This window comes from Papaver somniferum, chromosome 3 (genome assembly GCF_003573695.1).
Source record: "Papaver somniferum cultivar HN1 chromosome 3, ASM357369v1, whole genome shotgun sequence".
Classification (NCBI taxonomy): domain Eukaryota; kingdom Viridiplantae; phylum Streptophyta; class Magnoliopsida; order Ranunculales; family Papaveraceae; genus Papaver; species Papaver somniferum.
In genome coordinates, this window is record NC_039360.1 from 43,690,041 (window position 1) to 43,762,129 (window position 72,089).

Below are 72,089 nucleotides of genomic sequence, written 5' to 3' on the forward strand. Positions count from 1 at the left end.
TTCTCGTCGGCCCTAGAGGGTGTGACTCATGTGGTAGCCGTTATGTTAGAGCCTTTAGAAAGACGAGTACTTATTTTTGAGTTGAGACCATATTTGTTTGTGCTCGAGCGAGAACCTCCTGCCGCTCCATCAAATCGGCGATGGTGATATAGGGTCGGCTCCCTCTGGCTCCTCCGGTTTCTCGTCATGTTGACGAGGTAACTGGAGCCTTGGTGGCAGTCGGAGGTGCCATGCTTGACGAGGCATTAGGGGCGGTAGCGGCGGCTCTGGCCCTGGTGATTGGTGGTGTAACACCTGGAGAAGGGCTTTTAGTGTTGCCCGGATTGGCAGGTTGCATAGGAGCATTAGAGGCGGTAGCGGCTCTAGCCCTGGTGATCGGCGGTGTAACACCTGAAGGAGTGCTTTCAGTGCTGCTGGGTTCAGTAGGTGACATAGTGATGCCGCTGGAAGGTGCGTTAACACCAGGTACATATTCTGTGTTAGTATTCTCGTGGCTCACAACTGATCCAGATCTGAGTTCCACCATGTTGAAATTGGAAATGAAAGATGAGATTGAAAATAGGAAATAGATATTGTAACCAAGAGATTGATCACCCACTGCGGTCGCCAATTTTTTGAGGGTGAAAACAATTTATGCTAATTTCGGTAATTTCGGATGTGTGGGTGAGAAACGAGTTTAAACCCTAAACAATGTACTGCAAGGGAGTACTTTAGATTCGAGAGATCAATCTATATTAATCCTGCCTAAACCAAGAAATGGTCGTTCCATACTTGCTTCGGTCACAAAGTAAAGGAGAATGGGTTGGTTTTGGGGAGGGAAGCGAAGAAAGTGTCGAGACCAGGTTGATTCTGGAAGAGTAGTTGTTTCCGACTTGTATCAGAAAATGGGAAGCTCACATATGGAAAGCTAGCGAATGTTTCTGAGTGTTGTATTGCTCCTCACTGAACTTGTTGTTCGGTGGAAATAGGTAAGACCTATTTATACAAGTCGAAGTGAAACGTACTCTGGTCTCATTAAGGCATGGAAAAAATGGGTAAGTAAATGGGAGGAGGTGGTAACCGTTAACGCATGGAACTGATGTTCCATAAAAAAGAGCGTTTCACCATTACTCCCTGTAACCGCCTCATCCTTATGACGCTTCCTTATGACGAGCGTAGTGTACACCGCACGCTGTAAACCGCCAAACCAATACCCAAAGAGGATCCCCCAGTTTGTGATATGTGTTGATGTCTCGAAGGTTTTCGTGGAAAACATGTAGCATATTGTTGTCGCCTGAAAAGTCGATCTTGGGAGACTTGCTGTCTTGGTGACCTTCAACGGTCGAGATTTTGCATCTTAAGAGGTAGTCGTTGATCGTCGTACGCTTTCGTTTTTGGTAGCCTCAAAGGGAAGTTCAGCATGGTGGCGCGTCAAGGTTGGCATGCCATTGGCGCGGTTTGGCGTGGCCAAACTAGGGTTTTGGGTCAAAGGTTACCATGTGTTGTCTGGTAACCTTGGACGGCTAGGATTTGCTCCTGGGAGTGAAGGGCGACCGTTGAATATCGTACGCCTTCGTTTTGGTAGCCGCATAGGGAAGGCCAGCATGGTGGCGTGGCAAGGTTGGCATGGAATGACTTGGCGCGGTTTGGCATGGCCAAACTAGGGTTTTGGGTCAAAGGTTATCATGCGTTGTCTGGTAACCTTGGACGGCTAGGATTTGCTCCTGGGATTGAAGGGCGACCGTTGATTGTCGCACGCCTTCGTTTTGGTAGTCGCATAGGGAAAGCCAGCATGGTGGCGCGGCAAGGTTGGCATGCCATTGGCATAGCATGCCTTGGCGCGGTTTGGCATGCCCAAACTAGGGTTTTGGGTCAAAGGTTACCATGTATTTTTTGGTAACCTTGGAAGGCTAGGATTTGCTCCTGGGATTGAAGGGCGACCGTTGATTGTCGCACGCCTTCGTTTTGGTAGCCGCATAGGGAAGGCCAGTATGGTGGCGCGACAAGGTTGGCATGCCATTGACATGGCATGATTTGGGGCAGTTTGGCATGGCCAAACTAGGGTTTTAGGTCAAAGGTTACCATGCATTGTCTGGTAACCTTGGACGGCTAGGATTTGCTCATGGGATTGAAGGGCGACCGTTGATTGTCGCACGCCTTCGTTTTGGTAGCCGCATAGGAAAAGCTGGCATGGTATAGTGGGGCCGCGGATTTGGAATGCCATGAGCGCATGGTGTGGCTAGCATGGCTAGGGCCAAGGAAAGGTGCGTTTGGATTGGCATGGTGGGGCCAAGGGCTTGGCATGTCGTTGGCACAGGGTGCGGCTAACATGGCTAGGACCATGGTGGGGCCAAGGGCTTGGCATGTCGTTGGCACATGGTGCGGCTAGCATGGCTAGGGCCATGGCAAGGTGTGTTGGCATGGTGGGGCCAAGGGCTTGGCATGCCGTTGGCACATGGTGTGGATAACATGGCTAGGGCCATGGAAAGGTGCGGTTGGCTTGGCACGATGGGGACAAGGGTTTGGCATGAAGTTGGCACATGATGTGGCTAGCATGGCTAGGGCCATGGCAAGGTGGGGTTGGCTTGGCACGGTGGGGCCAAAGGGTTTGGCATGCCGTTGGCACATGGTGCGGCTGGCATGTTTGGCATGCCTTGGCGCGGAGATGTGGCTGGCATGGTTTGCCATTAGCACAGTGGTGCGGTCGGCATGGTTGGCATGCCTTGGCGCGGAGATGTGGCTGGCATGGTTTGCCAATGGCACAGTGGTGCGGCTGGCATGGTTGGCATGCCTTGGCGCGGTAGATGTGGCTGGAACGGTTCGCCATTGGCACAGTGGTGCGGCTGGCATGGTCGGCATGCCTTGGCGCGGTAGATGTGGCTGGCACGGTTCGCCATTGGCACAGTGGTGCAGCTGGCATGGTTGGCATGCCTTGGCGCGGTAGATGTGGCTGGCACGGTTCGCTATTGGCACAGTGGTGCGGCTGGCACGGTCGGCATGCCTTGACACGGTAGAATGAGAGTTAGGGTTTCGGCATAGGCGAAGTCAATGCAAAGGGTCCTGCCGTGGAACATGACCTGTGTAGAAAAAAAGGTACCCCAGTAATTCTTACGTAAGCATGTTGATTGATTCAATAAATGTGTTAATGGTCAATAAATGTGCTAGAGGTCATGGTGACGTCATGCCAGATGCACAATTTTACGATTTTAACCCTGAGCTAAAAACCACCATCAACAGGAATATAGATAAGTAAGAAATTGAAAACCGAATATGAATATTTTGTTCAAAAACCATACAGAAACTCGGTATCCGTAAAGTATATTTTTAAAAGTTTCTGTCAGGTATTTCTTAACTTCTGTAAAAGAGATGATGTCGCTGGATAATCTTTCTGATATCATTTCAAAATAGTTGTTACACAAATTGTTAATCTGAAAAGCAAGGGATTCTGACCATTTAAACAGACACAACTATTAACGCACTCAACCGGTAACCAACGTACAGAATAACTGTCATCTGTCAGTTACCATACGTATATTGTCATATATCAGTTACCATTGATTATACACACAAGCATTTAGCACGAGTACAAATCTATTATCTAACAACCCCTCAAGTTCAATGTCGATGGAGGAGAAGAGACACTGATCTTGGACCGACAATTCTTTAATAAAGATATGCGCAATTTAATCCTGAGTAGAAGTAAATTTCGCATCCAAAGATTTAGATGCATCCAGTTCTCTGACAAAATGGAAAGCAATCTCAATATGCTTCATCGTGTTATAAAATATGGGATTAGCAATCAAATAAGTGGCACCCATATTATCACACCAAAGCGCTGGAGTTTTTGGTGAAGTAAACTGTAGCTCAAACATAAGAGATTGCACCCAAACCAACTCAGAAGTTGCATCATCCAGTGTTATGTACTCAGCCTCAGTGATGGATCTGGAGACAGTCTTTTTCTTTCTTGAACACCATGAAATCAAGTTTGGACTCATAAAGATTGTCATTCCACTAGTTGATTGATCGTCTGTCATTCACTAAACCTGCCCAACCTGAAAAAGCTTGTAACTGCAAGGAAACAAATCTTTTGAATTGTGGACCATAAGAGAAAGTACCATGAAGATATATGAGTATCCTTTTGACAACAATACAATGTGCCTCAGTTGGGGAATCTATATACTGACAAGCCTTATTAATTGCAAAAACTATGTCTGGTCTTGTTATGGTGGCATACTACAATGCTCAAAATGTACTTCTGTAAAGAACAGGATCATCAAAAGGAAGATATGAAGCATCAGAAGTAACAGTAGCAATATGAGTAGAACATGACTTTACAGAAAGCGTCTTGGTCTTGGTTTGTGAATTCATGATATATTACTCTTGAGATAAAAGAACACCAGCAAAATTACTAGAAACTTGAATTTCAAAAAAGAAGTGCAACTCTCTCAAATCCTTGATGACAAACTCTCTCCTCAAATTATGAATGAGACTCATAGAAGTAGGAGAACTTATTGTAATATGTCATCCACATAGATAAGAAAATAATATGCCTCGGTAGAAGTGACTCTACAGAAAAGTGAGGTGTTGGTTTTTGGAGACTGAAATCTACATTGTAGCAAATATTGGCCGAGTTTGTCAAACCAAGCCTTAGGAGCTTGTTTTTAGCCCCTAAAGAGACCTTTGCAGCTTGCACACATGATTAGAAAATTACTTATTTGTGTACCCTGGCTGAATCATAAAAACATCCTCAGACAGATGACCATGCTAGAAAGCATTCTTCATATCCAATTGCTTTATCTTTCATTCTTTGTAGAGAGAAATAAAAAGTATTATTCTGAATGTTGTTGGCTTGACCACTTGGATAAATGTGTCTTGATAATATATCCCTTCCGCCTGATTATATCCCTTGGAAACCAATCTTTCCTTGTACCTCTTTATTGTGCCATCATCATTTCTCTTGACTCTAAAGATCCACTTACAACCTGTTATATTTTGTCGTGTCACTGCAAAAACTAGTTTTCGTGTGCCATTTTGGAGTAGAGCTGTAATATCCCCATCCACATCCTCATCATTTCTCTTGACACTAAAGATCCACTTACAACCTGTTATATTTTATCGTGTCACTGCAAGAACTAGTTTCCGTGTGTCATTTTGGAGTAGAGCTGTAATATCCACATCCATAGCAGGCCTCCATTTTGGATCCTTACAAAGATTCAGAATAACAAGATGATACAGTAATATCTTTACAAACTGATTGTACATCAGATGCATATACTTTGGGTTTTACAATGCCATTCTTGCCTCTTATTTGCATGGAATGAGCATTAGTAGGAGGAGGTGCGGATGAGGTGGAAGCTTTAGATTGGTCAGATAAAGGTAAAAATGTAGTTAACTTAGACAAGGGAATAACCAAGTCATTTGAAATGGATTTTGATGAAGAGGTTGTAGGTTGAACAAACTTAGTAGAAACTGTAGGATTATAATGAAGTGGAAATCGAAAGATGCTTGAATATTACACTCATCAAATTTAACATATCTAGATATAATGATCTTATTGGTGAGAGGGTTGAATCATTTATACCCTCTGTGCATGAGGCTATAAGCCAAAAAGATGCGTTTGGCAGATCTTGGTTGCAATTTGTGAGCATTGAATAGTCTAAGACAGGGGAAACATGCACAACCAAAAGTTTTAAGAAACTGAAATAGAGTTTCCTATGCAAAGTTAGTGTACGTAGTCTATTGATCAAGAAATTAGCAGTTTCAAAAGCATAGGACCAATAAGACAAAGGCACAAAGTCATGATTAAGAAGAGCCAAACCAGTGTCCACTATATGCTTATATTTTCTTTCAATTGTGTCATTTTGAGCATAAGCATGTGGACAACACACTCTATGACCTATTCCACAAGAATCCAAATATGTAGAAATAGTTCAACACCTTTATTCTTGTATTAAGTAAATTCTCCATACGACCTTTGAATTTGATAAATGTAGCAAGGACCTTAGACTTATAAGCCAATGGATATAACCAAGTAAATCTACTATAGGCATCAATGAAAGAAACATAATATTTATAACCATTTATTGAGCATAAAGGAAAAAACCTATATCTTTGTGAATTAAATCCAAAGGACCATAAACAACATTGTGTGAAACAGAAGGATAAGGTAATGAATGACTCTTAGCTAATGACGAGCAGAACAAACTCTAGTAGAAAAATAAGAATGTATAACCTCGTCAACTAAAGATAGAATATGTCGTAAAATCTGGTAAGTTGGATGCTCCAATTTATTATGCCAACTAGTTGCAGAAGAAACAACTGAAGTAAGAGCTTGTTTGAGCTGAAAAGAAATGAACTCCATGTGGTACAATCTATCATTAACAGGACCATGAAGAATAACCTTGTTGGTGATCAAATCCTTCACATAAAATTTATCATGATAAAATTCAACATAAGAATTATTCTCTTTGGTAAATTGATTAACAAATATCAAATTCTTTGTAATATAAGGAACATGAAGAACATTAGATAGAGTAAACTTGTTTTTATCAGTCTGAAAAATTGAAGTACCAGTATGAGTTATGTGCAAACCTGAACCATTTCCGACACAAACTTAATCAGTGCCTTGATATTCTTAGTGAAAATTTAGGTTAGACAAATCAGAAGTGATGTGATGAGTAGCTTCTGAGTCAGGATTCCAACTAGAAGTTGAAGATGAATTGTCTTCATTTTACATAGCAAAATCTTCAAGTTCCGGCACCAGAACTTGTCAAAAGTATCACCATAAGAACCATAAGAATCATAGTTGGTGTTGTAAGCTTGAGCCATAGAGTTGTCATTTGAATTGTATATGTATCTACATTCAGCAGTTGAATGACCAGGTATTCTACAAATTTGATATTCAATGTAGTTGTGATACTTAATTGGAGGATAAAAAAGACTACAACCTCTACCAAATCTTCAACCCTGTAAAATCTCCCTTCATTGTCAAATATGCCACCATAAAAACCACCACGAAATCTTCCACCACTCCTATTTCCTCTAAAACCACCAGATCTTTGAAAATTTCCTCTAGCAAGACTCCAGTGATTGTAATTAGGAGAAAAAGAAGAATTGTCATAGGAAGTGTACCTAGATATGATGGAGGGTTACCAGATTTTGAACCATATGAACCAGGAAAGTATTTTACAAAATGAAGTAGAGAAGAATTTGGATGTTGAAAGACATTTGTACAAGCAGCAGTGAGATCAGTTTTAGATTCCACATTCACTTAATATCTTTCAGATGGTAATAAGCTTAATAGCTCAGAAGAAGTAATTAGATTCTCACTCTTGAGTTGTTGAGCACAACGAAAGGTTTTGAAAGCATTGAATTCAAACGGTAGTCCTTGGCCAGATCCTCATCGGGAATAACTCTATTAATTTGAGCTAATTGATGAGAAATTGACTTTGCCTTGTTGAAGCAAGTCAGAATTGAATATGAACTCTTCTTTACTGAGATGAGATCTGTCTTGAGTTGCAATAAATGTGATTTGGTGGTTGCAACTGTAGTTGTGTTCTAGCCGGATCCAAATTTCATGAGAAGATGTGCAATCAATTACCCGTGAATGACCTTTTTCAGTACAAGCTGAAAATAACCAAGCTAAAATTGCTAGATCTTGATTAATCTAGTAATTATAATTTGGATTTCGAACGAATTCATCATCAGGATATGAATCAACAAATGAAGGATCGGTTAGAATCTCACTTCCAGCGGGAGGATTACGTCGATAATATTTAGTAGCTAGGATACTGAAATGATCCATCAACAAATCTAAAAAGATTGTAACTACAAAGCATGCACCATCAAGTGAAAACACAACTAGTTAAGAAAAAGAAAGATGTTACCACATAATTGTTGGAAAAATACCTTCCTTTGTCGCCTGAGCAATGGGGTTTAATTCCTCATATTAATCACTCGCTCAAAAGATGTGTTCATAGCTCAAAAAGTGTACAAGAAGGTGAAATTATATAAAAACTAAAAATCCAACATTGAATATGCGTTACAGATCAACTGTTACAATGAAACCCAAAAAAGTGTTGCAAATTTAAATATGTGTCGCGGATTTGAATTGAAGCGTTACGATGTTCTATCCTAGTTACTGTAGCAATAACGACAATTCTCTAGTTAGCGACTGACCTAAGCAGGTCAATGTTTTTCATACCTTTTTCTTCAACACCAATAACTCTGATTCTTCTTCTCTGCAACCTCTTCTAAGTCCCCAAAACTCTCGATGATCCTTCCTTGACCTCCCAGAAGCCTATATATATATCACATGGCTATCAAATCTTCCTGACATATTTCTCTTTCCTCCCTTGCAAGTCACGGATTTTCTTTATATTTTTTCTTCACGCGGCTCTGTTAGCTGTCAAACATCCCTTATTCGATCAACCCAATTCCCATAAGGAATATCGTCTCCATATCCAAGTTATTTCGTTGTTTAACAAACCAAAATTCCAAAAATATTAAAGCTGCCATGTTTTCAAGAGAAAGAAAATAAATCTTGTTTTTTCTTCGAATCTAAGGCATATTTCATTCGTGTTTTAGAATGACATGCCCAATCCAATCTTACTCCATGAATAGCTCCACGAAAATCACGACCGAACTCATCTTAGAAAACTCGCAGATCAAAACTGCGCTTTTCCTGTTTAATTCAAAACTAGATTATCTAGCCCACCTTGATCGATTCCAACAACCATATCAACCATGTCTTGCCATAAGAAGTCCATCCCATCAAAATCTTCGATTGAATTTCCCTAAAACAACCCCAAATTTCGAACTCTAAATATGTCGTGAAGAACAAAATTTTCCCGCTAGCACATATTCAATTTGAGAAGAAGATAACCTCCCCTTATACATTTATGGTGTCTCTTTGGCAATTGGGGGTACAAATAACAATTCCTGGGGTGCGAATAGCAATTTGTGAGTTACAAGTAGTAATTTTGGGTTGTAAATAATAAAACTCATGGGTGCCTTTATCAACTCCTCTGGGTGCCTTGAACACATTTCTGGGGTGCGTTTAGTAATTTTCACTGGAGGTTCAAATGCCACTTTTCGAGCCAATTTCTTCGTAATAGCTTATTTCTCCAAAAATACCTACAAAGACATAAAATGCTAAAATAAGTGCAAAAATGGGTACTAACAATATAGAAAATCGAGATCAAAAATAGACGCATAGATACGTCTATCATTGAGTATGATTGAAATTTGAACAATGAAATTTTCGGAAGTGATAATTTGGATAGAGGTTTAAAGGTTAAAGCAATATGTTTAGATTATTCTGCTTTTGAATTAAAAGTTTTGTGAATTTAGGGTTTGTTAGGTGTCTGATACTATGGAAAAGAGATGATGTCACTGGACAATCTCTCTGATTTTATTTTAAAATAGTTGTTACACAAATTTTTAATATGAAAAGCAAAGTACTCTGACTATTTAAACAGACACAATTGTTGACGCACTCAACCGGCTACTAACGTAAAAAAATAATTCTCATCTATCAGTTACCACACGTGTACTCCACTCAACCACACACATAAGCATTTAGCACGAGTACAAATATATTCTCTAACAACTGAGAACATATGCGTTCCCCTCTTAAGCCAAGCTAAGACATATGACCATATTATAGCTACGTGATGTCCTGTAGTAGTTGGTCTTCGTTTTGATGTGGCTATACAAGCAAAATGCATTACCATAGTGCTTGGCCTAACTACCGTAGGGCATAATTTATGTTTGAACTCTGATGCTAAAAAAGGATAAGATATAAAACAGGGATGTTGTATTTGTGACTTCAAGGCTTTGTGAAGATTTCTTTTAAGCAATTATTTTGATCCTTCCTGATCTTTTGACGAGTACAAATGGATATGTGAAATAATGCCTCAAGGATACAATAAATCCATTTAACAACAAAATCGAGTTCAAGGTTTGTATCCATTGATTCAACCAAGAACATACAATGAGAACTCTTATGATGCTTTTACAAAAGAAACAAGACATGGAGTTTTTGGTTATTTGACTGAGAATCAAACATCATTATTTGTAAATGATTTGCATCAGTTAGAAATGTTTGTTTATCACCAACGGATACCTCCAATAGGCTAATAGTAAAGGTCACATATGTTGAATTTCAAACTAAACTGAAAATAGATTTACGGAAAAAGATGTACCATTTCGGGATGGGACGTTATCCCGCATCCTCTAGGGGGGTTGGCACCTCCCGGGATCCCCATCGTAGCGAGAAATAAATTGCGACGTAGTTGAAAATATCCGAAAATTCCAATCTCGTTTATTAATTTAATTTTGACAGTTATGTTAAATAGCAACATATTATTTTCATATATAATAATGAGATCAGTTGTTATCCACTGAAAAGTCAAGGGCCTAATGATAAGTGCATAATTTACATATTTTTAGTGTCAAATTTATACTTATTTTTGTTAGAGTTCCTGGATATTGCTTGTTATTGCGTTTTTTTTCTATCTTATGTCCCGTATTAGGTGAAAAAGAGTTAAGAAGGCATTAAAATAGCTAAAAAATGAAGTACTCTAAGCATCTATGTATCTAGAGCCAAGGCTAAGAGTTAGAGAATTGAAATAAATATGACAAAAAAAGTAAAGGATATCGAAAATACAAGAACAACCCAAAGGAAAGGATATGAACCTCAACAGTCATAAATTTTTATACATAATTCGGAAAGAAAAGAAAAGACGAAGCCAACGCAAAAAAAAATAAGGCCATTCCAAGGTCGGAAAAAGAAGTTATCTCCGGTAGTCAGTCCATTTCCATCATCCGGCCGGTGGGAGGGAGAAGTATGGGATATGTTTGGTGTTTCTTCCATCAATCATCCGGATCTACGCCGTATATCAACAGATCATGGTTTCGAACAAAACAGTGAAACGCAATAAATAAGAAAATCGGAACAAAATTCGCCAAGGTCGTGTAATTTCGATGATGGCGATTTTCAGGCTTTTTTAAACATAGAATTTTTCCGAATTTGGGTGGTTATAGTCCTCAGGGTCGTGGGAACGAACCATGACGAGTATTAGAAGTTTTCAGAGAATTTGAGTAGTTTTTGGTCCTAGAGTGGTTAGGGTCGTGGCAAAGGACCATGATAACTGCGACAAATGTTTCGAGACCCTTTTGACGTGTTTTTGACTTCTAAAATAAGAAAGCTTGGTCTGAAACTCTAAATAGGATTTTAAACCATGTAAAAGGAGTGAAAAAGCGGGGGTCTAACAACCACAGCCAATATTTCGTTTGGCAATCCGAATATACAAACTCCAATATACTTTCAAGAGAATCAACTAGATAGTCAGACTCAATTTATAGAAAAGTATATCAAAGAGTTTTATATCTCTATCTCTCAATTCAATCTGCAATCAGCAAATAGGAATTTGCGAGCCCGATTGAATATAAGAGAAGTAACTTGAACCATACCAATGACCAATATTCAAAGATCAATCAATTTCAATCAACAACCAAAGGTTGGATTTACCAATTGATCGATTCAACGCACAACCTGTGATATTTCAATTATATAACAAAATATAATGCGGGAAAAAAATAACACAGACACCAGAATTTTATTAATGAAGAAAACCAAAAATGCAGAAAAACCATGGAACCTAGTCCATCTTTGAACACCACACTGTATTAAGACGCTACAGACACTAGCGTACTACCAATGAAGTTCGGACTAGACTGTAGTTGAACCCTAATCAATCTCACACTGATTCAAGGTACAGTTGCGCTCCTTACGTCTTTGATCCCAACAGGATACTACGCACTTGATTCCCTTAGTTGTTCTCATCCACAACCAAGAGTTACTACGACCCAAAGTCGAAGACTTGATAAACAAATCTGTCTCATAAAGAAAAGTCTATTGGAATAGATAAATCTGTCTCCCACATAAATACCTATGAGTTTTGTTCCGTCTTTTGATAAATCAAGGTGAACATGAACCAATTGATAAACCAGACTTATATTCCCGAAGAATAGCCTAGTATTATCAATCACCTCACAATAATCTTAATCGTATGATAGCGAAACAAGATATTGTGGAATCACAAACGATGAGACGAAGATGTTTGTGGTTACTTCTAATCTTACCTATCGGAGATATAATCTCGAGCAAATATTAGAGAAGATAGTACTCAACACGATAGAAGAAGTAAGATCACAACACGCAACTACAAAGAAAATGGTTGGGCCTGGCTTCACAATCCCAATGAATTCTTCAAGTCGTTAACCTACAGGGTTTCGTGAAAAACCTAAGGGTTAAAGGAGAATCGACTCTGGCTTATGCAACTAGTATCACACATGAGGTGTGGGGATTAGGTTTCCCAATTGTTAGAGTTCTCCTTTATATAGTTTTCAAATCAGGGTTTGCAATCTAAGTTACCTTGGTAACAAAGCATTCAATATTCACCATTAGATGAAAACCTGATTAGATTCAAGCTAATATCTTTCAACCGTTAGATCGAACTTAGCTTGTTATACACAAATGAAATGTACCTTCATTTAGGTTTAAGTAACCATACCTAAACGTGTACACCATCTTGTCTCAACCGTAGTTAAACGAGGTTAGCAATATGAACACTCTCATATCAACCTTATTCATCTTAACCATAACTAGTTCAAATGACTCAAATGAAACTAGTTAAAGAGTTTTTCAATTGTTCTATTCTCATAGAAGTATACAAGAACATAATTGAAGAAAAATCGGTTTGATTCACTCGAATCAATTAATGAACATTATAGCCACGGTTTGCAAAGAATGCATTCCTTAATATATAAATGTATTAGTCCATGAGCCAACCGACTTTAGAACTTTAACCACTCAAGTATGCATACAGGTACACATACCTAAGTAGTCGGTCTGAGTTTGGGTTCGCCAGTATGCGAACGGGTACGCATACTTAAGTACACTTCCAAAACCCAGCATAAATTCTCGGACGTATACCTTACGCAAGTATGCGTACCGGTATGTGTACTTGGTACACAGAATTTCACAACTACAAGTACGCATACGGGTATGCACACTTTAGTTCCGGTCATGGATCACATACATGTAAGAATGCACACTATGTTTATAATCCAATGATGGTTACTTATTCTAAACTCTTATTTCAATCATTGGAACTTTCTTAGAGGATGACAATAGCCGTTTTCACACATTATTATGCATTAAAGCAATTTTCAGGTTATTGAAATAATCATAACGAAACATTCCAAGTTTACATCAAATGATTGTATTACACAAACCATGTAAGATCTTACTCGGCGATTTTCACATGATCATCTTTGACTTTCGTCAAGAATATAAGATGAAATTGGTTGAAGCGAAAGCTTACCAAACACATATTTTGAGAAATATGTAAGCGAGTTAAACTGAGCTCGAAATCCAAATGTGCATAATAGACAACTATATATTAATACGACTTTTGTCTCAATATAGGAGATAGAGTAGAAATAGACTCTCCAAGTGATAGATGAGTTTTAGTCTCCATATACCTTTTGTTGATGAAGTTCCACAAGCTCTCCTTAGTAGTTTTTCGTCTTCAATTGATGAACGTCGTGAAGTCTAATGCTCAACTACACAATTTATCCTAGTCCGAGACATCATTATAAGTAGACTAGAAATCAAGACTTATAGTTTTCATCACTAACATTGACAAACAAGCTTGAGATATCAACGCTTGCGAGTTCGACCGAGCAGTGCTCTAACAATCTCCCCCTTTGTCAATTTTAGTGACAAAACTATCAATACATACAAATTACAAAATAAATAAACTTTGTACCTTCTCATCCAAATGCTTGATTTCCTTGGTTCTTCAACATTACTCGAAATCTTCGTCACTTCGAAGTACTCCAATGATTCCAAATGTTCAACTCAGCATCATAGTTGTTGAAGATCCGTACAATAACAATGAGAAAACAGTTGCTCTCAATCATTGTTATACAGTGTCATAATATCATTACACAACATCAAAGTTCAATTGTATCACAACTTTGACAACAATACTATGGTGATATGTATCACTCCCCCTTAGTCAATACTTCATCTCACAATGAAAACCATTCCCCCTTACATATCTGTAAACCATATGTATTTGTAGTGTGAACTACACATTAATTCTACCCCTTTTGTCAATATAAATTGGCAAAGGCACGAAAACTAGTGGATCCTCGTGAAATTTTCATAGAGATACTTCATGACTAAAAGAGAATAAGATACCAACTTGTTTCGATGATTTCACATAGTCGAAACTTAGTGTATTCATTAAGGAGTTTATAAAGATACAAGATAACTCCTACAATATTCCACAGCCGCAGTCCCCACAAAGATTTGGCTATTAAGCACAAATTCAATTAAGAACTCTACCCCATAAAATGTTATTCCCTAAAGAACAACAAGAGCGACCTTACTTTTACAAGAAAAGAAGGATTTCTTTGGACATTAAAAAGTCACATAAAACATGAATTTGTATCCAAAAAATCTCAATTGAATTAACCACAAGGAAAGTGATCAATTCAATTGGTCATGCTCAAGATAAGAGAACTTAAGGAGCAACACATTACATACACAAATGTGGATCAGGGAAAGACCAATACTGCAGAATAATGAAAGACTTCATTCTATTTTTCATCACTATTTGCAAAATGACATATAATAGATTTAATCTTTGTAAACAAAAGTTCATCCTTTCTTCCATCAATATTTGCATAATGACATAAAAGGCTTAACTTTTGTAATCAAAAGTTCATTCTATCTTTTATCAATACTTTCATACCGACATATAATAGAGTTAACTTTTGAACAAATATGGGACAATCAAGGTTGACGGACGTAAACTAACATATCCCATAACAAGTTGCAATATATAAAATCATAAAGATTAATACTGCAAAGATCATCTTCCAAATAAACTTTAGAATTTAAATAAATAAATCTAAAAATATTGCAAGATGAAAACGTTGGCAATAGCTATGTGTACTCACAATAATGGCTATTCCAAACCCTAGTTATCCTTCTTAAAAACACAAGAATAAATTCTCATAAGAAGTTTACTATACAATGATCAAAAACAAACTCTAAAAACAACTCAAAAAGAGAGAAAACCGGTCACATACTAAAATCAGCGTTCACGTGCACAAGCTTCATAAGTTCCAAGACTTTCAAGCTTGTGACAGATGGTATCGACTGCATCTCTAGACAAGGTATTATATTTGAGACGAACCTCAACATGTGTTTTCATGAGAGCAAGGTCAGATTTAACCTTTTTCAACTCAGTTCTTAACATATTGAGGTTTTTTAAGGTATCAACAAGAAGCAGTTTTGCATCGTTAAACTGACCGATAAAATCTTGAACAACTTCAACAGAAAGCTCTTCATCATCCTCACAATCTGAGTAAATATCAGGAGATTGAGGAGAGGTGTCATTAACTTCCACAAGAGTTCTTTTCCCCTCTTCTTCGAAACCACGACCCTTATCAAGAAAACCTTTTGCAAAGTTACAAGTTCCCGAAGGAGATGTCATTCTGGACAAGACAAATAACCTGGAGTATGCGTACTCAAGCAAAAGGTCTTGGTATTTAAATGGTTTCTCAAGAACCAGAGTTTAGGGTTTCCAAAGTTAGTCGTTGACAAGTAACGTGGGTACCCGTACGAACACAAACTTGACCCATAGACGAAAAATACCCAACATAACGCAAACAAAAAAAGAGGCTGTTTAAACATCAGTGTTTTTCTACGTGAATAATTTCAAAAATTTTAGCTCAATAAATTTTACATTCTCACTTAGAGAAAAAATTCAGAGAAAGGGAGTAGCATTTTGACATAATAAAATTTCTAATCAGGAATTAAGAAATCAAAAAATTGTCAAAACACAAATACTTATGCAGAAATGTTTGTGAATGATAATCCAGCTAAGAACGATAAGAAAATAGTTAGAGAATCAGGAAACATTTTTGTCGTCAAGTATACCTGATCACATCTCACTCAACCAGGAATTTTGTGAGTGAGATCTCAACCTTGTGATTAATTATCACAAGTATGAGCCTTGAGCTCATTAAATGAATGTTGTTTTCAGTTAAACCTCTTTCTCCTGATCTTCGGAGGAAAACCGTTATGATGTGAAAAGCTATCGCTAAACTTACTATCATCAAAATAAGACGCATAGTTTTTACTTGTAGAAATTTTTCTAGAGGGAATTGACAGCCTGTTAATAATCTCTTTATAACCTTCAATTATCATTTTTAGGTTGTCTTCCATCTCTCTATTTTTGCTTCCTTCTTCTGGTACCCTTTTCACATCCTGAACAACATTATCTCCCTTTTTGATAGAAGAAAAACCATGATTTATTCTTGAACGAAATGGTTTAGGAAGACTGGTTTGCAATTGAACATTTGAGGAACACATCGAACTGACTTTCCTGGTGGGGTACACAGGGTGAGTACTAAAACCAATTGGTTTAGACATACGAATGCCAGTTACACCTTTGAGAATTAAATCTAAGGTATGTTGAACATGGTCAATAAAATTGTCAATCAACCTAGATTTCCTCTTTTTTTCACCATGTCCTTTTGAATCACAAAAAGACACACTTTCTGAACACTTGAGTGATTAGATGAAACAGTCTTAATACCATCGGTGGGAGATATCTCCCTTCCAAGTGATGTGGATATTCTTTTATTAGAGGAAGACACATGCACATCTTTTCCAACAGGAAGGGATTTTGATTTTGCTTCTGGAACAAAAAAAAATCCGGTTAACTCAGAAGCAGTTGGTATAGTGATACACGCATTTATGTGTCTATTTTGTTCTCAATATTCTGTATTGTTAGACTCGATTAAATACTTATTGTGTTATTTTATGTTTTTGTAGATGTTTTTGAAAAAATAAGCTCTTTCGGCGAAATTGGCTCGAAAAGTGGTGTTTTACACCCCAGGATAGAGACTAAAAACACCCCTGAAATGCGCCGGAGGAACCCAGAAAAAATGCTGGAAACACCCCAGAAAAATTACTTAAGGCACCCCAAAGAACATGTGTTATTCGGACTCCAGCAACGGATACGGGGTGACCACTGGATAAGGGGTGACCTTCTTCACAAATTCAAAAAAATATTTTGGCGGGAAAATATTTCTTTTCACAGGCAGATTTTTCGATCGGATTTTGGAGGAGTTTTTGTGCGATTCAATCGCTGAAACTTCATGGGTAGTTGTTATATGTCCTAAAAAAGCTAGTATGGGTGTTTGTTTCGATCAAATTTGTCTGGATAACTTGGTTTAATTCAAACAAAGAGTTGGAGGAAAAACATGAGCTTACACGAATTGTGGTGAATCTAAACGTGTAATGCACGTGTTTGGAAGCCTTAATCAACACTTTGGAACGTGAAGAAGATTTATAAGGAATTTAATCCAGCTGCAGATGCGTAAAAATCAAAATCATTGATAAAAAAAGAAAGAAAATATCCCGAGTAAATGAAGATTATTTGGAGTTAATGGAGGAGATTCAATGTCGCAATCACGTATAAATATGTTCAAAAGGTATCATAGAAGGGGTGTCGGGAGTTTGGGGGGCTGAGGAGAGCCAGAGAAGAAGAAAAAAATCAAGTTACAGAGCTGCCATTTTTCTGCTGCTGCTGAAGAACACGAAGAACATAAGACCCACAAAGGGCAGTCTTATTTTGCTACAGTTTCAGAGACTGTCGTTCGAGTGTCTTATTTGTTACAGTGAAGTCTTATTTGTTACTGTCGCGGGACAGTCTTATTTGACGAGGGTCATAGTTCTCTGGTTTGTAAGAAATATAATTGTTACAAACCCGGTTTTGAATTATTTCTCCCTTTTCATCATTTGTAAACACCCTTTGAGCAATAATAATGATTTTTGAGCGTGTTTCCAACATGATGAGCGGCTAACTCTCCCACAACCAAGGCAATGAGGAAGCTATTTACGCATGAATAATTGGTAACTATTTTATTTTCTCTAATATTTAATTATAATTCACTCAATCACTGCTTTTGCAGAGTTTTAAATTGTTTGCGTAATTTTCCTAATCGGTTGTGATTCAATTAGATAGGTTATGCTTTGTTTAGATAATCTATGCTTAAGGGATACAATTGATGTTTGAGAATTTGCTTGATTATTAGTGAGTTAAGATATAAAGGACTTAAAAGATAATTAGAGTTTTGGATTATTTACCATCATTAATTCATGTGTAATAGTGGAATCAGTGTCTTGGTTGTTTTCTCATACCTCTCGCCCACTTTGTTAATATTTTTGTATATAATTTTATTAAATATTTAAATTTAATCTTCACAAGCCCGAGAGTTTGAACCTCATTACTACAACATCATTCAAAAAATTATTATCAGTGCACGACTCATCGAAGTCGGAAGTGCAGGGATACTGAAGAAATTAAGTGAACTAGGAGTAGTTGCTTGGTATCAATTATACGAAGTAGGTGTAGATTTTGTATAACGGCTTAATTCTGAGAGTATTCAATTCCGGACTAGGTCCCGGGTTTTTTTTTGCATTTGCAGTTTCCTCGTTAACAAAATCTTGCTGTGTGATTTACTTTTGTTTTCCGCAATTATATTTTTTTATATAATTTAAGGTAAACTGCACTTTACGTTAACTCCGATATACTTGATAGTGATCCTATAGAATTTGGTTAAGTCCGAACCTATTATCAAGTATCACACTTTGGTAGTCGCATTGTCTCGATCTTGTATCTATAGACAATCACACAAAGTGTGAATATCGAAGTTGTTGTATTGTATCGAATTTTTCCATAGACGATCACACTTGGTAAGAGGATTTTTAGGTTGAAACAAAAAGATTGTGGTGTATTTGGGTACTCTTGTCCTTTCACCAATCCTAGCCAAAAGGACTACTTTCCCACACACAATATATTGCCATATTTGTCTAGTGTTTAAACTTTATGATGTATTTATTAGTTCCTAAAAAAAGTTTATATTACTACTCCCTCCATCCCAAATTATATGACCTAGTTAGTTTAAATTTCGGCCCAAAATAGATGACCTATTAAAGATCCAAACATGCTATAAAAGGAAAACTGCAATGATGATGACTACTCCAATAACATATAGAACTCGATCGATTAATCATATCTTTAATAAACAGGAACTGGACGGAGAATATCAAGCCTGGTCAAGAAATTACACCCAATTGATCATGCTTCGAGCACGAGAGGCAAATACTATCATTCTGAGATGATTCATGAGCATTAACTTGCTTACCCAACTCCTTGGTAACAAGAGTTTGGCAATGCCCCATCATATATTTATCTTGAGATGGGGCATGTAACAATAAGTAGTTCTTATTTATTTTTGTGCTTATTTTTGGCTTGTTGTGATCTTCTTCTATCTTTTATCATCACTTGTTTCTAGTGGGATCCGAATGTTTTCTGATATTTTACACTAGGATGATAAAAAATGCGTCTGAATTCTTTCAAGTAATGAAGACACTAAACGATCCTTCTTGTCATGTTGATCCTTGCTCCATAAAAATGTGATCATACGACATAAATGCCTATGAGGTTGTCATGTTTGTATCATACGCGCATGTATCTATATGAGAAAGTCATCTTAACTTAGGTACTACCACATCGCTAACAATGAGTCCAAAATATAATGACTCGATGGTATCAACAATTCTTATGCTCTTATTTCTAGCGTGAAGTTTAATCAAGGATCAAAGCAGATAAGAAAAATCTTTGGATAATCTATAAAGATATTTTTAAATCACGATAATGAGTATGGTACAAATTGCTTGTACTTTTAAATATAAAGACAATTTAATGTGATGCCTAAAAAAGTGTAAAACAAGATGCCAGAAATTTTGTTAACGAGAAAAACTACAAAGTAAAAAATGTAATGGCCCGACATCTACCAATATTGTCCCCACTTAACCACTGCGATTATCCGGCAGTGTTTTCTTTTTTTTAACGGGCACCGCTGCAATCATCCAGCAACAACTTCTCAGGAGATCACCTCACCCATCCCTAGATTACTCCCGCCCGAATGCGCTTAACTGCAAAGCTTTCTGCCAACTCTAGAGCCAATTTGCTGAAAATGCCTCGGTATCAGGAAAGGACAACCCATTATATATATTCCAATCAGCGAACCCTACCTTCCGAATCGGGGTATTAAAAAAAAATCCTTGGACCTTGTCCAGCTTGAACACACACAAAATTAAGCTATTATTATACCACTTTCCTACTATCAAACTTCGGACTAGACGTAATTGATACGAAGTATACCAACCAAGTTATCTGCTTCAGTTATATTCCTACATCTGTGAAACTCGTAGTAAGTCGAATGTTAATTCTCTTTAGTAGTCTCACTTTTAGATCTTCTAGCAGATTTCCTATTATCTTTCCAAAATACTCCTCAAACCGTTGGGAAGACTGTCGCTACCTTGCCTCAACATGGCGAATAATCATGTTGTTGTTTCATTAAGGTTTTATAACTAATCATGTCTTCATTACAAAAATAATCAACCTTAAAACTAGTATCAATTAAATTCATGTGGAAACTTCAAATTTGGATTTCGACTAACGAGTGTTGGTATACGATCTTAGATTGAAGTTATCGAATCTTGAATTTGATCGAAAATTGTTGATAGCCTTACTGCATGAGAATGACCTTAGAATATATAAAATTATGTGAATAACCAAATCAAGATACACATTTCAAAACTACCAAGATTATAATATAACTTGTGTTTCACGATCCCTTAGTTAAGCCTTCAAATTCTTAAGGAATTACTACGAGAATAAAAGTAAATATAAAAAGGGGATTGGTTGAATAATTACGAACATACAAGAAGAAGAAAGAGATGGCTATGGAGTCTTTCGCCATTACCAAACGTTAACTCAATCAACATACTTATTAGTCATTCGTTATAATAATGTGTCACCAACCGTGAAATAGCAACAAGCTATGCTACCCCAAAAACTCCTTTTGTCATTGGATATGGAAGCGCTCGATTACCAGATTTTATATATCTAAGCCCCTATGAACAAGCTCTCAATGTGTAACTCAGCCTAATGCATTAGGGTTTGTGAATTTTAGGTTGATTCTAACATAAAACACATAAGATCGGTTTGCTCACTAGTGTTGAATTCACGCACAATTGTTCCACATAATCCCTCTACTTTTGTATGAGGCGTTTGACTACTACACGTATCTTACAACTCTTTACTAGTAATAATATGATTAGTAAAATCACGCACCCAAACAATTTAGAAAATAATTGTAAACCTTAAATATGAAGAAGACAAGCGATAATAACTAAAAATCGAAATAAACTTGTATAACTAATAAAGTTTCACGCTTCGAATATTGAATTCACAAATAATCAAACAAAATTTTTAGCTAATCATAATACAAATAAGAAGATTAAGGATAAGAAGAATAGTTTTCCTGTTAAGAGGTAAACCTTAGATTTTTGGAATGTGGATTGTAGTATGAGAGGTAGGAGGAGGCATCTTGTTTGAACCTTGGATGTCTTCTTATATAGCCTCAAATACTTGGACCTTAAGTATCCTGTTTTTTAGAGCACTGCTCGGTCGAACTCGCAAGCGTTGCTGTCTCAAGCTTGTTTGTCAATGTTAGTGATCAAAATTACAAGTCTTGATTTCTAGTCTACTTATAATGATATCTCGGACTAGGATAGATTGTGTAGTTGAGCATTAGACTTCACGGCGTTCAACGATTGAAGACGAAGAACTACTAAGGAGAGCTTGTGGAACTTCATCAACAAAAGGTATGTGGATACTAAAACTCATCTATCACTTGGAAAGTCTATTTCTACTCTATCTTCTATATTGAGACAAAAGTCGTATTACTATATAGTTGTCGATTATACACATTTGAGATTTCGAGCTGAGTTTAAGTCGCTTACATATTTCTCGAAATATGTGTTTGTAAGCTTTCGCTTCAATTAATTTCATCTTATATTCTTGACGAAACAAAAGATGATCATGTGAAAATCGCCGAGTAACATCTTACATGGTTTATGTGATACAATCATTTGATGCAGACTTGGAATGTTTCATTATGATTATTTCAATAAATTGAAAATTGCTTTGATGCTAATACTGTGTGAAATGACTATTGTCATCCTCTAAGAAAGTTTTAATGATTGAAATAAGAGTTTAGAATACTTAACCATCATTGGATTATAAACATAGTGTGCATTCTTGCATGTATGTGATCCATGACTGGAACTAAAGTATGCATACCCGTATGCATACTTGTAGTGGTGAAATTCCGTGTACCAAGTACACATACCGGTACGCATACTTGCGTAAGGTATAGGTCCGAGAATTTCTGCTGGGTTTTGGAAGTGTACTTAAATATGCGTACCTGTTCGCATACTGACGAACCCAAACTCAGACCGGCTACTTAGGTATGCGTACCCTTATGCATACTTGAGTGGTTAAAGTTCTAAAATCGGTTGGCTCATGAACCAGTACATTTATATATTAAGGAATGCATTCTTTGCAAACCGTGGCTATAATGTTCATGAATTGATTCGAGTGAATCAAACCGATTTTGCTTCAATTGTGTTCTTGTATACTTCTTTGAGAATATAAAAATTGAACAACTCTTTAACTAGTTTCATTTGAGTCATTTGAACTAGTTATGGTTAAGATGAATAAGGTTGATATGAGAGTGTTCATATAGCTAACCTCGGTTAACTACGGTTGAGCCAACATGGTATACACATTTAGGTACGATTACTTAAACCTAAGTGAAGGTACATTTAATTTGTGTATAACAAGCTAAGTTCGATCTAACGGTTGAAAGATATTAGATTGAATCTAATTAGGTTTCATATAACGGTGAATATTGAATGCTTTGTTACCAAGGTAACTTAGATTCCAAACCCTGATTTGAAAACTATATAAAGGAGAACTCTAGCAACTAGGAAAGCTAATCCCCACACCTCATGTGTGATACTAGTTGCATAAGCTAGAGTCAATTCTCCTTTAACCATAGGTTTTTCATGAAACCCTGTAGGTTAACGACTTGAAAACTTTATTGGGATTGTGAAGCCAAAGACAACTATTTTCTCTGTAGTTGCGTGTTCTGATCTTACTTCTTCTATCGTGTTGAGTACTATCTTCTCTAATATTTGCTCGAGATTATATCTCTGATAGGTAAGATTAAAAGTAGTCACAAACATCTTCGTCTCATCGTTTGTGATTCCATAATATCTTGTTTCGCTACCATACGATTAAGATTATTGTGAGGTGATTGATAATACTAGGTTGTTCCTCGGGAATATAAGTCTGGTTTATCAATGGGTTCATGTTCACCTTGATTTATCAAAAGACGGAACAAAACTCATAGGTATTTCTATGGGAGTAAGATTTATCTATTCCAATATATTTTGTGTGTGAGACAGATTTGTTTATCAAGTCTTCGACTTTGGGTCGTAGCAACTCTTGGTCGTGGGTGAGATCAGCTAAGGGAATCAAGTGCGTAGTATTCTGCTGGGATCAGAGACGTAAGGAGAGCAACTGTACCTTGAATCGGTGTGAGATTGATTAGGGTTCAACTACAGTCTAGTCCGAAGTTCATTGGTAGTAGTCTAATGTTTGTAGCGGCTTAATACAGTGTGGTTTTCAAAGCTGGACTAGGTCCCGAGGTTTTTCTGCATTTGCGGTTTTCCTCGTTAACAAAATTCTGGTGTCTTTGTTCTTTCTTTTCCGCATTATATTTTGTTATATAATTGAAATATCACAGGTATGCGTTGAATTGATCAATTGGTAAAATCCAACCTTTGATTGTTGATTGAAGTTGATTGATCCTTGAACATTGGTTTTTGGTACGGTTCAAGTTACTTCTCTTATATCCAATCGGGCTCGCAAATTCCTATTTGCTGATTGCAGATTGAATTGAGAGATAGAGATATAAAACTCTTTGATATAATTTTCTATAGATTGAGTCTGAATGTCTAGTTGATTCTCTTGAAAGTATATTGGAGTTTGTCTATTCAGATTGTCAAACGAAATATTGGGTGTGGTTGTTAGACCCTCGCTTTTTCAATTGGTATCAGAGCAGGCAATCACGTTAAGACCTTATAGTTCTGTGTTTGTAGCGATCTGAATATCGACAGAAGTGATATCTCTGATAAACGCGTTGCCAGACACAAAAGGTCGGTTTCTATGAAATCTATTAAAGAGAAAGATTTGTCGATTTCGAATATAGACGAACCTAGTGTTCCAATGAAACAGACTTCCATTGACAAGTGTTACCCGGTTTACCTTACTGAGGAGTCTGACTCTGAAGTTGAAAGGGAAGCAGCCAAAGAGAGTGCAGTGATTCTAAAACTTGTTAGAATCCAAGCTGATGATGTCAACCGGTTGAAACACAAAGTCAATGTCCTTGTTGGTATGGTAAATGAGCGTGACTCTCTTCTAAAGGTCCTTCGTAAGGAAAACTCCTCAGTCTGTTCTTCACTAAATCATCTTGAGAGAAAACTCAAAGAGGATGTTTTAGAAACTAAACTTCTTTTGAGTAAACTCTCTATTCAAGAATGTTTCAAGGAGTCCACTATATGATAATGATTTTTTGAATGATGTTGTAGTAATGAGGTTCAAACTCTCGGACTTGTGAAGATTAAATTTAAAGATTTAATAAAATTATATACAAAAATATTAACAAAGTGGGCGAGAGGTATGAGAAAACAACCAAGACACTGATTCCACTATTACACATGAATTAATGATGGTAAATAATCCAAAACTCTAATTATCTTTTAAGTCCTTTATATCTTAACTCACTAATAATCAAGCAAATTCTCAAACATCAATTGTATCCCTTAAGCATAGATTATCTAAACAAAGCATAACCTATCTAATTGAATCACAACCGATTAGGAAAATTACGCAAACAATTTAAAACTCTGCAAAAGCAGTGATTGAGTGAATTATAATTAAATATTAGAGAAAATAAAATAGTTACCAATTATTCATGCGTAAATAGCTTCCTCATTGACTTGGTTGTGGGAAAATTAGCCGCTTATCATGTTGGAAACACGCTCAAAAATTATTATTATTGCTCAAAGGGTGTTTACAAATGATGAAAAGGGAGAAATAATTCAAAACCGGGTTTGTAACAATTATATTTCTTACAAACCAGAGAACTATGACCCTCGGCAAATAAGACTGTCCCGCGACAGTAACAAATAAGACTGTCACTGTAACAAATAAGACTGTGGGACGACAGTCGCTGAACTTGTAGCAAAATAAGACTGCCCTATGTGGGTCTTATGTTCTTCGTGTTCTTCAGCAGCAGCAGAAAAACGGCAGCTCTGTAACTTGATTTTTTTCTTCTTCTATGGCTCTCCTCAGCCCCCCAAACTCTCGACACCCCTTCTATGATTCCCTGTGAACATATTTATACGTGATTGCGACATTGAATCTCCTCCATTAACTCCAAATAATCTTCATTTACTCGGGATATTTTCTTTCTTTTTTTATCAATGATTTTGATTTTTACGCATCTGCAGCTGGATTAAATTCCTTATAAATCTTCTTCACGTTCCAAAGTGTTGATTAAGGATTCCAAACACGTGCATTACACGTTTAGATTCACCACAACTCGTGTAAGCTCATGTTTTTCCTCTAACTCCCTGTTTGAATTAAACCAAGTTATCCAGACAAATTTGATCGAAACAAACACCCATACTAGCTTTTTTAGGACATAAAGCAACTACCCATGAAGTTTCAGCGATTGGATCGCACAAAAACTCCTCCAAAATCCGATCGAAAAATCTGCCTGTGAAAAGAAATATTTTCCCTCCAAAATATTTTTTTGAATTTGTGAAGAAGGTCACCCCTTATCCAGTGCTGGAGTCTGAATAACACATGTCCTTTGGGGTGCCTTAAGTAATTTTTCTGGGGTGTTTCCAGCATTTTTTCTGAGTTCCTCCGGCGCATTTCTGGGGTGTTTTTAGTCTCTATCCTGGGGTGTAAAACACCACTTTTCGAGACAATTTTTCCAAAAACATCTACAAAAACATAAAATAACACAATAAGTATTTAATCGAGTCTAACAATACAGAACATTGAGAACAAAATAGACACATAAATGCGTCTATCAGATACCCCCAAACTTATTATTTGCTAGTCCTCAAGCAAAACTAATAAAAAATAAATAAAACCGAGTTAATCTCGGGAGGGTTTACCAGAGGTGTGCCCACAAAACCACTACTCCAGACCCTATCTATCTATGCAGAACCTTGGAAGGTACTAAAGAATCTCCTTGGTTGGCATACTTATTGACTACAGGAGGAAGTACCCTGATGCGAAATTCCAATTGTTGTACACGAGTTTGCACTCAAGCATAATAAAATTCATATAAAGTGACAGAGCTCTACTCAGATAGTTTCTGGACATCATAAACCGGAGTCAACCAATCACATGGATAGATTAAGAAGATGGATGTAGAGAAAAATGTGGATGATGTTGACTAAGGTGAACCTATCCTAATGGACTGAGATACTGGTCTGGACTAATATCAACACACTGGCAAATACAAGGGAACCAGTGGTCGATAATCCTAACTCTAGGTCAACTCAGCTGGCATATACAAGGGTACCAGTGGTCGACTTTATTGTATTTATTCCGGTTGGTCTGGTGGTCTGGTCTCAATTTTTTTTTCATCTCAGTCACTCTATTTCACCCTAGTAATGGTAAAAAAAAAAGTGATCAGGATTTTTTCGATGTTTCCATCACGAGGATATGGCGAAACTACCATGTTTTATTTTCTAACACCTGAGCTCTTGTGCTTTTATGAATAGACTCTTCTAGATGTTTCCATCTAATCAGATTGGTTCCTCAACTCCTACAATCAAAATGTTCCCATCCACTTAGATCGGTTAGTGCCAACCTTAATAAACATAAATTTCTAGGCTCTGGAGTTTATTTATTGCAACTAAAAGCTAACAAAAAGTTTCTTCCCCACCCCCAAACTTAAATCTAACGTTGTCCTCGATGTTCTAAAGATAAAATTAAAAGCATGAACAAGGAGAAACTGTTACCACTTGAAGAAAAAGAGTTAAGGAAAGATATTACCATGTTGCATGAGCATGGGTTACCTCCCAAGAAGTGCTAAGTTTAAAGTCTTCAGCCAGACTTAGGAAAGGATTAGTCAGCTCGAACCGTATAACAATAGCCGAAATAACTGTGGGTCTTCAAAACCAAATAGAGCTGACCAAAGGAAATTGCAGTAAACCAAGGAAATGAACAAGACTAGCATGCCCTTACCTAGTTTCCTGATTAAGACAACTACATCTAATTGTGGTTCAGGTTCAGGTTCTATAAAAGGGTCTAAATATATTTCTTTAGGCTGCAACTCCTCAAAAGTGAGATCCGAATTATTAGGTCCTAGAGTCTGTAAAAACTCAAATAAAAATTTAGAAGCACATAATAATAACCTAAATAATTGAGGATCCTCTAAGTCAATCAGGTTTGACTTACAAAATTGACCACAGTGAGGGTAGTAGTCATTCTTAAGAAAATGTGTTGATTCTAATTTCCTAAAGCATTTAGGTTTAGTTTCACAACTAAAAATTTGACACATTTGAAATATAAACGTTCCCACATTTGGAGGAAAACTATTTGGTGGGAAAACAAAGTCAATAAGGGTATCATAGCCTGGGCAAACCACATCAACCAGAGGATAGGTTTCTAATGACTGAACTTCTTTCTGGACATTATTAGGTTCGGGAAAACGTGTATGGAGATAATCTTGTACGATGGTTGAGGCACAAATGTCAAGCCCTACACGAGGGAACTTTCTAAGAGTTAAAGGTAAAGCACATGGAGAATGATAATCACCCCCAAACTTAGAGTTTTGGGTGTCTCTAGGTAGACTAACTACAATTTCCCTAATTTCTAGATCATCGGAATCCTGAAAATGGTCAATTGCTTCTTCTAAGTCAGGTTCATCCTCACTCATCTCTACGAGTTCATCTTCTTCGTCTAAGACTATTGTTTCTAAATCGCTAGACTCTAAAACATTATTCTCAAAATAAACTCGTTCCTCTAAATCATTATCGGCTTTGTAAACAAGAAATACTACATCGTCTAAAACGAGGGTATCTCTAGTCGAATCCTCGTTCTTTTGAATAGGTGAATAATTATTAAAATTATTTGGATTTGAACTATAAATAATATTATCATTGTAAAGCTCAATTGGAGTAACCATTTCCTGATCACTATTCCTACATAAGTATGATTCTCTATCAACACTATCCTCATCATAATAACATGAAAAAGATCGAACCTTATCAAAACAAGTAGTGCTACCAATTCTAACCTTGTTATCTTGATTATGTAAATAACTATCTTCATTCTCAAGGGTATTATTGGATACACTATATTGGAAATTCAAGTAATTTCGAGCAATTCTTTTGTTCGTCTCAGCTATCCGCTTGAGGTTGTCTTCTAAAGAAGGTTCACTCATTATTGTAGTTCTTTCATCTATAATTATACTATTCATCTCAGCTAACTTACGCGTCGACTCAGCTAACTTCCTGAGGGACTCTTCTAAAGGAGGAATAGGAACATAGGGATCATAAAAAGGACTACTTTTCAATAGTTTGATTGTATCCTCTAGAGACGAAGAACTAGTACTATAATCTTCTTGCTCGTAAGACAGATGCATGTGTGGATAGTAATTGGGCTCACCAGGGTATGACCCATATCCTTCCAAAGGATGGCGTTCCCAACCACTATTTCCAACATGGTCATAGAAAGGATGATGTCCATATTCAAATTCAGGTCGATAATCATTGTATTGGCTTCTATCATACCAGTTCGACATTCTTAATTACAAGGGAATTCTACACAATCACAAACAAGGCTGACTCGACCAAATCAAACCTATAAAATCTAGCAAACAACAAGCATGATGGCTCCACTTAGATTGTTACTAGACCAACTTCTAATCTTTCGAAAAGGAATTCGTTACAATCTGAGCAAACCTCTCTGGAATCAATCCGAGTTTAAGTAAGTTGAATTGAGACGAGGGAAGCTGCGAGGAGCTTTGATACCCAAGGTCTCACCATTATAAGGCGGCGCAGTCACGCATTCAACTCGCAGAAACCATCATGAACTTCAAAGTATGCTCAAAAGAGTAACCAATATTTTTCGAACGACTTTCCTATTAAGATCGTTACCCTATAGGTCTCGTTCTAGTCAAAATTTTAATCTTAGGTTCGCGTTTGGTTTCGTTTTCCTAAGGAGGGCAAGAAGGAAACGGTGATGAAATCCGAGTCCTTATCTTAATTTGGCCAGGCCTTGCCTTTTACTAGGAAATTAAAACAACCGTATTCAAATCCTCAGCGTATATTCACCTTAAGGCATACAATAAACCCGCTGACAGGGGATTCGCGGGTGTTTCGAAAGCTTACCTCCCGTACCAGACGGGCGCAGAACCGCTGAAGTCGACTCGGGCCACGACTCCTATGTCATGTGCGAACCCGAGGGGCCGAGACGATATTGTAATCATCGTCCTTCCCTGCAAACAGTTTTATATTTAATATACCCTTCCTTAGGGTTTAAAAAAATAAAAAAAATAATAATTGTCCAAGTCCAAAGTCCAAACAAAGTGCAAAAGAAAAGAAATAAAAAAATAATAATAATAATAATTACAAAAAATTTAAGGTCTCTAAAAAAAATAAAAAAAATAAATTCTCTCTCTTCTTTTTTTTTAATTTTTTCTTTCGCTCTTTTTTTTTTGCTTTGTCTTTTTCCTTCTATTTTAGCTTTAAGCTTTGATTCGAAGTCTTTAGTATCCAACTTCAAACATGTAATACAAAGACACACCCAAAGAAACGTAAAAAAAACAAATGAAATTAAAAAAATTAAAAAAATTCTACCTAAGCACAAATCCGCGTCGGCGCCGCCAAAATGATAATGATTTTTTGAATGATGTTGTAGTAATGAGGTTCAAACTCTCGAACTTGTGAAGATTAAATTTAAAGATTTAATAAAATTATATACAAAAATATTAACAAAGTGGGCGAGAGGTATGAGAAAACAACCAAGACATTGATTCCACTATTACACATGAATTAATGATGGTAAATAATCCAAAACTCTAATTATCTTTTAAGTCCTTTATATCTTAACTCACTAATAATCAAGCAAATTCTCAAACATAAATTGTATCCCTTAAGCATAGATTATCTAAACAAAGCATAACCTATCTAATTGAATCACAACCGATTAGGAAAATTACGCAAACAATTTAAAACTCTACAAAAGCAGTGATTGAGTGAATTATAATTAAATATTAGAGAAAATAAAATAGTTAACAATTCTTCATGCGTAAATAGCTTCCTCATTGCCTTGGTTGTGGGAGAATTAGCCGCTCATCATGTTGGAAACACGCTCAAAAATCATTATTATTGCTCAAAGGGTGTTTACAAATGATGAAAAGGGATAAATAATTCAAAACCGGGTTTGTAACAATTATATTTGTTACAAACCAGAGAACTATGACCCTCGGCAAATAAGACTGTCCAGCGATAGTAACAATAAGACTGTCACTGTAATAAATAAGACTGTCGGACGACAGTCGCTGAATTTGTAGCAAAATAGACTACCCCTTGTGGGTCTTATGTTCTTCGTGTTCTTCAGCAGCAGCAGAAAAATGGCAGCTCTGTAACTTGATTTTTTTCTTCTTCTCTGGCTCTCCTCACCCCCCAAACTCTCGACACCCCTTCTATGATACCTTGTGAACATATTTATACGTGATTGCGACATTGAATCTCCTCCATTAACTCCAAATAATCTTCATTTACTCGGGATATTTTCTTTCTTTTTTTTATCAATGATTTTGATTTTTACGCATCTGCACCTGGATTAAATTCCTTATAAATCTTCTTCACGTTCCAAAGTGTTGATTAAGGCTTCCAAACACGTGCATTACACATTTAGATTCACCACAACCCGTGTAAGCTCATGTTTTTCCTCCAACTCCCTGTTTGAATTAAACCAAGTTATCCAGACAAATTTGATCGAAACAAACACCCATACTAGCTTTTTTAGGACATATCACAACTACCCATGAAGTTTCAGCGATTGAATCGCACAAAAACTCCTCCAAAATCCGATCGAAAAATCTGCCTGTGAAAAGAAATATTTTCCCGCAAAAATATTTTTTTGAATTTGTGAAGAAGGTCACCCCTTATCTAGTGGTCACCCCTTATCTGTTGCTGGAGTCCGAATAACACATGTCCTTTGGGGTGCCTTAAGTAATTTTTTTGGGGTGTTTCTAGCATTTTTTCTGGGTTCCTCTGGCGCATTTCAGGGGTGTTTTTAGTCTCTATCCTGGGGTGTAAAACACCACTTTTCGAGCCAATTTCGCCGTAAGAGCTTATTTTTCCAAAAACATCTACAAAAACATAAAATAACACAATAAGTATTTAATCGAGTCTAACAATACATAACATAGAGAACAAAGTAGACACATAAATGCGTTTATCATGCACTGGTATAATTCCTTTGGATCGTATTTCAAAAAACAAAGGAACAACGAATCTGTTTGGTAACAACTCTATTGATTCTTTCCAAGATAAAGATATCTCAAGTCATACGCAAAGGCTCTTCCGTTTAATCTAATAAACCCCTTTGTCTGGTTAGATCAGTCTATCCAATAACTACCAAAGTAGTTAAGTTTAGATTCGAAATCAATCAGTATAGATCTCAAAGAGAAACTATAAAGCGATGCCGATCTCACGCAACTAACCAATCGAATAAATCTGATTCTAGTTGGATCCCAGCCGCTCAAGGTTTGTGCACACACAAAGATATGAAAACCAATAAGAAATCTTCTTCGTCTTCAAATCTTCTTTAATCTTCAATAATAACCTGCACAACACCACTTGAATCTCTTGTGATCAATCACACACATAACAGAGTCTGTTAACAATGGGTTATCACAAGATTTATTTAGATCTAACAACAGTTCTAAAGATCCCGTCGATACTTCGATCTAGTTTGATTGAATCTTATATCAGAAGAGAAGATTCTCAAGAATAAACAAACTAGGTGCAATCAAAGTTTTAACAACCGTTAGTCAATCAAATAAATCGAAAACTAATAACACTGCAATTATCTAGTTTCCCACCAACGGTACTCGTAGAGCTTCTTGATCCCATAAAAGTCTTTAAACGAGTGGTCGTAAGAGATTTCACATAATTATGATACTTTCCTTTCCGAATAGACGGCTCCACCAGAAACAACAAGAATTAAAGTTTGCCTCGCTCTTAAGATAGTTTTCTAGAAATGCAAACTTAGGTATTTATATACTAAGGATGTTTGGACATCAAGGAATTTCCAAAACCGAAAATATTCTCAAGATATGCAATGAATGACAAAATTAGGATTTCCTAATTCCAGTAAATGCTTGTCCAATATTTCCGAAATTTCCCAATAGAAAATCTCAAATTAGTAAATGCACATTACTAATTTTTATTCTTTAGAGATATGCATTTAATTGCAGGTAATTAAAGAATATAAAACCAAAAACCTTAATTAAAAGATTCTTAATTTATCTCGGCACATGATCTCCTTGAGTACTAAGGAATATCTTTGAACAATAAATGATAAGAGTTATTGTACGTGTTCAAAGTATGTTGACATTTCTTCACTGTAAATCCTTATTCATATTTACATGAATTTACATTCTTGGAATCAGTTATACCACACTTCCAAACAAGTTTATAATTGGTTGACCTGTATTCCAAGATAACTATGTGATTGATCAAATATCAAATCACATACATAGGTTCAATCGGTTCTACCAATTACTAGGATCGGTTATACCTTAATATGGAAATATTTGTGATCGGTCACAAAAGTTACCAGGACCGGTTATATCAGTTACCAGGATCGGTTCCATATTCCCATGATATTGCTTGTGATCGGTCACACTAGTTACCAGGATCAGTTACACCAGTTACCAGTACCGGTTACCAATTACAAGGATCGATTACACAACACTTGTGATCGGTCACACCAATTACTAGGATCGGTCACACCAATTACAAAAGATCGATCATACCATCACATGGTGATTACTTAGGATCGGTTACGCTAATTAATAAAAACCAGTCACACCAAATTATAATTCAGACATTGTGATTAGTTATACCAAGATACATAACCAAGGTTAAGATCGGTTCTACCCTCTCACACATATTGGTCATCCAAAGATTTTCAATGAATAGCCGAACCAATAAGCCTAATGATTTCCCTTTCGATTCACAAAACAAGTTCATGAATGTACTTCCTTTAAAAAAAATATAAAACATTGTTTCCTAGGATGAAATCTTCACCATAACCCATTCACATAATCATAACAGTATATACAAGAATATGTCGATGTCATATCTATGAAGTTCAAAAATAAGCGTTATTCTTCGTAGTCTAATTCCATAATACTATGATCATACAAATATGACCATTTCACGTCACTAGAGTATTATATAATATGTACAATATATACAGCTTCGCAGTTATGTTTTCAATATAGCACAACTTGAAAGATACGTTAGGAATGAAACCGTTCAAGTCAATATTACTAACCTCAAGTGGAAGGATGATGTCGTCGTTGTAGTTCGCTACTTCGTCACATTCTTCAGGCCTTCAGAGTAGTACTTTCATGTCTCAACATTCCTAGACTTTCTAGTCTAACCTAAACGAAATTGACTCTAATATATAATCAAGCAACTTTTGATGAGTTTTGACACACTAAAATATGGCAACAAAACTTGACATACTAACGCTTGGTGAGTTCAACCGAGTTATGCTCTAACAAATGGAAACTAAGGCTGCACAACAACCGACTTAACCGACTAACCCATCCGACCCGACCTAAAAATAACCGAAGCTAACAAAACCCGATATTTATTTCAGCCTTGGACGTTATAGACAGTTCATAACCGTTCTAGTTTAGGTTCCTACCTGGGTTGAACTTGTTACCAACCGTATATATTAGTACCTAACCGATTATAAATCCATAACCATTGACCTAGAATTGATGTGAGCCATCGATCATGGAAATTTAAACCCTTTCACTTCACAAGCTTTAATTCTTTCAAGTTTTCACTCGAGCAGTAGCGACAATACCCCATTTTTTCTTCATCATCTTCTCTCCTATCAGTCTACCACCACCACCCTACCACTCTAATGGCTTCATAAATCTTAATTGATGCGAGTGTCTAGATCTACGTTTTCCATACAAGTGTGATTGTTAAGGACTAACAACTGCTGCTGCCAGATTCATTTAATTTTGATCGATAGTCTTCTAAAATTTCCATCGATCATCAGTGATAATTATAGTGATTGTATGCATGGCACATGTCAGATCTTTTTTATTTTGGATTCTAGCTCATAAATACACCTATAAGAGAAGATAAACTAAAGTTTGTCATTATTGATGTAGAATGAGTCTTAAGATCCAAAATTGCAACAATGCATCTTTTTCTATTCACCCTTGCCTTTAATTATATATCTCTAAATTACAGAGATCTTAAGTGTAGTGTTTCTAAAATCACTCGTTTGTTTTTTTTTCTTCTTTTTGCAACATGTGAATCTGGGTTTGAACTTTGTTCATGACCTGAGAATTGGATTGTTTGGGTAATCGACCACCGACCTTAACCGTACAGATGAAACATAGGGTGATTTAAAACCGAACCGAATAAAATCCCATCCATAATCGGGGCTTCCTTTTGATAAACCGATCACTATGATGCAATGGTCGGTAGGACCAAAAACCGATCCGACCCGACCGTTGTGCAGCCCTAATGGAAACATCAAAAACTTGACTAAAATAGATCTTTAACTTGTTTCTATTGTTAGGCTCACGAACCTAATGAAACTAGAAGTTCCGGAACCTTTTCACTCTCCGAGTGTCAGACTTTTAACCACCCTTTCGATCTTTAGTATTTCACTCACAACTTCTTCATAATACAACTGAATTGAGTGAATTTTGGCTCGTTGATCTAAAATTTAAGTAATTACCTTTCAAAAGGATACATCCATCGGAATTAAACTTGTCCACAAGTTAGGTCTTCATCGACAAGATACACCACCAGATGGACGCTGGTAACGAAAATACTTTTCCAGAAAACATAATGCCTCAATGACCATATATTTGGCCACTTGAGGTTCAATTTTGATTGTGACTTTGGAGATCAGGATTTGATATGATGAAGAGCCTTCCGAAGGTCCGGGAAGCATGGAAAAACATGTTGAAACAACAACGACAAAAAATTATTCCATAATCATATGATCGTCATGCGACTTTAAATAATACAGACCAAGAGATTAAAGAATCCAACTATTTTCAAGATTCGATGAAAAAATATAGTTGGGAACTTCATTTCTTTTAATATCTGTAAAAAAAGTCTCTTGTCTCCTCCTTACCTAAAGCGTAAAGAGCATATGGTACAATGTCTTTCCAATTTTAGGATATTTACCGATGCACACTCTGAATATTCAAAAGCCTCATATCTTCATGTGACACCCCGCTAATTGTGGCACTAAAACTGAGTCTAGAATCTCGTAGTGACACTACCGTAGGTCCAAATTTTTCTTTTTAAATTAAGAATAATTTAGAACAATGAAAAAAAATCTATTATCAAATAGATAAATAATATTTTAAATGGTTATAATCCTAAATTAAAATAATCAAGCAGTTGAAGTAAATAACAACGTAATAACCTTCTTGTGGTTTAGGGAAAACAAATTCAACAGAAAGCTACATCAAGGAAGAGGTTTCACTTCATCTCAGATACTGCATCGGAAACTCAGGAAACCCCATGACTAACCCACTTACTTATTTTGCTACCTGAAAGTGAATCAACATAAGGTCAAAGCCTTGAAACGCAAGTTCACTCTTAGTCCATTATATACACTGATAAGCATATAAGTAACAGAAGTATCAAGTAATAATAACATCTAAACTGTGCCAGTAGGAAGATCAGGAGACTAAGTTTCAAAATCAAATAACATAAGGCCCACTCTCAGTCGTGCACCAACCATAAAAATACACACATACCAAAAACTAAACAATTGCATCAACTTCCCAACGCGACATACTATTTGAACAGTGATGTCCCTGAATTCGACAAACTCAACGAAAAACCATTATATGGTGTACGCTCACAAGCATGATAGCTATTGTGATACCTGATTTCAAATTATAAATTTCAACATATACGTCTAATGCTCACCGGTTCTCCCAAGCGTGATATCTTTGCAGACCTGACCTCTTAGCAAGTAGATAAAAAAGAATTTGTATCCAAGCATAACGAACCGCCAAACAAGGATTTATATCTTAACAATACTCCAACACATACAAGACCATTTAAAATCATCATAAAATTCATCACATAATAAGCTTAAAACACATACACAAAACTCAATTCAAACTTCAACCACATACTAGGTCATTTTAATAATTTACCCTGAAAGCACATATGTATAACTCTGTTATACCTATCAAATACGCCATGTATACTTATCTGATTATAACGAAATATTCACCACACAATATGAACAGTCTCAAGGTCATTTTTTACGAATTTCGAAGAAAACTAACGATTGAATATCGAATTATGATATGTTCTATTCGCTCAACCTATCTGAATTTTTACAGGTGTAACATAAAAGATCTGTTGCTTGGGCACCTCCCGAACTCGGTTTGACTTGAAAATTTTAAAGCATTCTAACGACCTAAATGGGTTACTTGTATTAAAACTTCATCTAACTCTAAGTAGTATAACTATATAAAACTTAGGTTTACAGAGCTGTCTGGATTCATAAAATTCTACAGAAAAGTTCTATAAACTACAAGTGTTTATGTGTTGTCTTTAAGTCCTATCATCCTGAAATTTGGAGAGCAATATATATGGCATTGTAATGTGTTACATATCCAAATTTCACAAACATCCAACAATTAGATTTCAATTTATGGTTCAGATAGTACTCTTTCTTTTAGGTGACAGAAAAACCCTAACTCGAAATTTACCCTAAAAATTCAACTCTTAACCTAAATTTTCAAGAGGATCAACAATTGAAACTTAATTGATATTAAATGATAAAGCAAGATTAAACTTACCTAAACCTTGAGATTAAAGTCCTAGAATCACCTATTCTTGCAACTGAACTAACTTCTTCTTCCGACTAACTTATTGGTGCTGCAGACTTTTCTTCTTTGAAACTAGTTGAAGAACCTCATTCCAAATACTAACTTAACCTGTATTTATTTTATTAACCTATTTATTTGTTATTTAAACCCAAGTTTCTATTAAGGGCAGCCTAACCCCAAACATATAAGTAAATGGGGGTGTTACATTTTCCTTGCACACACATTATAGTTCGATTTCCCTTTATGTCGAGAACAACATTTACTACATTTTCAATAACATTTTTATTAACATGCATTGCATCAATACAATGGCGATATTTATTATACACCCATGTTGAAATATCAAGCATCCTCGACCTCTTTAAAATGCTAGTTGATGAATCAATATCATCACAATCAACTTCTTCTTAAATTTTTTTCCTCATCTTTGGTAAGCTAACTAAGAATATAATGAATATGTATGGTCTCCGTCATCCACTTAATCGAACTTGTGCAAATCCTCTCTCCCCTATTTCCAGTCTTAAGGAACTGAAAAGATGGGTCGACTTCAGAAAAATCCGACAATTTTAATATATAATCTTTCGAGAGTGAGTTAACCAATCAATTTTCATTCTCATCTACACACCCTAGATATGATTTGTAAATGTAAACTTCACACCTAGAAATATTTTCATATGTTTTAAATCATGAATACTCCACATAAGAATTGCTCTCAACTTAAATGCATGCTTTAGATGCATACCAAAAGCATCAAAACTCTCTCAAAGTTGCACCGGGTCCTCTATTAAAAACATCTAGTCCTCTTTTAAAATAATATATAATTGGCTGAGTGACCATGAAACAAACATTTTTTCAATTGTATCGAATTCACTAATTAGGATCCGTTAAGTCAATCTTGCGGTGTAAAAACCCCTTCAATGCAAAACATCTTAATCCCCCAAAGTGTAATTGTTTATAATCATGCCGCGAAGAGTATGATGACTTAAATACCAACAGAGTATTCTTATATTTTCCATTTAACGTCATTCAGTTTGGTTGAATAAAGGTATATATCTCGCACATTATTTATTATTCCTCAAATGATTAACAAATCAAGAGGGGTAATTCATGTAACAACAATTATGTTATTTAACAGTTGGGCATCAAGTGCATATGAAGTGTCAAAGTTTATAAAATGGAATGTGTGTGGTAGGTTGTCGTCTTTCCAATAATATTACTTCAAGTGATACAAAATACAAAATAAAACCTCCGCCAAAGAAATCTCCCGACTCTTTCTTGGACTAGAGGAGGTAGTCACGCCAAACAGTTGCCACTTGCGACCAACCACCATTCAATCTCTGATATTCAAATCGATCTTGATGCAAAGATTGGAAACACTAGGGGTACCAAAATACACCACCAACTTTTTCTTAGGCAATATGTATGGAAGAACTCAACACAACTCCGAGAGTTAAAATTCAATCAAGGAAAGTGTCTAGAGTTATTTATCTATATCTCTTGCGATTAGAACTTTTATAAAATTGAATCAGTGAACCTAATCACAAGGATAGTTCTTGGACAGTACCAAATACCAATGTCCAAGGATCAATCAAGTCATATTCAACAAAACTGGGTCGGATGTATCTACTATGATTGATCAATGCACAGCCTGTGATATTTCAATTATAAAGATAAACAATATAATGCGGAAAAAGAAATAACACAATAACACAGACACCAAAATTTTTGTTAACGAGGAAACCGCAAATGCAGAAAAACCCCGGGACCTAGTCCAGATTGAAAACCAAACTGTATTAAGCCGCTACAGACACTAGCCTATTACCAATTAACTTCAGTCTGAAATGTAGTTGAGACCGAACTCAGTCTCCCACTGATTCAGGTACAGTCGCGCTCCTTAAGACTCCGCGCAATTGATTCCCTTAGATGATGTCACACCAATTAAGAGTTGCTTCAACTCAATTGAAGACTTTAAACCAAATCTGCCTCCCACAGATTAAGCATATATAATTGATTTCCTGATTTACAATCGAAACAGATGATCAGATTAAATGTAGGACCAAGGTGATGGAAATCGATAACCATTTGACAGAAGTCTAGCTATCCTCAAAATCCGGACTTATGAAACCCGAAGTGAAGCCTAGATTATTATTCACCTCACAAGTATAAAACTTGTAGAATCAAAAAGTTGAGATGAAGAGAACTTTGTGATTGCTATATATCTTGTTCAAGTGATAAATCAACAATCGAACAAGATAAGGATACTCAAGTTATCAAGATAAAAGATAACTGGACCTGGCTTCACGAATCCCAATGAAATCGTTGATAGTCGCTAAACCCTAAAAAGGTTTCTGGATAGGGGGACTCTAGATACAACTAGGACACACCAAAAATTAGTGTCAGGATTCAAACATCTCAGTTGCCAATAGTTCCCCTTATATAGACTTCAAAGCATAGGTTGCTTTAGGTTTAAGCTAAGATAACTTTGGAACCAAGCAAATAATATTCACCGTTAGATGAAAACTTTGAATCTTATTCACATAAACAAGATATACACTTTGGTTAGGTAAACCTAACCGAACCGTGTATAAAGGCTATGTCCCACATGGTTAGCCGAAACTATCTGGTTTGAACTTAAAAGCTTAACACTCATTTTCATGAACACAAAGACATTAATAATCTTGAATCACAATCATGTGATCAAATGAGTCTAGTGTTTTTAGAGAATTAATCAAATGCAAATCATCTCGTAGAAATAATGTAATCGCATTTGAACACAATCGACATAATTTGTAAATGCACAAAGTACAAATACATGAGTCGTTCGTGAATCGGCTAAGTCATGGTATGAGGACCAGTTTACAAACGTATGAGTAAAGTCGAGTTTCGGAGTTGACAGAACTTTTTCAATTCACGTACCGGTTTGCAAACTTAGGTGTAAAATTGAGTTCCGAAGTTGACAAAACTTTTTCAGTTTGTGAGCCGGTTTGGAAACCTTAAGACTTTACCTGTTCCGGAGTTCACAGAACCTTTTCAGTTTTCGTACCGGTTTAGGTACTAAACTGATTTAGGAACATAGAACTGTACCGGTTTGAATACCGGTTTGAATACTTAAACCAGATTCCCTTACCATAGTTCCAAAATGGTTTGTATTCGAATATACATACCTATCCGGATCACGAAAAAAACAGATTTTCCCACGATGTGCATACGAATACGCGTATCACACAAATCTGTAAGTCGATATATATCTACTCCGCTACGTGTACGAATACATGTAATACGACTTCAGACATATAACAGTTTTCTCAGTTTGTAAGACTGATAACACTGTCTTGTATTCCGAATATAATAGTTCTACATTTTTCTAAATCAATTCGAAACATTCCCGAATAACATCAATGACACATATCACTGTTCCAGGCTACTTTCGAATGATAAACTTGAATCATGAGTTTGGTTCCGAACAATAAATTGTTCTCCACCGAAATTGATCAAGTATGAACAAATGTTCATTAAGCTTAGTCATTATATTTCAAGAAATTCGTAAACTAAATATTTGATTCTCGACTCGAAATTCTTGTCTATGCAAGCTAGTCTAATTAGTTATGCGACAAACGTCTCAAGGATAAAAAAGTGAATATAACTTGAGAAATAGGTGGTTCAGTCTTCACTTACCTTTTGTTGATGGAGTTCTCCAAAAGCTTCGGTTGATTTTCGCCTTCAAACGGTAGAATGCAAATGATGACTAGTTCGTTTCTCAACTACCTCTATCCTAGACCTAGACTTAACTAATTGTAGATTAAAAATCAATATATAGTTTTGACAACTAAATTTGACAACAAGCTTGAGATAGCAACACTTGTGAGTTCGACCGAGCAATGCTCTTAACACAGATATATAATTTGGAAGTAAATCTAGACCATGCCCTTGTTTTAGGATGCTCAAACTCATATGAACAATTACGAGACTAATTATCTTGTGATACAACAAGCAATAGTTATTTAGTTTTACGAATTTTTAACATAACTTTGGTGATCTAAAACAAAAAGTAGAATATTTTGTAAAGAAGAATTAAGAGTGTGTTTGTTTGTTTTTTGACCCAGCGTCTGAATTTGACTCGTCTTTTGACTCGGCTCGAGTAAGATGTCAGACCTAACCCGTGATTCGGATCCATTCGAGTCAGGGAATGAAATGCCTCTGACTCATGGGACCAAGCCACTAACTCATATATTTTTGAGTCAGATCTGACTCAAAAAACAAACATATTGAGGCAGATCCAGATGAATCAAGTAACATCACTTAGATTCAAACGACTCAGATGAGTCAGGAAAAAAACAAACAAGGTGTAAAAGAGTTATTTAAAAAATTAGCAAAACAAAATCAAAAGAATTTATTTTAAAGGTAATGATAATTCATTCCATCAAAGCAAAAGCAAACAGAAAAACAAAGAGGTAAGTTGAGAGTGGAGGCTGAATCTATTTACTATAGTGGCAAAACTTGAATGAAAAAAAAATACAGTAGTACTGTGTGAAGTTTCTTACCCGGCACGGGAAATAAATGAATATTCTTACCCGGCACGGGAAATAGAAAAATTCCTCATTTTCTCTGCAGTAGTCAAACTCAAAGTCGGAGACTCGGAAGTATGTACTTTGTTTCTCTCGTTCTCTCAGTCTAGACTCTAAACAATGGCAGCCAATTATGCAATTTTTTGACAATCATTATAGCTTAAGTAAATGATACTAGTAGAATTATTTGTTAGTCGAGAGAAATTGAACCGGGTTGATGATTATTTCGGAAGTTTTACGCAAGATAGGGTTTTACCACTGAACTCAAGAAGTGGGCATTTTAAATCTTTCTTTGCTGAAATGGTTGGGATAATTTGTCAATTGGGAACTAGTTCGTCTTTGTAGCCGAACTACATTGTTAGTTGTGGACGCAGTTTTGTTTGCTGTAGATTTGTTTCAGGAAGCAATTAACAGTTAAAGTCTGTTTGGTTTACATTGTGGACCTGTCTTCTTCAGATGTTTTAACGTAACCTCACTTTATTGCCACAAAGATTTAAAATTGAACAGCCTTTAGAGATTGGAGGTTCACATAATGGATAGGTGTACTGACATGCTCTTTATCTTAGATTGTTTTAGGTTGGAATGTTTTTCTACACAAATAAGTCTACTTCACATTCTTTACAATCCCGACTGGGTTCTTTGTCATGCAGTAGAATAACTATCAACTAGAGAGTTAGCTTATCGAGCCTTAGCTAGAGATCTTTTCATCTCCGTTAATGTATCTATTTCTATCTAAAACAGGTGAACTCGGAATGACATCTGATGAATCTGTGCATTTTTATTTATACCTGGTGACAAGCTGTGGATACAAGGCAGTTAGGAAGTTCCCCACATCAAGTCTCTGTTTAGAGCTTTCTGTTTCCAACTGGTGCCACATCACTTCGACAATAAAGTACAGGAGAGATGGAAATCTGTCATACTTCTATGACTTCCTATACTTGTTTTGGCTCCTTTTGTTTTGAAGGCCATCTTACGCAATCGTGATAGGCGCCATGTCACTTTTCTCCTTGTCCGGTACAAATTTACACTCTTTATTCTTTAATTAAATGCAGCTTTTCATTGTTTCTTAAGACGGAGTGATTTTGATTTATTCTGATATTCTTGGATGTGTTAGGTTAGAACGCTCAGTTACGGCCCTGGAAACAAACCTATCCAAACAAGAAGGTTTCTCCAATGATGATGATGGATAATGAACTTCTCATAAAAAAAGTGAGTTTTAAAGTTCATTCCTTAATTATGCCGTGTACGGTGTGGAGCCAATTGCCCTCCCACGACCTTTGCTGGCTTTAGAAGCCTTAAGTGTTGTTGGACATGGACACTTGCTCCAGAACCGTTTAAATTGTTGTTGGAGCCAGCCTAGACCAGGGGACAATCCTCCCATGACCTATGGTGGCTCCAGAATCCTTTTAATTGTTGTTGGTATTGGTGTGGTACCCCTATGGGCTCCCAGGACCTTTTAGTTGTTGTTGGTGTTAGTTGGTGCCAGTGGTGGCGGAGCCAACAGAAGGCATGGGGGCAATTGGGTTCTGGCTCCAATAGCCTTTTCTTTTTGTTGTTTGCGCCGGTGGCTGATTTTGGTGGTGGTGGCAAAGCCTGCATAAGCCAGTGGTAGAGGTCAATACCCCTGTTCTTCGTGGTGGGTATTGACTTACTGCTCCTTTCATTCTTACTGTTTTTGGTGTTGATGCGTGTATCCGACTACTTGAAGTACACATTCTTATTTATTTATTGCTATTATTTGATATGGAATGTTTTGGTATTCATGAAGTTAATGCTGGTGTTGTGGCTCTGAAGTGGAAGCAATGAAATGCTAAAGAACTAAAAAATACTTCTTCCATGACTTCGCAGCCAGCAGAAGTTGTTCTGAAGGAGTTGAAAAGAAAAGGTATGTAGAGTTCACCTTCTTTTGTGGCTTTGTGCTACTCCTTAATAATCATTTGAGCTTATCAAGCAAGTGATAGCACTGGTATAAATCGTTTGCAAATTCTGAAACTGTAAGATACGGGGTTTATCTGGTTGGAGGGTGTGTGAGGAATCTCTTTTTGAAGCAAATTCCAGAGGATTTTGATGTTATAACTTTGGCTGAGCTTAGAGTCTTTGACAGGTAGCTTACAGTTTTCATGTTTATCATCTTGTGTTGGTTCAAGCACTTAGCTACGGAACTACAATAGTTGGGTTGACTATGTTAAACTTCTATTGCTATCTGTAGGTAGTGAATTCATTTTCATGCTGTCAAAGTTGGACGAGGGTTTCCTACCTGCCATGTGCACGTTGATGATACATTCATTGAGGTTTGTTTTCTTTTGATTCATCCAGAATTGTATTGACAAAACTGCGATTCTCATGTATAACAAGTATCAAATTTTAGCACTTCTAGTAGAAAAGGGTCCAGGTCTAGTGATATTCGAATCTTGTGGTTGCAGGAGCGGGATTTCATTATTTGGAGGAATTGCATGAAACGGGATTTCACAATTAATGGGTAAGTTGACCTTTTCTATTTGAAGTTACAGATTAGCACAATTATTTGTGTCTTGAGTAAGTTTTCCTCTGAATTGTTTCTAATTTTCATTGTGGATATTCTGAATGCCACCGTTTGATGGGTAAGTTGACCTTTTCTATTTGAAGTTACAGATTAGCACGGTTATTTGTGTCTTGAGTAAGTTTTCCTCTGAATTGTTTCTAATTTTCATTGTGGATATTCTGAATGCCACCGTTTGATGCTTGATCCATATGCAAATGTTGTCTATGATTATATCGGAGGAAGGAGGATTTTGAAAAAGCTAAAGTGTGCATGCATCTCTAGTTTCTTCTCCCTTGAACACTAAAGAAGATGTAGTTGCTGGTTATGCTTTTCTCATCATAGTTATTTTGCTCTATAGGTTTTGGCCGTGATACCCACATATAATTCTTTTCAGAAGGATTCTGGTAAGTATTTTATCTTCTCCTTCTTGTATTATCATTAGGTTTGATGCACAACAGATGTTTTTCTATATGCATGTTGCATGGCTGAAAGCTTTGGGCATAATTGTTTGATTTATTTTTTATCTGCAGTCTTTACTTGCTAAGCTGGATTAATACTTGACGCCTAACAGGCCATGCCATCAGCGGTTATGGTGGTGAGTAATTTGACTGCTTAGCTTGCACTTTCTGTACCCAGATCTTAGTTTCTTATGATATTTAAAGTAGTGGTAAATACATATTTTTGTATTTGGTAGGCTGTTAAATAGAAAACTGCATAATTTGAAAACTTAAAATCAGAGAATAAAGATCCTACAGAGCAAACTTAAAATCAGAGAATAAAGATCCTTCAGAGCATATTTGCTTTCAAGAACTAGTTATCAATCAACTACGACAAGTTTACTGTATTCCTCCCCAGAGATTGCCTTTTCCATCACTCTAATGGGTGTCAATTCCCCGAGATCACCACCCTCAAGGAAAAGAGTCATCAAATTCTTCGAATACCCACTAAGCATTGCCACACCCTTCTGTTCACCCAACACCGAAGTTGATTTAGAGTCTCGAAGGTTCCAAAACACAATCTCCGGCACATTCATGTATCCCTTCTCCCTAAACTTATTCTGTATCACCTGGTAATCAGTCTCCCATTCCTCAGCTGAGGCTGGCCTCGACTGATCAGCGTAACTGTAGCAACACTTTTTTGAAGCCTGGTTGAACTCCATATCACTAAACACAAAAAGGCGCTTTATCATCTGGTCTTCCTTCAATTTGCCATCAACTGCCACTTGCAATATTTGGTCAAACACCTTCTGAAAATTTGTTGAATATCCGCAGTCCACATCTTCAATGGATTGTATTTTCGATCTCAAATTGTCACCTTCGATCTTGTGAAACTGAGGATCATTGCTGAAGGTTATAACTTTTCCTTTCCATGGATCTTGACACATCTCCGACACTAACAAACCAAGAGCTACAGCGACATCCATTGGTGTCCCATACATACTACCAGACACATCCACAATTGCAAGACAATCACTTAGCTTCCCAATCTTGGACATATCATCTACCATTCGTCTCCATTGCAGCTCCGCAACACTACAATCACCATCATTATCATTCTCTTCATCCAAAGAAGCAATGATCTCATGAGGCAACAATGCACCAACAACAATCTTTGTCTCTCCTTTCTTAACACTCTCTAAATACTGATTGAACCTTTCTTCATCATGTTTCTCAAAAAAGCTCTTATACTTCTTCATAGCAACAGATGAAACACGATTATACGGCAACGACTCCCACATTTTAGAACTTATATAAACTTCAGGCAATTCTAAAACTTCACGGAGAGGAACCAAATATTCTTTCCTCAACCTATTACGAATCCTATAAGCATAATGGCCTTCCTCAACACCTTCATACTCTGGACATGAACTACGGGGAAAAAATCCTTCTACCAATACATTCACATAAGAGAGTAGCCTTATCGAAGGACGAATCTAAAGACGGACACCATTTAGAAGCTAGAGTAATCTTTCTAGTTTCACCAGAATTCAAATGCTTCAAATCAGAAATCAAAAACTCAGCAAATATCTCAAAAACTCTATCATGCAGGTTTCTATACTCGGTGTCATTGTTATACCTCTCAAAAATTGATGTGATCTCAATGATATTGTAGTAAGATGATTCGTTCACTCAGATTTGTTGAGAATTTGTTTAAAGACTTAATAAAGAAAATAAGGAAAAATATATATACACAATTGACAATTTTCTTTTATTTCTTCTATTTAGTTTTCTTTGTAATAATGAGGAGCTAAACCCAATCCTTGGGGCAATGAGGAAGCTATTTACGCATGAATAATTTGGTAACTATTATATTTTCTCTAATATTTAATTATAATTCGCTCAATCACTGATTTTGCAGAGTTTTAATTGTTTGCATAATTTTCTTCATTAGTTGTGATTCAATTAGATAGGTTATGCTTTGATTAGATAATCTATGCTTAGGGGATACAATTAATTTTGAGAATTTGCCTGATTATTTGTGAGTTAAGAAAATAAGGGACTTAAAGATAATTAGAGTTTTGGGTTATTTACCATCATTCATTCATGTGTAATAGTGAAATCAGTGTCTTGGTTATTTTCTCATATCTTGAAATCAAATTTTGAGTTAAGTTTTCTTTAATTTTTAAGTCTAAATTCTTTTGCTTTCACAAGTCTCAACGAACCTTTTTACTACAACATTATTGAGTCACATCAATTTTTGAGTGCTCTTTTTGATACCTCTATCCGCTTCTCCTTCTTCTTTTGCTTCTTCTTCTTTGGCTTTTCCAACAACAACTCATCTTCCCACAACTCATCTTCAGAATCTGAATACTCCGGTACCGCTTTCACTTTCTTCTGATCCGACTTCTTCTTAAAATCACGTTTCCCAGTCTCTGGATCAACTGGATAACTATATTTCTCAATCGTCCATTCGTTATTTAGTTCTGTTCGGATGCCTATCCCTTCGTGTAACCTAAATAAAATTTCAGGTAAATCTTTGAAATACCCAAAATCGACCATGGCTTTGAGATTAATAGCTAGGGTTTTATGATGATTCTTGTGAAGCCATAAGGCAGCAGCATAAAACCCCTCTTTATCTGATTTACCAGTTCCTCTCACACCTCTCAGATTGCATATCAACTTCAAAGCTGTTAATGGATCATGTTTCCAAGCTGATTATAATCTTTGGGTTACGCTTTCGTGTGGTGTATTGGGGACTACATGGAAGAAGAAATCAAGTAATGGATTATCACTTGAAACATATGTTGCTGATCCATTCTCCGTGAATCCTCTGAGATGTGATAAAGAGGGATGATGAGGTGCATAATTTGTGCTTAGATTGTTGAAATTTGAAACCTTTAGGTCTATAAATGCTGAAGCAGGAGATGAATCAGGGATTGTTGAATTTGTGTTTTGTTTTGGTGATGAAGGAGTTTGGCGGTGGATTGAAGGAGGACCAATGAGTTGAAATTCAAAAACAGAGGATGATGAAGAGGAACCGGCGGAAACAACCATTGATGGAGAATTTGGGAAAGAAAGAGATGGAGAATTTGCTACTAGAGTTTTGTGACTCTAGTTTTGTTCTTGTGAATGTACAACGTGGAGTACTATGTTCTTTTATATAGGAGAGGGGGTTAGACATTACTTGGGATCCATGGAAAGGTTCAATAGTTTTTAGAATTTGAGGTGTTTTTTTTTTTTATTTTTTCCTTTTTTGAGGTGGCGGTTATGAGACCCAAAAACTCCAGCATATTGGCCTATGCCGAGACCTATAGCTGTTGGGGAAAATACGGTTTAGTCCAAAATCCCATCCAAATATACTAGTTAGTCATGACCCATTCAATTAGGTACAAGTTAGTCATTTTTTAAGGAAAGTACACAAATAACCTTCTGGATTTACAGTTTAGTCCAAATATTTACAGTTTAGTCCAAAATGACTCACGGTGATGTCAGCAATTTTAAATAATATAAATTTTTTAAAAAAACAATTTATCTTTCGAACCGTTTGTCCAAAATTCGCAAACTTTATATATTTGGAAAGATCTTTCCGAGAGCTACAAAAAGAGTACCCATATGACTATATAATTCTCATTTTTTTAAAAACTTAGTTTACATTGGTGTACAAAAATTCATCAGTGTCTTCCAATAATAATCCACCAGATGGAATAGACTGATGGTCGGTTAGTGACATTGCGAGTGCTTGCTCTAGCAGTGCAGTGTCGTCATCCTGTTACCATATTCAGAAAAAAAAATGTTAGATACATATCAACATACTGTCATAGTGAATTTAGCAAAAAATCTGCGGGCAACAGTTGTGCACATTTCCAAGGAACAAAAATAACCTAGAGGAACTTGTATGTTCTACATAAAAAAGATTGTCTAAAACGATATGAATATAAAACAGTGGATGCTAGAGAGTGCATGGAGAAAATGCAGTTAAATCAGTACCAGATATAACAAGATGCACTGCAAGAAAGACTTTACGAAACTAATAAAGTACTAGTACAGAAGCACATGGAGATTAAAAGGATGCGGAGCGAAAATTACCTCGAAATTTAACACAATTGAAAGAATTCGTGGTGTCTCCTAAAATTTTGAAGAAACTAAACTCTAAGTTACTCTAACAAGACATGGTAGTTCACGAAGATGTGGACCTCAGGGATATAGTATTCCCATTTTTGAATATCATGTAATTCACATTCACAGTAAGGATATAATATCCTCATTTTTGAATATCATGTAATACAGCTACAATCGGACAAAAACTTAGTACATGTAAAATAGAATAAGCACATATAGACAGAGAGAAACACATACAACATGTGTACAATTATGTACACATTAAAACCAACATGTGTACAATTATGTACACCTTTGTTATTTACATGTGCACTAGTTTGTACACCCTAGTTTCATGGGAGCCTATACTCAGTAACAACTAACAAAGAAAATATCCATAGCCAGAAGGAAAAATTTAACAAGTCCACAAATAGTGACCTATATAAAATCTCATCTGACGCCCGAGGTGCTAAATGAACGATAATATGATTTAATCGAAATTTGCGACTACATGGAGACATTGTAAAAATGGAAAGGTTCACAGACACCGCAACCATGGCAACTTCATTGAGAGCTAGTTAAATCCAATATTCGTAATAACAAAAAGTGGGGTTTTCATTGATGTCAACCTCATGCACTTAGTAATTGTGCTCAAACACACTTAAAATGCAAAAACATATGTCATTCTTTAACTTGCATGGCCTAGTCAAACAAGAATGCTATAGTTTCGCTAACAACTAGGTAATTTACATGAACACCAATTGTATAAATACAGTAAGATGAAAAAAGGATATATGTACCCTCGGTCTTTTTCCATGCATTATATTAGTGGCAACAAAATCCACTGTATTTGCTAGCTCAGCTCCGCTACCATGCCTCTGCCATACTAAAGACGATCATAGAGTCTGCATCTTCAGCGATTGGCAACTATATACACATTAAAATCAACAAGTGTACATTAAAATCAAGAAGCAGATCAATTAATATCTTTCAAACCTAGAAGTTTCAAAAATTCAGCATGTGGTTCAACTATGTACACATTAAAATCAACAAGTGTACATTTATGTACACGTTAACAATAGCAGGTGTACATTTATGTACACGTTAACAATAGCAGGTGTACAACTGATGCAGTAACGGTCTGTCCAACTGCAGTAACTGTTTGATAATTGTCGGTGTTTTGTAAGGTTCCGGAAAATTCCGGAACATACTAGAAATCCTTTGTGTAGAGAAACACAAGGTTTCCTAGTTTAGGTTGATTTCCATATTTAGATAGGTTACCTAAATAACAATAGGTTTCCTAGTTGGTTAGAGTTTCCTTTTCCAAGGAGACTAATACTTGGGAATCAAGTTTGTGACTCCTATATAAGGAGGTCTAGGCTATGTGTTTAGACATGGAATTTTAGAGGTTTTCTAGAGAGTTAGAGAATACACAATGTAGTTCTCTAAAGTCTTTAGGGATTCCATCCCACCTTTTGGGGTGGAATTTTAGTGAAGAGAAGGTCGCATTGTTCGTTGATAGTGGAATATCATCGTTGGTGTTGGAAGATACATCGTTTAGAAGGAGATCATCTCGGTTATGTGAAATAAGTATTATCTTGTTTGGTTAGACATTATTCGGCAATATTGGAGCGTTTTTGTTCATGAGAATTATTTTAGGGTTTATGATCAACACAATGTTGAATCGTAGTTTGTTGATTGATTTATCAATCGTTAAGTGTGTAATTCTCTGTTTAGTGGTTCCATAATAATGAAGAAGTCGTAGCCGTTTTGGTGGATGTAGGCATAATTGGTTGAAATAAAGCTTTAAAATATTGAATTTTAGTGGCTCCTCGGCTACTAAAATTCATAACTCCTCAACAATGGTAATAGTATCCTTCATCAACTGCAAGACACAAATAATAGATGGTAAAGTAGAAGAAAAGTACACAAAAAAAAGAAAGATAAGGAGACGTATAGCTGATGCGTTGTGCGATCTAAAAACAAGAGTCATAACATGTATGCCACCTCTAAATTAATAATAAGAAAATACTTACAATCACATCTGCCACCGTTATCATGGAAGTATCCTTGGTTTTCATAGACTTGTCAGCTATACGAAGTTTGGATTCCTTTAAAAAGCTGAACTTGTTTTGTTTTCTTTAGTGATTTTAAAAATAGAACAACATGTATTTATACATAAATAAATAATCTAATTTATATTTTACATAAAATTAATAAATATTTTGAAATGTATCACACTAAATGAGGAAGTTTTTTAATAAATTTTTGGTTATAAGTTTTTAAATGTGCATGGAGTATTTTAAAGGCTTAAATAAAAAGAATAAATGTTTTTTTAATATAAGTTTTAATTTTATTAAATATTATTTTTTAATTAAAAACACTTCCAAACTGAACCACATAATTGGTAGCGTGGTGGTGTGGTCATTGTTCATCGGTATTCAAATTGTAGTTATGTATTGTGTATTCAAAAAATTCCAAAAAATAAAATAATAATTGCTGATCATATATCCCGCTACATCCTGTATTTTTATTTCTTGTCCAATATGCCCAACAGGTAAATATCCATTATATTCCATGGAATTTAGTTGAGAAAAGCCATGAATCCTGAGTAAGTAAATATTATGATGTGATCAACATCATATTTGCTCTAAATATTATTCTGGGCAAGTTCATACACCATAGATGAATTTTGAATTCAAAACAGACGCTGAGTCTTTCAGCATAATCATGAAATATATGGAATATTAAAGGCTATGCTTCAGAAACCCTAATATCGTCGCACATATTATTACTTTCATGAGGTTACAGAACTGCAATTCACTTCTCTTGCGGAAGGTTAAGACATGAATTTCTTGTGATTCCGATACTGACCAGAGATCAATGCATAATTTTTGATGTGATTTTATGAATATAACCTTCACAAAAAAATCCACCATCAACAAATGTGTTAAAAGATCATTTGCTTCCATGATGTCATTTTTCTTAGACTCGTACCTAGATGGTAATGATCTGAGAATCTTGCATATTATATCCTTTTCAGAAATAGTTTTTCCCAAAGATAAAGATGCATTTACAATCTCAGAGAGTTTGAAGTGAAATTCCTCAAACTTATTTTTGTCATCCATACGAAGGTTTTCCCAATTAGAAGTGAGACTCTGAAGTCTAGCTTCTTTTTGTGATGTATTACCTTCAAATACAATCTCAAGACTATCGCAAGCATCCTGGGATGTTTGACACTTGGATACATGATGTTGAAGGTCTCGGCTTACTGCATGTATTATGGCATTCAACTCATCTGAATTCTGATTGGCAAAAACCTTTTCTTCATTAGTGTACGAATTTAAGTTCTTAAACTCAGTTTCTGAATTTTCCACTTTCAGTCGTACGTATCCGTCGACAACTAATACCCAAGTATTAAAGTCACGACATTGAAGAAAATACTTCATAACATAATTCCACCAAGATAGTTGGTACCATCAAATATTGGCACTATGTTAACTGAACTCGATTCGTTTGAACCCAAATTCATTATCTTAGTAGGTTGGATCGCACCAAACACAGATTGTTAGATCTTATCGTGTTTGCCTGCTTTGATACCAATTAAAATGACGGGGGTAACGAGTACACCACAATCTTTTTGATATCAACCTACTAAAGAAACACCTTGTAAAATCTAATACAGACATGAACTGTCAAGGATATTACTTAAACAAGATGTACACTTGGTATATAGCATAAGTTCAAACAAAGTGTTGATTAACGTACAAATATATTTATACTTTAATTATAAAGACAAAGCAATATCATGTAGAAGTAAAGTAAATCACACGACACACAAGATTTTGTTAACGAGGAAAACTGCAAAATAGAAAAATCCCGGACCTAGTCCAGTTTTGAATGCTCTCATAATTAAGCCGCTATACAAATTGACCATAACAACTTCGTATAGTTAAGGACAAGTAAACTAACTCCAAGTTACTCAGTTCCTTCAATATCCCTGTGCCTACAACCAAATTTGGTCTACGCACGTGAAACCCATGATAGAGTCCACTATCTCAAGTCGCTTCACCTGTTGTAAATACTTCAACAACTCAACTCCTTTGGATCATAATCCGAAACTGAAAAAGACTAACCTGTTTTATTAACCTCTCTATCAATCTCATAGATCAACAAGTTAATCAGAGATAAGTTGAGTACAAAGGTTTTTCCGTTTAATCAATATAAACTCCTTTGTCAGTTCACATATCAACTAAGATAAAGACTGTAAAGATAATCAATCTTACTTTTATCAAATTAAATCTCAAATAGAATCAACTAAATAACTTTCTGATCTATACAACAAGCAATCATATGCGAAAAGTAGATGATCAATAGAAGTTGAGTTACCACCTGCTACTTTAATGCCAACAACAGTTTTGTCTTCATTGGCTTTAGTAAGATGCTCGGATAAGAATTCCATAGCCGCGATGAATAAGTATAGTGAAAGTGGATCACGTTGCCTGATACCCGTAGTAGGATGAAATTCAGAGCAAGGTGAACCATTTGGCATGACAGATAGGGTAGTGGTGCTGATACACTGATATACCAAGTCACAAAAATCATCACTAAATCTAAAATAAATAAGTACCTTGATTAATAAATTCCATTCAAGCATGTCAAAGGCTTTGTACATATCCAGCTTGAGTGCAGTCCATCCTTTTCCACCTCTCTTTTTCTTCATAGAGTGAATGATTTCTTGTGCAATAATGGTGTTATCATTGATCATCCTCCCTGAGACATATGTTGTCTGGAAAGGAGAGATGATTTTCTCCATAATCGGCTTCAATATGCTTACCAAGATTACTGAGATTATTTTGTAGGAGGTATTACATAATCCAATTGGCCTGTAATAAGCTGCAACAGTTGCTTTCTTATTCTTGGGGTATCAAGAAAATATAGGTTTTGTTTATCTGCTTTAAAATGTGCTTAGTTTGAAAGAAAAATTGAACCATCTTGCGGACATCATTCCCTACAATCTCATGTTGGTTTTTATAGAACCGTGCTGGAAAACCCTCTAGACCCAGAGCAATCCAGTTTTCCATAGATTTTAAAGAATCATGAATTTCTTGTGAATATGAAATCCTAGAAAGCTTAGTATTGTCCTCAGCTGAAACAATTGTTGGCAGAACCATGAAGAGTCCCTCATCAATAGTAAGAACTGTGAAAGTACTACTACCTCTGTTTCTAGAAAAGAGATACTTTCATTTTTTTCAATTTGGCCTATTTTTAGGTTAAATGAAAAAGTGAAAGTATCTCTTTTCCAGAAACGGAGGGAGTAATATTCATGAAATAAACAGAAAAATAAGCATTATCTCCTCTCTATTTTGAATCCAGTTGCCACTTTGGTCTTGAATGACATCAACGTTGTTTCTTGCATTTTCCCGGTTGATTTTAGCATGAAAAAACTTGGTGTTCTAGTCATATTACTTGAAGAAAGTTACACTTGACTTTGTTGATAAAAGTCAGTTATTCTTTTGTGCCATTTGCTGAGATCCAAAATTAACTGTTATTATTTGATTCTGAACTTCAGTGCTAAGAGGTAGATTATGAAAACCTTCAAGATGGGACTGTAAACTGTTAACCTGCTGCTTAATATAGTCGAAATGCTCTATTCCATTTAGAGAGTGCTTGCCTAATAGACTTTATTCTTTGTACAAATTGGAAACTAGGCGAACCACTAACATATATATATCCCAAGCTTTAACCTATTTCATCTGAAAAAGTGCTATCATTGAGCCAAGTAAAGAAAAATTTGAAAGAAATCCAAAATTTATTCCGAGAGCAATCAGTTACAAGAAGAATAGGTGAATGGTCGCTTCCTAAATGATTTGGGTGTAACAATCTAGAGTTAGGGTAATGGATACACCAATCCCCATTTCCTAGTGCCATGTTAATCCTAGATATTCTACTACTAGCTCCTAGATTATTACTGCTCCAAGTAAAATATTTTCCTATGAAACCTTGATCTTCTAGCCCACGATCATTTATTACACTGTTAACCCAGCCATCACAAGATGAGCTAGTATTAGCTGAGGAGTCTGTAAGATGAAGGGTTCAAGTCTCCTAGGACTAACCAAGGCTAAGAAATATTTTCTCATATAGTCTTGATATCTGACCACTGCTATTTTTTCCTAGCATAACCATTTCGGACATACATACATGTTAATAAGAATTATGGCATGCTAGGATCAAATTGAATAACAATACGAAAGATATTATTATCAGCATTCATTATGTCACAATAAAACCGTTTTTTCATAATAAAAATAATTTACCCGATCGGCCAATCGGGTCAATAACAACATTATTGGGGAATTGATAACGAGATAAAAAAGGAAACACCTTTTCTTTAACTAGTTTAGTTTCCAAAGGAAAACAATGTCTGGTTTTGGGTTCTTATTAGATTTGTCAGATAGTCTCTAGTGACAATGTATTTAAATGCCTGAACGTTCCAAGACAGAATTCTCATACTGAGAGTTGGACTATAAATTAAAAAAGCATAGTTAAAGAAAACAGAGATTCCAAAAACCTTGATGGAAACCAAAGTATAAAGCGAAAAAATAACTATATAGTGATGGTTAGAAATCAATATAAAAAGGAGAGAACGAGAAATTACCAAGATTACATGATTCCGTTGTTAACTTGGGGAGTTAATATGGGTGCAATCTGATGAGGTACCATCTCCATTCATTTGAGCACCCTCCATACATATTGTGTGGTTGTGGTTCACAAGTATAACATCATTGTATGTATGAGATACATAAGAGTATTGTGTTCATTCTACTTGAAGTTAGATTCAGGGTCTTGTCTTCTAGATCTCTTGCTACTTATAGTGTCTGATATTCCATCATCTTCTGAGTTATTCAAAAGGCTAGGTTTTTCTTTCTTCTGACAGTGCAATACATATTCTTCGTCTGTCATTACTTCTTGATTTAATTTAACAACAATTCTAGCACATGTTACTGCATCATGATCAACAATGTAACAGTCTGCGCTAAGGATGTGTGGCCGTCTTTCCCATTGATACCTGACCCACACTTGTTTCCCGACATTATTGTTCCACCATTCTTCCCTTTTTAGAGGTTTATTTAACTTTATTTCCGCCCTGGATATAGTCTCATTTGTTCATCATGGTTTACATTTTTCCGAGTCAACTTTTATTTTCTTACCCAATTCCTTAATTGCATCATCAATGATTGAAACATTGTGGTGTTCAATCAATAGCTTCATGAACTTCACATTCCACTGTTGTGTTGTGAACTTCTAATTTGGTATCGCAATTTTTGTTGTATACTTTTGCAAACTTAACATACACTTGTTTATATCTTCACACTCATCATCAGTTTTTAGTTAAAAAACATAAAGATTTTATCCATGTTGTTAGAGCACTGCTCGGTCGAACTCGCATGCGTTGCTATCTCAAGCATGTTTGTCAATGTTAGTGATCAAAATTATAAGTCTTGATTTCTAGCCTATTTATAGATGTCTCGGACTAGGACATAGATTGTGTAGTTGAGCTTAGACTTCACGGCATTCATCATTTGAAGACGAAGAACTGTTAGAGCATTGCTCGGTCAAACTCGCATGCGGTGCTATCTCAAGCATGTTTGTCAATGTTAGTGATCAAAACTATAAGTCTTGATTTCTAGTCTATTATAGATAAGTCTCGGACTAGGATAGAAAGTGTAGTTGAGCTCAAGAACTCCATGACAATCATCATACAAGACGAAGAACTACTCAAGGAACTGGTGGAACTTCATCGACTAAAAGGTATGTGGAGACTTGAACTTATCTATCACTCAAAAGTCTATCTACTCTATCTCTTATCTTTGAGACAAAATTCGTTTTGCTATATAGACTTTGATTATACACATTTGCTATTTCGAGCCGAGTTTTTCTCGCCTATCTATTTCTCGAAATATGTGTTGGTAAGCTTTTGCTTTGGCCAAGTTCATCTTTACCTAGTGACGAAAGTCATGCTATGTTTCAATCACTTTGAAAATTGCTTACTTTGACGAAAAATAGTTTGTGAATAACAACTATATAATAACGTCCTCTAAGAATGTTTCAATGATTGAAATGAGAATTTAGATTATATAGCCAATGATGGATATAAGCATTGTGTGGTAACACATTTATGTATAAGTCCTTTTTCCTTGAACTGAAGTTTGCGAACTTTGTCGATCAAGAGAACCAAAACAAGAGTTGTGAACTCATTCCGTGAACCCAGTCCGCGAACTGGCGGAAGTTCTCGACCCGAGAAAATCTGCTAGAGTTTGTGAACTCCTTCCGGGAACTTAAGTCCGCGAACTAAGTCTGCGAACTTAAGTTGGTTATATCTAAAGACGATTGTTTGTGAACTTATATTTATATGAACTAAGGAATGCAACATGCAAACAGTGGCTATAAATTTCATGAACCGATTCGAGTGAATCAAATCGTTTTTGTTTCGATTGTGTCTTGTGTAGTTACATAATATTTCCTTGCAATTGAAAAACTATCTAACTAGTTCATTTGAGTCATTTGAACTAGTTATGGTAAAGAAGAATATGGTTGATATGAAAGTGCTCATATGGCTAACCATTTGGTTAACTATTGTTGAACCAACAAATGTACATGTTTGGGCACGGTTACACAAACCTAAAATCGTGCATTTCATTTGTGTGTAACAAGCTAAGTTTTCGATCCAACGGTTGAAAGATATTAGCTTGAATCTAATCAGGTTTTCATCTAATGGTGAATATTGAATGCTTTGTTACCAATCTAACATTGATTGCAAACCCTGATTTAAAAGACTATATAAGGGAGAACTCTAGCAACTGGGAAACCTAATCCCCACACCTCTTGTGTGATACTAGTTGTATTAGCTATAGTCGATTCTCCTTTAACCTTAGATTTCTTCTTATAAACCAGGTTAACGACTTAAAGACTTCATTAGGATTATGAAGCCAGACCGGTACTACTTTCTCGTAGTTGTGTGATCTGATCTTGCTGATTCTATCGTTTTGAGTACAATCGTAACGATTGACTTGAGATTAATATCTCCGATAGGCAAGATATAAAAGTAGTCACAAATATCTTCGTCTCATCGTTTGTGATTCCACAATATCTTCTTTCGCCGTGTCGATTAAGATTATTGTGAGGTGATTGATAATATTAGGTTGTTCTTCGGGAATATAAGTCCGGTTTATCAATTGGTTCCTGTTCACCTTGATTTATCAAAAGACGGAACAAAACTCGTAGGTATTTCTGTGGGAGACGGATTTATCTATTGCCGTAGACTTTTCTGTGTGATACAGATTTGTTTATTAAAGTCTTCGATTTTGGGTCGTAGCAACTCTTAGTTGTGGGTGAGATCAGCTAACGGAATCAAGTGTGTAGTATCATGCTGGTATCAGAGACGTAAGGAGCGTAACTGTACCTTGGATCAGTGTAAGATTGATTGGGGGTTCAACTACAGTCCAGACCGAAGTTAGTTTGTAGTAGGCTAGTGTCTGTAGCGGCTTAATACAATATGGTGTTCAATCTGAAATAGGTCCCGGGGTTTTTCTGCACTTGCGGTTTCCTCGTTAACAAAATTTCTGGTATATGTGTTATTTCTATTCCGCATTATATTTTGTTATATAATTGAAATATCACAGGTTGTGCGTTAGAATCAATCAATTGGAAATCCGATCTTTGGTTGTTGATTGAAATTGATTGATACTTGAACATTGGTCTTTGGTACCGTTCAAGTGATTTCTCTTGTATTCAATTAGACTCGCAGATTACTATTTGCTTGAGTAAGAATTGAATCGAGAAAGAGAGATATTAACTCTTTGATATACTTTACTAAGATTGAGTCTAGTTGATTCTCTTGAAAGTATATTGGAGTTTGTCCATACAGATTGCTAATCGAAATATTGGGTGTGGTTGTTAGACCTCCGCTTTTTCAAGAACTACTAAGGGGAGCTTGTGGAACTTCAACGATAAAAGGTATGTGGAGACTGAAACTCATCTATCACTTGGAAAGTCTATTTCTACTATATCTCCTATATTGAGACATAAGTCGTATTACGATATAGTTTTCTATATACACATTTGAGATTCCGAGCTGAGTTTATCTCGCTTACACATTTCTCAAAATATGTGTTGGAAAGCTTTCGCTTCGACCAAGTTCATCTTATATCAAGTGAAAATTACCGAGTAACATCTTACATGGTTTGTGTGATACAATCATTTGATGTAGTCTTGGAATGTTTCGTTATGATTATTTCAATACCTTGAAAATTGCTTTGATGCTAATAGTATGTGAAAACGGCTATTGTCATCCTCTGAGAAAGTTTCAATGATTGAAATGAGAGTTTAGAACACTTAACCATTATTGGATATGTCATGTTGTGCACTCTTGCACATATGTAATCCATATCCGGGAACCATAGTATGCGCAACTATTTGCGTGCCTGTTGGTTTGAGAAATCTGGGAACCTAAGTATGCGTACCCGTTTGGGTACTGGCGAAACCCAATCTTGGTCCGGGTATTTCAAGTATGCGTACCATTTGCATACTTGAAGGTTAAAGATCTAAAATCGGTTGTGTACATGAACTTAAATATTTATATAATAAGGAATGTAATCCTTACAAACCGTGGTTATAATGTTCATGATTGATTCGAGTGAATCAAACCGATTTTGCTTCAATTGTGTTCTTGTATAATTCTATGATAATATAACAATTGAACAACTCTTTAACTAGTTTCATTTGAGTCATTTGAACTAGTTATGGTTAAGATGAATAAGATTGATATGAGAGTAATCATATGGATAACCTCGGTTAACTATTTGTGAGCCAACATAGTGTATACGTTTGGGTATAGTTACATAAACCTAAATGAGGGTACATTTCATTTGTGCGTAACAAGCTAAGTTCGATCTAACGGTTGAAAGATATTAGCTTGGTTGAATCAGGTTTTTCATCTAGCGGTGAATATTGAATGCTTTGTTACCAAGTGTAGATGGGGAAAAACGAGTTGTTGGTTTTTACGGAATTGAGGAGACGACTGTGGGGAGGAAACTCCTTGAATCGAGAGAATTGTTAAACCTCATACAGATGCACTGCAAAAAGGGAGTGCTTTGAATTCGAGAGATCAATTTGTAGGACTCCGGCCTAAACCAAGACAATGGCCGTTCCAGAGTCAATTCGGTCACAAGAGAGGATGAGTCGATCTGTAGGAGGGAAGCTGAGAAATGTGTGAGATCAATGGTGATCGAAGATTGTGGGTGTGTTGTGTATTCTGTGAAGAAATAAAAATAAGCTCTGGTTGGTAGAATTTGCTCAGTTGAGAGTAAATGCTCAGCCGATGAGTTGTTAATCTCGTGTTGTCTGTTTGACGAAAGATTGTCCTCTCCTTCCAATCCTGATTCAGAGACTTATTTATATTGCTAGAATTATAAACACCTTGATCCCATGAAGTGTGACAGTTGTTGGAGTCCAAGAGTGGGGAAGTGGAAATCGTGTTAAAACCAGTTGCTCATCGTGCGGAGAGTTGGTTGATTTTCTACCCACTACTTTGTTAACTCCTTCAACTGATTGCACGAATTGCTCACATTCTCGTCCTGTGTATGAACACACGTGCCGTAGACCGCCAGACCAAAATTCTAGTTAATATCCCTCCATGTAACACGATTGATGTCTCGTGATTGTGGAATCTGCAAGGCAGACGTGTATTTATTTAATCAATTGTTGACTTCATGGGACGATGAGTCCTTGTATTGCTGAGTCGAACGTGATTTATGAATGTTCAGAGACTCATGAATTGAACGTGTCTATTGAGACTGAAGTATAATTGTCGAATAAATGTTGATAGTTAAGGTGAGCAAATATTGCTCATTCGATGGATCGTTGAATATTGATAGTTGAACCAATATTCCTTAGTCTGAGCAAATATTGCTCATTTGAGCAAATGTTGCTCGTTTGATGAGTTATTGGTAGCATGACCAAATAAAATATTAATTTAGAATACTGGAACCGAGTATTAGAATGTTGATCACGGGATCAACGTAAAATTATTAGTGTTTGAATCTGCTCAGAGTTATGTTTTGCAGAGCTTTGGATTCGAAACCCTAATTTTGATCAATTGCTGATCAATTGATGATTTATTTAAAATCAACCACGGAGTGAAGGAGGGACCGGCTACATGGGATGATGGATCGACCATGTAGCGCCCAGGTGCTCGAGTGAACAAAATACCAAAGTCTCTTGAAGACCAGTTGGTGAAAAGATGATCAAATGTTGGTTTAATCATTTATTAAAATAATGCTCGTCTGAAGCCTCAGGTGTTAAAACCTAATTATTACAGGATGAGGGACCGACCAAGGGGTCGTGAAACCGGCCCTGTGTGGTCATGAGATCGAATGACAATCTGAAATTCCAAATTGTTTGGAAGAGTTTGAACCTGATATGAACAAATTAGGTCAAATGATAAAAATATGTGGGACCAGCCTCTTGCAAGCCAAAGAGCCAACCTTGGTCGGTCAAGGTAATATGCTCGCGTCGCCAAAGTGTCTATGCCTCAGTCCTGAGAATTTTGATATTTTCTGATGTGCGTTTGAGCAATATTTTGAGAAAATATGAAGAAACCAAGGATTTTGCTGAAACTGAGGAAAACTTCATAAGATGAAGGAAATAATAATAATAAATTAAGGAATCATGAAGTGTGGGACCGGCTATGTCCAAAGCATGGACTGCCGGCCGAAGAGCCCGGTCCCATGACACTTTTCCTAATTTTATATTATTTTTCATGATTTTAGGGAAATATCATGAAATTAAGGAGTTTGTTAAAACCAAGGAGTTTTGTTGAAATCAAGGAGTTTCCTTGAAGTGAAGGAGTTTCCATGAGATGAAGGAAACAAATAATATTAATAATAATAAAATAAGGGCGTGTGGGACCGGCTTGGGCATGGTCGGCCGGCTAGGGCCCAGTCCCGTGAGCTTTCCCTAATTTTATGTATTATTTCATGATTTGAAGGAATTTTCATAATTTGAAGGAAATATCATGAAATCAAGGAATTTCATGGAATGAAGGAAACATAAAAAATAATAATAATAAAATAAGAGGCGTGTGGGACCGGATGGGGCCTGACCGGCCGGCTAGGGCCTGGTCCCACGAGTTTTCCTAATTTTATATTATTTTTCATGACTTGAAGGAAATATCATGAAATTAAGGAGTTTTCATGAGATGAGGGATATAATAATAAAATAATGAGGAATCATGAGGTGTGGGACCGGCCACGACTAGGGCATAGCCGGCCGGCTAGTAGACACAGTCCCACAACACCTTTCCCAATTTTATATTACTTCCTTGATACGAAGGAAACACAATGAAACTGAGGAGTTTCCTTAAAACGAAAGATATTTGTTCAAATGAAGGGATTTTCATGAGATCAAGGAAAATAATAAAATATGATAAAATATAGAATTGGGCGTGGGACTGGCCACGGCACGACCGACCGGCCGGTGGGCCCAGTCCCCCAGCGCCTTGATTAATATTTTATTATTTATTATTTTGTTCCTATTTTGCATAGGTTCATCGCTCCTTCGTATTTTGGAATGCTCGTTCGTGCATTAAGGTGCTCGTTAGTGCATTATTGCTGAGTACACTTGCACCATTTTGGTCGGGGCTTACGCGATAGTTGCTCAGATGCCCGTGTGTTGAATATTTATTACTAACCCATGGAATTCTGCTGGGAAGAACCATGGATTGAAGTAACGAAATATTATGAAAAACGTAGAATATTTTCCATGGATTCAGTTAATGAATCTAATGATTTAGGAATAATTAATTGATCTCTCTATACTAGTACGATCGTCTAGGAGCATTAATTATTCAGGAATTGAGCGATATGAGCTTGTTGAAGCGTCATATTTCTTTTATATAGTCAGGGAAAAACATTGTTACATCCTGAAGACGTTATTGCTCTATACTAGCAGGCAAGCTGTCTAGGAGCCGTCTAATCTTTCGATTATATATAGAAGTAATTACTGAAATTGCTCAGTATTCATGAGATATGACGTTGCCTCAGCTGAGAGACTACATATCTACATACACTCTGAGAGACAGTATTCTCAATCAGAGATTCTTGTGGCATGAGCTTTCATGCTTCGATGAGAGACATGAGCCTCAATGATCATCTGATTGCTGGATCAGGAGCACGTATAATTATGGTTTTACGATTTTAGCCCTTGTCGAAAATCCACCATCTACGTTAAGTCCCCTGCTTAGTGAGGGACAGTCATGTTCCTCAGTCAACACTGGATGGTGATTTTCCAGTTACGAACGAAACAAGTAATTGAACTTAGTCGTAAGATAAGATGTTACCGGTTTTTTGATTGTGCGAGGGAACCACGGCTTGAACGAAGATCCAAGTGGCATGATAGAGCATCACATAATGAGCATAAATTAGTGTAGAACCGCTGTGGGACCTTGGTCGGTTTAGGATTCATGGGCCGGGCCCAATAAGGAAATCCTTGTGAAATTAGGTTTTGGAAATAAAATTTGATATAAAAGGGAATTAATCTTTTTTTTTATTTCACCTACATGACCACCACCTTCATCTCTTCATCATCTTCACCTCATCAGGAGGAGAAGAATTTTTCGCCGGAATTTTCCAGCCGGAACAGCCACCGTCCGATCACCGTCCAGCCATATTCCGGCCGACGCCGACTAGGTACGCAACAATTTTTTCTTTTTAAAGTTTGTTCATGAGTTTTTCATCATAAAATAATATGTGTATGTACATACTTTGAATGTGAGTTTTATGAAAAACCTTTGTTTTAGGAACGTACGTTCGTCCGATCGTTAGTTTGCGAAACTAGTAATAATCCTTGATTTAAGAGAGATTTTTTTTCTTTTAAAATTCATAGACTTGTGTCCAGTGATAAATTTTTGTTTATGAGCTTTCATGAGAACCAAAACTTCATCTTAAAAAAAAGGTGTGAACTTTCACAAAATCGAAATAAACCCTCGTTTCAAAGACAAATGATAGTACGAAGGAAAAAGATTTTTTTTTATAAATCCATGGGTTGTTCACGGATTTTTTTCTTAATGAAACCGTGGAATATCCACGAATTTTATTTACGTGAGCCTTGCTCACGTCAAAATTTTTTTTTTTTTATTTACGTGAATAAATCACGTTTTTATTTATATATATATATATATGTGGAAAAGCGGGGGTCTAACAACACCACCCAATATTTCGCTTAGCAATCAGTATGGACTAACTCCGAAACACTTTCTAGAGAATCAACTAGATAGTCAGACTCAATCTAGGTAAAAGTATCTCAAGGAGTTAATATCTCTTTCTTGTTTTGATTTACTCAAGCTAATAGAAATCAGCGAGTCTTTAATCAAACACAAGGAATAACTTGGACGGTACCAAAGACCAATGTCCAAGGATCAATCAATGTTAATCAACAACTAAGGGTTGGATTATACTAATTGATGATCTAAAAAACGCACAACATGTATTATTTCAATTATAAAGATAAAACAATATAATGCGCAAATTGAAATAACACAGACCCCAAAATTTTTGTTAACGAGGAAACCGCAAATGCAGAAAAACCCCGGGACCTAGTCCAGATTGAACACACACTGTATTAAGCCGCTACAGACACTAGCCTACTCCAAGCTAACTTCGGACTGGACTGTAGTTGAACCCCAATCAGTCTCCCACTGATCCAAGGTACAGTTGTACTCCCTACGCCTATGATCCCAACAGGATACTGCGCACTTGATTCCCTTAGATGATCTCACCCACAACTAAGAGTTGCTACGACCCAAAATCGCAGGTTTTGACAATAAACAAATCTGTCTCACACAGACAAGTCTATCAAAGGATCAATCTGTCTCCCACAGAAAAACCCTAAAGTTTTTTGTTCCGTCTTTTGATAATAATCAAGGTGAACAAGAACGAATTGATAATCCAGTCTTATATTCCCGAAGAACAGCCTAGATTAATCAATCATCTCACAACAATCTTAATCGTGTGGTAGCGAAACAAGATGTTGTGGAATCACAAACAATGAGATGAAGATGTTTGTGATTACTTTTTATATCTTGCCTATCGGAGATATCAAATCTCAATCCAATCAATCTGATTGTACTCGTACGATAGAAGATGCAATATCAGATCACACAACTACGATAAAAGTAGTATCGGTCTGGCTTCACAATCCCAATGAAGTCTTTAAGTCGTTAACCTGGTTTTAGAAGAAGAAAACCAAAGGTTAAAGGAGAACCGACTCTAGTACGCAAACTAGTATCACACGTAAGGTGTGGGGATTAGTTTTGCACAATACTAGATGTCTCCTTTATATAGTCTTTAAAATCGGGGTTTTGCCTTGGTAACAAAGAAATCAATATTCACCGTTAGATGAAAACCTGATTTAGATTCAAGCTAATATTTCTCAACCGTTAGATCGAAAACTTAGCTTGTTATACACAAATGAATTGCACGCTTCTAGGTTTGTTAACCGTACCCACACGTGTACATTGTTGGTTCAACAATAGTTAACCAAAAGGTTAGCCATATGAGCATTTCATATCAACCATGTTCTTCTTCACCATAACTAGTTCAAATGACTCAAATGAACTAGTTAGAGAGTTGTTCAATTGCTAGTAAATCGCTTGTAACTACACAAGACACAATTGAAGCAAAGATGATTTGATTCACTTGAATCAGTTCATGAACTTTTATAGCCATGGTTTGCAAACTGCATTCCTTAGTCTTTTTAAAGTTTAAGTTCAGAAATCATCTTCAGATATATAACCTTCTCAAGTTCGCAGACTAGGTTCGCGGACTTAAGACACCGGACAGAGTTTACAAACTCCAGCAGAAACTCTCGGGATGAGAACTTCGCCGGTTCGTGGACTGGGTTCGCGGACTTAGCTCACGCAAGTAGTTTGTCAACTCCAGCAGAAACTCTCGGGTTTGAGAACTTCGGCAGTTCGCGGACTGAGTTCGCAGACTTGGCACTTGCCATTCTTCCGGTTCTCTTGATCAATAAAGTTCGAAAACTTTGGTTCAAGGAATAAGAATTATACATAAATGTGTTTCCACAATAATGCTTATGTCCATCTTTGGTTATGTAATCTAAACTCTCATTACAATCATTGAAACATTCTTAGAGGACGTTATACAGTTGTTACACCATTTCTCGTCAAAGCAATTTTCAAAGTGATTGAAACATATCATGACTTTCGTCACTAGGTAAAGATAAACTTGGTCGAAGCGAAAAGCTTACCAACACATATTTCGAGATATAGATAGGCGAGGTATACTCGGCTCGAAATACCAAATGTGTATAATCTAAGTCTATATATAGCATACGACTTTTTGTCTCAAGAAGTAGGAGATAGAGTAGATAGACTCTTGAGTGACAGATAAGTTCAAGTCTTCACATACCTTTTTGTCGAGAAGTTCCACCGGTTTCTTGAGTAGTTCTTCTACTTGTATGATGAATCGACATGAAGTCCTTGAGCTCAACTACACTTTCTATCCTAGTCCGAGACTTAGCTATAGTAGACTAGAAATCAAGACTTATAGTTTTGATCACTAATATTGACAAACATGCTTGAGATATCAACGCATGCGAGTTTGACCGAGCAATGCTCTAACAATATGAATATATATATTAAAAATCGAAACTTGAATGTTGTGTAATTATTAGAAGTAAACAATTATTTATGATGAAATAATATTTTAGTTTTTCATAATTCAGTGCTTAATGTTCACACAGTGAAAGTGTTTATGATTTTATGAAAACCTGAGTTTTGCTCGTCTTTTGTAGATTTCGAAGAAGCGAGCAAGTTTTGAAGTGTTAATTCTTGTATAACAATCACTATTGGTAGTGAAATCATAAACAGGTAAGAGTTGAGGATTACCATTTCGTTGTGAAATTGATATTGGCATATCCATGATTCGCGTTTCTTGCTTCAGATAATGGTGTCTTCCAGCAGTGATTATTCCTCTAGCTCTTCTGATGAAGATTCCAGGATTCCGATGGCCAAAGCACGTGTTCATGTTAAGGTGCCTCCTTATGATCCAAAAGTTACCCATGATGAGTTCTTGAAGAAAAAGGAAAGGGAAGAGATACTTGTTGAATATCAAGAGAAGAGACGTAGAATTCAGCGGAAAACGCAAGAGGCCGAGGAGAGACTCCGATCCCGTCCTTATGGTGTAGCTTCAGATTCAGATGTTGAAGATGAAGAAGAGGAACTTGTATGGAGGTTTCCAGAAAGCAATAGTAAGCCATATACACCGCACAGGGAGATTGAGCGACAGGTTAAGGATGATCTTCAAGCTGAATGTGATGAAGAAGACCTCTTGGATGGCAATAAATGGCGATATCGAAGAAGAATTCCCTGATGATTCAGACAGTGATTCTGAGAAAGAGTCTGGAGAGGATTCCTCAGAGGATGATGATGATGACGACAAAGAATCGGATGACTCTGACGATTAGTCTTACTCATAATCTTGTTTAAACATCTGAAAATTTTCTTAGTCTTCGTAGTAGACATCTTTTTGCTCATTTGAGCAGCTTCATTTCAGAATTAAGATTTTTTTTTTGAATGAGAAAACCTTTTATTGATGTTGATTCTTCTTGATCGAAATTAATGAAATGGACCAATGCTCATGTGCCAAAACCCATCATGATTCCTTCTGGCTCGCCCTGGTGATTTTCGTCTGCGAAAAATACTAGGATACGTCGCATAAGCTGAGAAAACATGTAATATACACAATTACATGCGTCTTTTTGACCATGTCCATATTTGGCCATTGTCAGTCCCCGGTATGTTATTTTCCTTCGCGTCTCCAGTACTGATCTCGTTTGAAACTTAGGTTTTAGTAAAACTCGCAACTGAATTGACTATTCGCAGAAGATAAGTATCCACTGTATCTTGTATATATCTTCAAGACTTAGGGCTTATCATTTACGGAAATATTTCCTCCATTCTTGACTTAGTTTTATCGTACAAATAAAATCTTGATTATCATACCTTCATCAACATGTCAGACAGCAGTTCATCTCCTCCCATGTCTCCATTAAAGTGGGGAGGCAAGAAATCCAATTTGGTATGTGGTATTCCTTCTTCTGTTTCTTTCCTTTGCGCAGTCAATGGATGATTAAAGAAAGTGTTTGTTGAAGATGAACCAATGCGACCAATGTTCTTCTTCTTCCCCGCATAGCTCAAGACCCAAGCGTATAATAAAGATTCCTGCCCGTTTCAAACCTGCTTGTGCAGGTGCCGGAACATCTGTAAGTCTTGAAAGAGAACTTCTTGAACAATGTTTATCCAAATGTATATTGAACTTGACTGTTGTATTTGTAGGTTGATATTCATGTTGTAGAGGACGGGAAGAAGAAGAAAAGACAACCGGCAGTAGCAGAAATTGATGATGATCATGTTGACGACGACTCGATCAACATTGTAGACGTTTACGTTGGAGTTCTTCGTGAGTACCCGACTGCTGGGCTTCCATTTGACGTTCCCATGGAAAATACTTGCCCATATAATAAACTTGTTGGCGGTTTCATCGTGCCCAAGTGTCATGCGCCTCTGTACACCAAAATCTGGAAAAAATACGGACATATTGCCACCACATAAGCATGGAGGGGTGTCCTTCCAACTCTCTTGACCACGGTTGCTGGCTTGTTGCCTATTATTGATGAGATGGACAGGAAGAGCTTGCGGGATATCAAGAATAAAGAGCTTTACAGGTGGAATGATATGATCTCGAATTGTGAGCTCTTGAAATTCAATGTAGGTTGGCTTCGTCGTCGCATCGAAATCATCAAGATTGATAGGGCTGCCGTTGTTGCTTACATGATCTCCTCGTCGACTACTATTATGGAGGAAGAGAGAGCACTCGCTTTGGAATCAGCGAGAGTTGATAAAGCAATTGAGGATCTGAGGATAAGGAATGAAAACTTGCGAACGAAACTGAAGATGATGTCCAATAAGAATTATCTGTTATTGGACGGTGTGCTCTAGATGAGCATTTATGATTGTTGTTTCTCGAATAAGTTGAGGCTTTTCTTTAGGTAGAACAATTGATCATGAACGAAATTTTGTTCATTTATGAGATGTTTAATGAACAAAGGAGCATTTTGCACGCTCTTTGGAGGAATATAAATTACATTTTGAAAATGAAATGATGATTTCTACGGATCAGGCATAATATGCTTTGAGTCATTTACCGTTGATTATATTTCCTTCCACTCCTCCGTCAACAGCTAAAATCTTGTAATACCCACTGGATACTGCCTTGATGACTACATATGTTCCTTCCCATTTCGGAGAGAACTTGGGAGCAGATAAATCTTGTTGAATGTGTTTTGCTGTTTTCAATACCAAATCTCCTATTTGGAATGTTTGAGGCCTTACCATTTTGTTGTAAGCTCCGGAGATCCTTTGTTTATATGTTTCTACGTATTTTTCTACCTTAGCCCTCCTCGACTCAAGCATGTCCAGTTCAACAATTCTTGAGTTGGATACTTCGGCTTCATCCCACTGTACTCCACTGGTTGTTGCGATCCTTGCTGAAGGAATTTTGATTTCTGCTAGGAGTATGGCGTCGGCTCCATAGACGAGAGAGTACGGTGAAGTTCCGATCGAGATCCTTGGTGCGGTCCGATAGGCCCATAAGGCCATAGGAAATTGTTCATGCCACGTTCGCGGATTATCATGAATTGTTCGACTGAGAATTCAGATCAAAGTTTTTTTGGTGCTTTCTGCTTGTCCGTTTCCCTAGGGATAGTATGGTGTGGAGAAAACTTGTTTGATGCCGTATTCCTCGAGCAGTTCTGTCACGTGTTTGTTGGCAAAAGGAGTTCCATTATCGGTGATGATGTGTTTAGGAACACCAACTCTATATATTATGTATTCTTTGATGAAGGCTGCAATCGTGACTCCAGTGGTGCTTCGGAGAGGAATGGCTTCAACCCATTTGGTAAAATACTCAGTTGCAGTGATGATGTATTCATGCTGCTTCGAAGATGCTGGATTTATCTTCCCGATGATATCCAGTCCCCAGCTATAGAAAGGCCATGGACTATTCACAGAATTCAATGGGAGACAAGGAGTGTGGATGAGATTACCATGGATTTGGCATTGATGACACCTCTGAACGTGTGCAACTGCATCGTCTTCCATGGTCGGCCAATAGTATTTCTCATGAATCTGGAAAAATAATTTCCTTTTTCTCTGATGCTCTCCATCGTGCATTTCTTTTAAAATTGTTGGGATTTCATGTTCAGCTAAGCATCTCAGTAAATTCCCACCAAAACTTTTGCGGTATAAGATTCCATCAAGAAAGACAAATCTTTTAACTCTCTGAATGAGTTTGATTGTTTCTTTCTTTTCAAACGACAATTCATTGTCTCGAAGGTATTTGATGTAAGGCTCCCTCCAGTCCCCAGTGTGATGGACTGTCAAATCTTCTAGGTGATGAGGAGGCGTCTGACAATTGGGACAAGATCTTTGCAGGATTCTTGACTGAGTTTCCATAGAAGGCCAATAGTATCCCATCCTTTGAAGATTTCTGTAAAGTGTTACCACCAGCGTATGTCCGCAGATTTCTTCATGTATGTGTCTGAGTTGTTCGTCCGCTTCGTCGTTTTCGAGACATCGTGATAAGGACCCATCAGGATTTCGATAGTATAACGCTCCGTGAAGCAAGAAGTAATTCTTTAATTCCTTGAGGCTGACTTTCCCTTATGACAGAGAGCTGCTCAATTCATGAATAATAGGTGCTCGCCAATCGTTTTCTTGGATGCCTTCGACTTGAGCAAGCCACGTAGATGACACAGTACACCTATGTACTGTGATTGTTTTCTCTGCTCCTTCGAATTGCAGCTTAGAAACGAGAATTGTAGTCGGCATGCCTATTGTTAGTTCATCCAGTATGGACGATCGTTGCATCGGCAAAATGAGTTAATATCCTCTGAGCTTCAGCTCTGAATGAGGCGAGCGTGATTTCTTTGAGAGAGTATGCTCCGTTTATTTGATTGACCAGTAGTTTTGAATCTCCCTTTATCTCAAGGTGTGTTGCTCCTGCTTGTTTGGCCAAAGACAAGCCTAGTAAGAAAGCTTCATATTCTGTTGAATTGTTGGTACAATGAAAATCCAGCTTGAATGAGTGTGAGAACACTTCGCCAGATGGAGATACTAGTATTACGCCCGCTCCTCCAGTATCGTTGCTAGGCGTGGCGGATCCGTCGAAGTATAAAAGCCACGTCTCTTCTTTGATAACTAAGACCTCTGGAAATTCGCCTGGTACATCTTCGTGTAACATTTTTGTATTTTCCCCTGGAAAAACAGCGAGCAAGTATGCAACTGCTTGTTCTTTGATTGCTTTAGGTGGTACACAAGCTATGTCAAACTCTGATATCTGAATTAGCCACTTTGCTGGTCTCCCTATCAAGGATGTCTTTGATAGCAAAAACTTTATAGGGTCATCTTTGGAAACGAGCATGACTCTGTTGGATAGTAAATAGTGCCTAAACTTCTGGATTGCATGCACCAATGCTAGACATGCTCTTTTGGCTTTTGGTTATCGGAGTTGAGTGTCTCTCATTGTACGGCTGGAGTAGCAGATCGGTCGTTCGATGCCTTCTTCGTCTTCTTGAGCAAGAAGTGCTCCAATAGCGACATCACTGGAAGCCGTGTAGAGTATTAGTGGTCGTCCTTGCACTTGATATTTCATGACAGCAGGTGATAGCAGTATCTGCTGTATTCTCTGGAATGGTTCTTGCTGGACGGTTATCCATGTAAAACTTGCTCCTTTCTTCAGTAGAGGGGTGAACGAAGCAATGAGTTGAGCCAATCCAGGAATGAAGCGTCGAATATAATTTACCTTGCCCATAAAACTCTGGAGTTCTTTCACAGTGCGTGGGGGAGGCATGGTAGTAATGGCTTTCGTCTTGTCTGGATCAACTTTGATTCCTTATGCGGTGACCAAGAATCCTAGAAACTTTCCGGAGGAAACGCCAAAAGCGCACTTCAGAGGATTCATCTTTAATTTCTATTCTTTGCATCTTTCAACAACTTGTCTCAGAACTTCGAGGTGGGATGCTCGAGTCTTCGACTTTACCACCACATCATCAACATAGTCTTCCACTTGTTTGTGCATCATGTCGTGGAATATGGCAGTC

At 36.6% G+C, this 72,089-nt stretch overlaps 1 long non-coding RNA gene and 1 pseudogene across 1 annotated transcript; one reads left to right on the forward strand and one right to left on the reverse strand.

Moving 5' to 3' along the window:
- The first annotated feature begins 43,058 nt into the window (after nt 1-43,058).
- LOC113361198 lies at nt 43,059-45,057 on the forward strand. Its single transcript, XR_003365004.1, has 7 exons — nt 43,059-43,428; nt 43,561-43,677; nt 43,792-43,896; nt 44,002-44,083; nt 44,216-44,271; nt 44,672-44,717; nt 44,844-45,057. It is a non-coding gene; the product is annotated as an uncharacterized LOC113361198 (long non-coding RNA).
- Nucleotides 45,058-45,063: 6 nt separating this feature from the next.
- LOC113359373 lies at nt 45,064-47,807 on the reverse strand (annotated as a pseudogene).
- Nucleotides 47,808-72,089: the final 24,282 nt, after the last annotated feature.